This window comes from Acomys russatus, chromosome 29 (assembly GCF_903995435.1).
Source record: "Acomys russatus chromosome 29, mAcoRus1.1, whole genome shotgun sequence".
Classification (NCBI taxonomy): domain Eukaryota; kingdom Metazoa; phylum Chordata; class Mammalia; order Rodentia; family Muridae; genus Acomys; species Acomys russatus.
This window is the reverse complement of record NC_067165.1, coordinates 4,723,906-4,784,853: the sequence shown is the minus strand read 5'-3', so window position 1 is coordinate 4,784,853 and position 60,948 is coordinate 4,723,906. Positions and strand designations below refer to the sequence as shown.

At 44.6% G+C, this 60,948-nt stretch overlaps 1 pseudogene; it reads right to left on the bottom strand.

Moving 5' to 3' along the window:
• Positions 1–12,137: 12,137 nt before the first annotated feature.
• Positions 12,138–37,920, bottom strand: LOC127211919 (host cell factor C1 regulator 1-like; annotated as a pseudogene).
• Positions 37,921–60,948: the final 23,028 nt, after the last annotated feature.

Genomic DNA, 60,948 nt, shown 5'->3' with positions numbered 1-60,948 from the left:
GCGGGGTGGGGGGGTGACAAAGGACTGCCTCTGGATAGAGACAGGCGTGGCCCAGAGACAAATGGCAGTTTATAAAGGTAAAAAGGGGAAAAAGGATGAGGTGTTTAATTTTAATTGGGCATGTTCATTAGGTGAGCCAAAGGGGCCGTTGGATTACTGGACTGTACTACTTTGATAGCTGGATCTTGGTGGTCAGCCTCAGGGGGAGGAAATGGACAAAAATGGGCCTTGGGGGCTAGCTTTAGGGATGTAACCTAACGATTGTTAACAAGGTGGAGGGAGTGGGGAAGAAAGGCGAAGCCTGCCAGAGCCATGTTTGCTGCGCCGGGGCTGGGCAGAGTCCCCTCAAAATGAAGTGGGAGACTGCTCTGAATTTGAGAGCAGCCTGGACTAGAACTCAGGTGCTCGGCAAGCTAGGGCTAAACAGCCTGACCCCGTCTCAAGCAAACACAGTTCGTTAAACAAAGCTGGATTAATCCAAAGGCTGATCCTGTAGAATGTTGGAATAAAATCTCTGAAAATCTGACATGGATCTGTGACTGCCATGGACTGACTTACATGGCAGCGGCAGCATTCCATTTCTGCTCATTTTCTCTTCCTTTCTTCATTCCCTTCCTGTTTCCCTCCCTCCTTCCTAACTCCCTTCCTTCCTTTATCCATTGTTTGAGAAAGGGTTTCAGGTAGCTCAGGCTGGGTCAAACTCCTTTTATAGCCAAGGCTGGCCTTGAACTCTTGATCTTCCTGCCTTCGCCTCCAAATTGCTGAGATTATCGTCATGAGCCACCAAGGCCAGCACTACTCACCCACCTTTTCTCAGTGCCTAGGCCTGCCTTGTCCTTTGTAGACCCAGCACCCACATTCCCCATTCAGTCCTTCTAGAACCCCTTACAATCCCATAACAAAGAGCTGCGTGGTTGGATGGGTTTTTAAAAGACATGGAATCTATGCTTCTTATAAATGAAAAATGTGAGGCTCAAATAGTTACCTTCTAAGTCTCCTAGCTAGTAATAGTCAGGCCAGAGTCAAGAACCCACTAGCCCGCATGCCTGTAACCCCAGTGCTCTGGGAGGCAGAGGCAGCTGGATCTCTGTGAGTTCAAGGCCGGCCTGGTCTACAAAGCAAGTCTTGGAGACCCAAGGCTACACTGAGAAACTCTGTCTCGAAACAAACAAACAAACAAAAAAACCAAAAAACAAACAAACAAACAAACAAAAAACCCAACCCAAACAGAACCCACTAGACCTTCGCTTAAGTAGAAAAAGACAGTGTAGCCAAGTGTGGTGGCGCATGCCTTTAATCCCAGCACTCAGAAGGCAGAGGCAGGTGGGTTGCTGTGAGTTCGAGGCCAGCCTGGTCTACAAAGTGAGTCTAGGGCAGCCAAGGTCTCGAAAAACAAAAACAAAACAAAACAAAACAAAAAAGAAACACACACACACACACACACACACACTAGAAAAAGACAGTGTAGTAGTGTCCGCCTAACACACTCACTGACTACACATGCAGAGAACTGTTCCCAAGATGCGTTTATATTCATAGGGCCTTCTCAGTGTATGGTTTTGTGGTCATATTACTTGGCTTAGTTGGAAATTCATGATGCAAATGAGAAAATTGGAGACTCTGGAAAGTCCCCTGGGAAAGAATCTGTTTAACCAAGCATTTCTGAAAATACTTCGTCATTCCCCACCCCACTCCCCCATAGGAAGTCTAATTACAGCCTATGTAATTAGTGTTCCGTGGTGATAATGACACATTGACAGACAAATAAATGTTGCTTTTTGAGCTGGGGCAGTCACAAGCTGGGTCCTCTGCTACCAGTTTGTTTGTTTGTTTATTTGTTTGTTTGAGTCTTTATCTGAGTTTAGGAATAGGTATTGTCAAAATGGACTGGTTTAAAGCAGAGGTGGTCGCACAGGGTCTACAATCCAAGCATTCTAGAGGTGGAGGCAGGAGGATCAGAAGTTCAAGGTCATCTCCTGTCAGCTACTTAGGAAGTTTGAGGCCAGCCTAAAAAACACAAAATAAATTAGAAAAGGCTGGTCGCTGGTCCCATTACTCTATTCAGTTGGAAATAAGGACTAAGTATGGACAAGTTCCCTTGGAGCTGGCAGCCCTGAACGCTAGAAGCATATGGCATGGACCCCTATCTAGGGACTTCTAACTCCAAATTCCCAGTTAGAAGCATATTGCTCCCAGCACTCGGGAGGCAGAGGCAGGCAGATCGCTGTGAGTTCAAGGCCAGCCTGGTCTACAGAGTGAGTCCAGGACAGCCAAGGCTACACAGAGAAACCCTGTCTCGAAAAAACAAAACAACAACAAAAACAAAACAAAACAAACAAACAAAAAGAAGCATGTTGCTCTGTGCTCTTGGAGCTAGAGGCTTATGGCTCTGAGCTCTCAAAGCCAGAGATGCATGGCCCTAGATGCTCAAGTAAGAAGCCTGAGTATCAACTGCTGGGTACCAGGCAGCTAATGCCATCACTCTGAATGCCATCCCTTGTTCCTGCGGTTTCAAGGCTCTCTGCTTTGAACTTACAATGGTTCTGGTGAAGGTTTCCAGCAGTGGGGTAGGCAGATATCCTTAGCTCTTTGTGGGCTTTTGACTTCTGCAGTGCTCTTGGCTCTTTTTTGGGGGGACAGGGGGTGTTTCGAGACAGGGTCTGTGTAGCGTTGGCTGTCCTGGACTCACTTTGTAGACCAGGCTGGCCTTGAACTCACAGCAATCCACCTGCCTCTGCCTCCCAAGTGCTGGGATTAAAGGCGTGCGCCACCACCGCCTGGCCTGCTCTTGCCTCTTCCTACTCTCCTGCTTTCTGATGGTCTTAGGTCTTTATTACTTACCATCTTCACTCTTCGGAAGTCCTTAATAGGCTCCATAACCCACCCCAGCCACTCTCTGAAGCTCTTCAGCTGCTACCTGATTCTCAATGGCTGCAGGAGCCAAGAGCCTAAAGCCCCAAGAACCTGTTGCCATCAAGCTACACCCTCCTATGAGGGTCTCTTTGTCTCTTTATTGGGTGACACAGTGGTTTTTCAGGTTGTGCTTTGCCTGGGGAGAACTTGATTGACTTTGCAAAGCTTTTTTTTTTTTTTTTTTAATCACCAGCTTGAAATTGGAGGGTGATTGTATACCTAGGTGGACTGGCAAACAGCACCATCTGTCTGCTTCTCAGGGTAAAGTGAGAGTTTAGGAGCACATGAGCATGCCAAAAGCCACATCAGGGCAATCGGGCCCAAGAACTTATTGGAAACGCCAGAATGAGCAAAGGGTATAACTCCCTCAACTGAACCCCATAAAACAGTAAGTAGATACTTAGCTCTGGGCTGGTATCACCCCCTCACTGACCCATCATCTGACACACAGTGCATGTGCGTGTGTGTAGGGCTGACAGGGAACTCTTGGCTCCTCGCAGGATTTCAATCCCCTACTGTTGATGTGGCCTACTTGACTGCTGTGTGTCCACCCACCAGCTTGCCCATCTGGTCCTGCCCCTTCCCTTCATTTCGAAGCTGGCTACATCATCACTCTCAGTCTGAACCTTCGGAGGCCTGACCACCGCTTCTCTGCAGCTGGCCTGGGTCTGTTAGCTCATCACTACAGAGTCTGCATACATTTCTGTCAGGCCTTTTCTGAAACTGCTGGAAGTCTCCTGTACCTCTTTAACTTGTATTCACTCTGTAAGTCATAGATAGTTAGATAGATAGATAGATAGATAGATGGATGGATAGATAGATAGACAGACAGATTTACCGGTGCTGTGTGATATGAGTTAACATTAGTAATTCATTTAGAGTAAATGAACCCACATTTGCCTTGTCCAGGTTACAGTAGATAGGACCATCTGGCAAACTTATTTCAATGATTTATTTTCATCATCTTTAATAGTGTGTATTCATAGCTGGACAGTGATGGCACACGCCTTGAATCCCAGCACTCAGAAGGCAGAGGCAGGAGCATCTTTATAAGTTTGAGACTAGGCCGGTCTTCTGAACAAATTCTAGGATAGCCAGGGCTACCCAGAGAAACCTTGTCTCAAAAAACAACAAACAAACAAACAAAGTGTGTATTCATGTGTGCATGTGTGTGGGTATCAGCTTCCACAGAGGCCAGAGACATCAGATCTCCCTGTGGCTGGAGTTTCAGGCAGGTGAGCTGCCCAATATGCCTCTTGAGAATTGAACCTGGGTCCTCTGCAAGAGGGCAGCACATGTTCTTAACTGCTAAGCCATCTCTCGAGCCTATGGATTAATTTTTGTTTAATAAATTCTGACACTGTGGAAAAACACAAATATCTTCATTTTTGTCTCTGCCATAGCATGCTCAAGACAAGTTCCTGTGGGTTTATGGCTTTGGGCATCACTTTCTAGCTGCTTCTAGCTGCTGCTGCCAAGTACGTAGGGCAGGAAACACAAGGTTTTCTTAGTGTTACCAGCTCAACTCACTCCTACCTATATGATAAAGACCACAAGGAAGCAAGAAAAGATCATCCCGAAAAGATGCTTATCCAGACAGAAAAAGAGCACACTGATTGCTTCTGTACAGCTTCGAGTTCCACCAATCACAAGCATTTTTCTGAGCCCCTACGTCGCTCTTCCTGGGTGCTCTAAATGCAGGTTTGGTGGGGGTGGGTCCTCTGGAGTTCAGGGAGGCTTGTCATGGCTGAAGTGAAGTCTTTTGGAGTCAGCTGTGGCTTCTTCACAGTGCTTGTTTCAGGCTGTCCAAAGAGCAATTTTCTGAGAGTGACTGTTCCGGAGTATTCAAAGAAGCCATCCTGTTGTGATGACGATCCAGCCAATTTGCATAAAAGATGCCGCTGGGTTGAGAGCTCTCCATTTGAGGCAAGACTCAAGACAAGGGTCTACCAGAGCTGTTGGTCAAGTGGCCTACTGGCTTACTCTGAACACCTTTGTGAAGTTAAAACATCAAAAGGTGCTTTTTAAAAAATATTTTATTAAATTTTAACTTATGTGCATTGGTGTGAGAGTGTCAGATCTTGGCGTTACAGACAGTTGTGAGCTGCCATGTGGGTGCTGGGAATTGAACCTGGGTCCTTTGGAAGAGCAGGCAATGCTCTTAACCACTGAGCCAACTCTCCAGCCCCCAAAAGGTGCTTATAATAAAGACCTAGTTAGGAAATTAATATTCTCAAGTAGAATTTAATAGTGCCTAATTCCTTCCCAAAACCCGTAAGGAGAGCTGGGTCTCTGTGATCTGTCTCAATATTACTATCCCTGCTCAACAGATGAGTTTGGGACTTTGTTTGCCTGTTGGCCAAAGTTGAACTGAAACTTGCTTACAGAAAAAGGGCTGGAGAGATGGCCCAGCAGTTAAGAGCACTGGCTGCTCTTCTAAAGGACCCAGGTCCCAGGACCCACACGGCAGCTCACAACTGTCTATAACTCCACTTTCTTTTTCTGGCTTCCTCAGGCACCTGGCACACAAATGCTTCACAGACACGCATGCAAGCAAAATCACCCATATACGTGAAAGAGAGGGGGCAGGTAGCATTTTGTTCATATAACAGAGAAGTTTAGAAAACTGAAAGCAACAGTTCATTTCCTTGTCTCTGCATCCATGTCTGCTAGGTCCATTTGTTCCTTTTACAGACAAACTTCCTCAAAAGAGCGAGGGCACCGCTGCACAGTTGCATCCATTGCCATATGCCACTCACCAGCCGGAGAAGACAGGCTTGCTTCTGCCAGCCTCACTTACCAAAATCTGGAGAAGTCCTGTGGTGGTCCAGCAAGTCTCGCCTCTGCCATTGACAACCAGCACTGGGGAAGTGATTGCCAGGGGTGTGAAAGTCTGATGCCCGTACCAAGTCTCAGGTTATGTAGAAAGTTAAAAAAAAAAAAAAAAAAAAAAAAGTTTCAATGGCTCCAAACTCCATTTATTTTTCTCTGTAGTTTATTGACTCAGTAAGCCATAGTCTCCACCCTTGAGGAAGCAATTGTCTGGTAAGACAGTTAGAAAGCCTTGTAGGAGGACGAGTGGAGGGCAGGAGAACCAGAGCATTCAGCAGAGGAGGAGAGCACACAAATATCACGTTCTTTAAGGATTGTGGATGAGTGTTAATTCAGAACATGGTTGTTCTAGCAAGAGATTGCATCCAAAGGCCCCCTGGGTCTACATGATCCGGCTGGCAAGAGATCACATCCAAAGATCTAGGTCTGTGTGATCTGGCTGAAATCCAAACATGCCTTTAATCCAGGAGACAGAGGCAAACAGATCTGAGCTCAAGGCCAGCCTGGAATAGAACAAGTATCAGGTAAAGAAAAGCTTAGGTCCAGGCATGGTGGTACCAAACAAAGGTAAAGTTAGTTTGTAGAGGGAAGCGCTCATGTTTGAAAGTGATGTCTAGTTGGGTGGCAGAAAAGGTGAGGAATTAGAGGAGATTTGACAGAATAGGATATATCCAACTTTCATGAGAAGAGAGAGGAGAAAGAAGTTACTTGAGAGGCAGTTTTATCAGGACAGTAAAGAGAGATGGGTTGCAGAGAGAGAGAGAGAGAACTCAGGTGAAGATGGAAAAGGCGAGAAAATGAAAAGAAGCCAGAAGATTAGAGCAGATTGCTGAGTTAGTTTGAGGCCAAGTAGAACAATTCCAGGCAGAAAAAGAAGCCAGATTAAATAAATCAGCTGGGGCCAGCTGTGGTGGCGCACGCCTTTAATCCCAGCACTTGGGAGGCAGAGGCAAGCAGATCACTGTGAGTCCAAGTCCAGCCTGGTCTACAAAGCGAGTCCAGGGCACCCAAGGCTACACAGAGAGACCCTGCCTCAAAACAAACAAACAAACAAAACAACAACAACAACAACAGCAACAAAAATAAGTCAGCTGGGAGAAGAGTTTGATCCAGAACAGCTGAGTTGGAAGTAGCCAGCCCAGAAAGAACAAGTAAGGGTGAGCTTATAAAGCAGTAAGTTTCAGAAGCTGAAAACATTCAAGGCCTAGGTTAGATTGTACAGAGACTAGAAACTTCCAGGACTAGGCCTAGGTTAGCAGAAGGAGGCAATTTGCTCCCAGATAACAGCTGAGCCAGGAGAATAAAAGAAACTTCTACAAAGGATTATTTTATGGGCATCTTTAAAAATCTACTGAGCCCCATGGACTCTTTTTTTCTAAACACAGGTGCCTCACTCACATACCCGATGGTTTAAATTTTTCATGATTTTTTTTTTTTTTTTGGTTTGCATTTAAGAGTTTACATTGTTACTTCTCAAGGTACTTAAGACTTCAGGCTAAAAATTGCTGTTCTGAAAAAATCCTTAGCTAGAAGAACCTCTAGCCCTGCTGTAGAATGCTGGTACCAGCAGCTACATGGTCAGTCTCTGATTTAAAAATCCCAGTATCACACTCTCCACTCAACTGTGGAGAATATTCTGACCATTGGCAGAGCACTCAGAGGAAGGACAGCAGGTAGCCAAGAAGAGACTTGATACCCTATGAGAATATATAGGGGGAGGTAATCCCCCTCAGGAACAGTCATAGGGGAGGGGAATAATGGGAAAATGGGGGGGGGGGAGGAATGGGAGGATACAAGGGATGGGATAAACATTGAGATGTAACAAGAATAAATTAATAAAAAATAAAAATCCTAGTATCAGGAAGAAGGGTCTAGGAAGTCTAGACTGTGTGGTGTGAGTATGGGCTAAAGAAATCATAGCTTGGGGCTGGAGAGATGGCTCAGTGGTTAAGAGCAGTGTCTTCTCTTCGAAAGGACCTGGGTTCAATTCCCAGGACCCACATAACAACCCACAACTGCCTATATTTCCAGTTCCAGGTGATCTGACATCCTCACACCAATGCATATAACAAAATTACATACAAATTATTAAAGAGCAAAAAGAAATTATAGCTTCCTTGGAGCACACTTTGGAAAGTGCTAATTCACAAATGCTGAAATGGGCAATCACAACAGCATGGGAGTTATTTGTAGAAGTTGCCAGTTATAACCATCCACTTTTTAATGTAAGTAATAGAGTCATAGTGATCAGGTCTGAAGAAAAGGAAAGGAAACGCTAAGAGACTAAAGAGATTCACTCAGGAGATAACAGTCTCTGTACCTGAGCTGAACAAGGGCCATTGGATGTAACTGTCCCTTGCTGTCTTTATTCTGCCTCACCACATAGTAACAGCATAAGCAGACAGCAGGATGGATGTACTAATGTCGCTCCCTTGTGATGCTCGTCTCACTATTGTAACCTGTCCTAACTGTTTACTTGTTCTACCAGACTGTAAACTTCATGAGAATAGACCTTATACCTGCTTCTATCTTTTTTTTTTTTTTTTTTTTTTCGAGACAGGGTTTCTCTGTGTAGCCTTGGCTATCCTGGACTCGCTTTGTAGACCAGGCTGGCCTCGAACTCACAGCGATCCGCCTGCCTCTGCCTCCCGAGTGCTAGGATTAAAGGCGTGCGCCACCACACCTGGCTTATACCTGCTTCTAAAATCACTGCTACAGACAGTACTCTTGTAATCTCAGCACGTGGGAGGCTGAGGCAAAAATAGTAATAATAATAACAACAACAACAATAATAATATTAATAATAATAACAATAACAACAACAATAATGTTAATAATAATAACAATAACAACAACAACAATAATAATAGCAGCAGCAGTAGTAGTGAGTTTTACACCAACTTGGACCACATAGTGAGGCTCTCTCTCAAAAGAACATGTCTCTACCCATCTCTGTAACTAGTGCACAGCCAACCCTCGGTAAGCACCTCCCTCTCCAGGGTGACTGAAGAATGCCAGGGTTATAGGAGTCCCACTTCTGTACACAGTGGACTGTGTGCTACTTTAGAAATGCCCACACTGGGGCCTGTCGACTTCCCCCTTCTTTTCTCCCGTGCTGCTTTCTGTGGTTTCATTTCTTCCTGACTCATGTCAAGGAAGCCTCCATCTTCCACAGGTGGCAAAGGCCCACTGAGCTCCAGCTCCTGGTTGTGGTGGTGTGCAGTGAGCGGGAGTTGAAAGCATTCTTTTTTCTGCTCAGAAGAGACCTGGTGTCTCAGGTACTTTTCTGTTGCTGTGAAGAGACACCAGGACAAGGCAACTCATAAAAGAAAGCATTTGTTGGGGCTCACAGTTCCAGAAGGTGAGGTTATTGTTGGGGGCAGTGGGCAGGCAGGACTGGTGGTGGAATGGTGTTGGAGCAGGAGCTGAGAGCTGTATCCTGATCAACAAGGCTGAGGCAGAGAGAGAGAGAGAGAGAGAGAGAGAGAGAGAGAGAGAGAGAGAGAGAGAGACAGAGACAGAGACAGAGAGAGATACAGAGAGAGACAGAGACAGAGAGAGAGACAGAGAGAGACAGAGAGAGAGACAAAGAGAGAGACAGAGAGAGACACAGAGAGAGAGAGACAGAGAGAGACACACAGAGAGAGAAAGACAGAGAGAGACAGAGAGAGACAGAGAGACAGAGAGAGAGACAAAGAGAGAGACAGAGAGAGACAGAGAGAGAGACAAAGAGAGAGACAGAGAGAGAGACAAAGAGAGAGACAGAGAGAGAGAGAGAGACAGAGAGAGAGACAGAGAGAGAGAGAAAGACAGAGAGAGACAGAGATAGAGACACAGAGAGAGAGAGAGACAGAGAGAGAGAGACAGAGACAGAGACAGAGACAGAGACAGAGACAGAGACAGAGACAGACAGACAGACAGACAGAGGAGAGACTGGAAATGGCATGGGCTGTTGGAACCTCAAAGCCAGAACCCAGAGACACTCCTCCTCCCCCTCCTGCTCCTCCCCCCGCCTCCTCCAAAAAGGCCTCACCCACTAATCATTCCAAAACAATTCCACCAACTGGAACGGGCAGGCATTCAAATATTTGAGCCTATAGGGGCCATTTTCATTCAAACCATCACACCGGTGTGGATTTAAAAAAAAATGTGTTAGAGTAGCTTGTTCGTGGAGGACCAACTAGACACAAGGTAGCACTATTTCAGTTCTTAGCAGACCCCGCCCCCACCCCCCACCCCCACCCCCACGCCATGCTGAAGGATATAAACTCTTGTTTACTTCCCCGAGTCTGAGAACAGCTTCAGTAAAAAGAAAGACTCTTCTTGGTACTTGTCAATCAAACTTTACGTTCTCAGTTGCTCGTCAGCAGGCTGGAATAGATGTCACACTTTTCAACTTTCAGCTTCCTCAAACAGGGAGTTCATGCGGTGCGATGTACTTTTAATATCCTGTAGAAGGGCAAGTGCTCAAACCTTTGAAAATTTACACTTCAGTGGAAATTCATTTCTCAAGGTCTACATAAGGGCAGGCTATCAAAGCCTCCTTCGAAAACATAAAGTGAGATGAGGTGTGATGGCTTACATTTCTTTGTACATGTCATCCCTCATGATGTTGCAAAGCTTAAAGGGGAGTGTGAAAGGCACCGAGCGAGCGAGCACAGGGCTCAGTATGTCAGTTGTTCTCTTTCCCTTCCCAGATCTGAGGGCAGAAGCAGCCAGAACAGATGAACTTCCTTTGTGTATGGAGTGAGAGTGACTTTGGCAGTAAACAACAGAAAACTCAACAGAAGATGTCAAAAAAAAAAGTGAGGGCTTTATTTGTTTTAGTTTGGGAGCCCACTCAACTCATGGCTGATAGATCTTCAATTTTCTTGGCTTTCCCCCCGTATTTATTGCCTCCCAGTTTCAAAATGGTTGCTGTGAGTCCAGCAGTATCCAAGATTGGGAGGTAGGGCAAGTTATTGAATTTGGGGGAGCAGGGGTAAGTGTTAATGGTATGATAGATTAGACCCAGGGCCTCACTCATGCTAGGCTAGCGTTCTGCCACTGACCTATATCCCTAGTCCTGTGTGTGTGTGTCAGGGGCTGTCTGTGTGTATATGCATATGTGTGCAGGTTCATATGCGGGAGGTAGACATCAGCTGTCTTGCTTAATAACTCTGTATCTTAATGTTTGAGACGGAGTCTCGCTGAACCTGGAGTTCCTAGATTTGGCTCCCCCAGCTGACCAGGAATACTAATGGATCCTCCTGTCTCCTTTGCCCAGAGTTGGATTATGGGCACATAGAACAGTGCCTTGCTTTTCATTTGTATTTTGTTTATTGATTCATCTATCCAGGCTCTCGCTGTGTAGCTGGCATGGCCTGGAATCACTCTGTGCTGCAGGCTGGTCTCACTCACAGCCTCCTGCGTTTTCAAATGTGAGTGCTGGGCCATGAGCTCAGACTCTTATGCTTTCACAGAAAACATTTTGTTTGTTTGTTTGTTTTTGTTGTGGGGTTTGTTTGTTTGTTTGTTTGTTTTGAGACAGGGTTTCTCTGTGTAGCCTTGGCTGTCCTGGACTTGCTTTGTAGACCAGGCTGGCCTTGAACTCACATCGATCCACCTGCCCCTGCCTCCTGAGTGCTGGGAATAAAGGCCGTGTGCCACCACGCCCGGCTACACAGAAAGCATTTTACAACTCAGCAGGTCCAGCCTTTTTACTTCTTACTTGTAGACAAGTGCTCACTTGAACTTGCTCTGTAGCCCAGGGCAGGCCTTGAACTTGCAATCTCCTTACCTCATCATCTGGAAAAGCTAGTGTGACAGGCCTCTGATACCAAGACTGCTGCTGTTAGCCACTCAGCCTCATAAATAATGGAGAGATGAGTGTTTATTTTTCCACTCTGTCCGCTAGAGGCAGACGAGGGAGAGGGCTGGGTCTTGGATCAGCTGATTGGTAATCAATCTTCGTACAGCAAGGCTTTCAGCATGAACTTGATTTCTTCTGCAGAGCTGGAAATGGGAGTTGGGGATCAGTTACCAAGATATGACTCTACTTTCTCCTTTTTTTTTTTTTTTAAACTGCTCAAAAATCTTTTTATTTATTTATTTTTATTTATTTATTAATTATTATGGATACAGTGCTCTGCTTGCATATACTCCTGCAAGCCAGAAGACGGCGCCATATCACACTACAGATGGTTATGATCCACCATGTGGTTGCTGGGAATTAAACTCAGGACCTTTGGAAGAGCAGGTGGTGCTCTTAACCACTGAGCCATCTCTCCAGCCCTCAAAAATCTTAATCCACCAATGGGGCAGTATTTTCCCTTCCCCGGGTTACTACTGCTCCTCCCGTTGAGGGTTCCACTCAGCTCAGTGTCATGGCAGGGGAAGGTCCTGGTACCCAGGCACCTGGTTTGGAGAAGGACTTCATCCTTCTCTTGGGATTGCTGGTTTTTGTCGTCCGGAACAAGGCGGGGAGGAGGGACCACTGGCCATCAGCACTCAGAGCTCCATGATGTCCCCGGATGGGGATGCTGGGTAGTAGGGACTTGGGGTATCCCCCAGCCTCAGCAGCCTGAGGGCCTCAGGGATCAGGCTTCCAGGATAGCACCGGAGAAGCAGTTCCGGGCAAGGGCTCCTGAGTGGTAGCAGGCCTTGGGGAAAGGTCACAGAGGGGACTGCAGTAGGGGTGGTCATTATGTAGGTTGAGCTGGGAGAAGTGGGTGACTGCTTGTGCAAGGGTTCCCTGGTGTCCAGGCTGCGAGTCACCCCAGGGGTGGCCCGTGGGTTCCGACTTGGGGCGGGGCCTTGCTCCAGGGGCTGTTGCAGGATTATTATGGTTTGGGGGTCCTGCAGATCTAGTTTCTCCCCTTAATCTAACTTCAGACCCTGTTTACTCTAGTTGGTTCCTGTCTGAGAGACGTATGGGTCTAGTCAATGGGACAGCCAGTGAGATACCGGAGCTGGTTTATACAATCTTAGTGGAATGAAATAAGTGAGTAAATGTATGAATAAACCAGCTTATAAACTCAGCCAGTATTAAAATTAGAATTAAGTAAAGTATACACATCCTAAAAGATAAATGTTTAAAATTCACCACCTCCTAATATCTCCTTGTTGCTCCTGCTCTGGTATTCATGTCTACTGTCCCTGTCTTCCGTTTTAAAATGGGCTGCTCTGCGTGTCTTCCTGTTCCTATGCCAATAGCTTTAACCTGGCCATGAAAGCATCTACCCCACAGAGATCGGTAAACGCTACAACTCTGTCTTTTCACTTCTATGAGAGAGTCAGGTGGTAAACACTCACCAATGTACCACTATGGCCAGTTCTAGAAGACGATAATTTGGAGAGAGACTGAAATGCGTGAACATTTGGGGCAAACATGTAAGCATTACAAAACAACCTTCAGACCCCTTCCAGAGAACACACACACACACACACACACACACACACACACACACACACACTCACCACCCAACAACAACAACAACAACAAAGGTTTCTGTGTTCACACCAGCACATGGAATGTGCTCTATCTTTGCCTTCTTCTTGCAGGGATGCAAAGAGAAGGGCAGCTTCTTTAGCCCCCGTACTACCGAATGGTCCCCATACAACCCTGTCCTGATCCATTGCCATTACTGTCACCAATAAACATCTGCTAAATATCAACGACCCAGCTTCCGGGTTTACCTCAGTGATGTCAAATATTGTCTGTATGATCAAGACCGTTACACAGGGGTAGTTACGGAAAAAATGAGAGTGGTTTATTTTAGATGCTCCATATTGTCTCATCACAGTACTTGTCTTGATTTATATTTAAATGCATGTATATATGCATATATAATGTATGTGTGCATGTATAGTTATATAAAATTTTGTTTAATGTTGTATCTTTTGAGACTGAACTTAATGGCAGCATCTGCCTCTCCCGTTTCCAGCTTTTTCCTTGTATTTCCAGGGTCTGACAGATAATAGGCACACAGATTATGCCAGTTAAATGAATAAATGAAATAAGTGGTATGGACGGCCCTCATTTGATGGCACAGTTTGGGGAGATTGTGGAACTGTCTGTAGTTGGAGCCTAGCTAGAGGAATTGGGTTTCTGGGAACAATCCTGGCCCCAGCTTCTGCTCTGTCTTTGCTTTGGACCTCTTGAGACATGAGCCTGTGAAGAGCCACAGTGAGAGCCATGCCTACCCTACCATAGTGGACTTGACTCTCAGACCGTCAGCCGGAAAGCGCTCTCCCCACCACACCGCTTTTGCTCAGGTAGCTGCTTAGAGCATCATGAAAAGTTCCTGGTACAGGAGCAAGTACAGGTTAAAGCTGGGACGGGAGCTCAAGCTTGAATGGGAGGAAGAGTAGCTGCTCTGAGATCTCGGGGACAAGCCTGAGGCTGTAACCTTGAGACTAGGGATGCAGAAATTCAGGATGGTGTGGGAGCCTGGAGGAGGCGGAGTCTGAACCTGGACCTCCAGTCTTTCCTCTTTTCATCTGCTCTCCTTCTGTATCAGTCAGGATTCTCTAAAGGAACAGAACTGATAGAGTGAGTACGTATATATCTATGTATGCAATGTATATGTGTATATATATGTTTATATGTGTGTATATATGTGTATATATGTGTGTGTACATATGTATGTGTATATATATATGCATATACACACACACATATATATACACACATACATACATATATGAAGATTTATTAGAGTGGCTTGCAGGTTTATAGGTCCCAGGTAGCCCAACATAGCAGTCTCACAGCATCACAGCAGAAAGTCTCAATACCGACTAGTACTTAGTCCGTGAGTCCGGATGTCTCAGCAGTCCAGGATAGAACTGGTCCTGGAGACCTGGAGAACTATGGGAGAGCTGCTGGTCTTCAGCTTACAGGGGAATCTTGAAGAAGTGGTGGCGCACGCCTTTAATCCCAGCACTGGGGAGGCAGAGGCAGAGGCAGGTGGATCTCTGTGAGCTCAAAGCCAGCCTGGCCTATAGAATGAGTTCCAGGACAGCCAGGGCTACACAGAGAAACCCTGCCTTGAAAAGCCAAAAGAAGAAGAAGAAAAAAAAAAAAAAAGGAAGAAAGAAAGAAACAAAAAGAAAACCCCTCACTGGAGTGCCCAGCAGCTTGAAGTTGAGAACCAAGATTAGCCATCTCCCCTTGCCTAGGTGATGCTACCCAACTCCATGGCTTGAAATGCCTCTTCTCCTGGGCCTAGACTTAGCAGTTAATTGCTTAAATCGCCATATGAGCTTAAATGATGCTTCAGACTTGCTGTGCCTACAACAGAGTTCTTGATTTTGTATTCCATTTCATCCCCTCCCATGTCCTTCACTCTGGCCTCTTCTACTTTAGTGAACCAGTTCTCCCCGGTACTGGTTCATCAGTCTTGCTATTTCCCTTGCCTATACTGGTCCTCTTTTCCTACAAACCACGCCTGATCCAACAGCAGTCTTCTCTGATTCTTCCTGTACATTCTGACTCTGATGGTGTCTCACTTTCATGATGCCATATCTCTAACACCTGAACAACTTCTGGTGGTTCTCTCAGTAGCTTCTCAGATGACAGGCTCCTTCTTCCATGCATTGTGTACAAAGAAACCAAAGTGGTTTTTAAAAACTGTTTTTAATTTATTATGTATACAGTGCTCCATCTCCATGTAAACCTGCAGGCCAGAAGAGCGCATTAGATCTCATTATAGATGGTTGTGAGCCACCATGTGGTTGCTGGGAATTGAACTCAGGCCCTCTGGAAGAGCAGTTAGTGCTCTTAACCTCTGAGCCATCTCTCCAGACCCCCAAAGTGGTCTTTTAACAAAGCAATTTAAATAGTATCCATCCATCAATCCATCCATCCATCCATCCACCCATCCATGCATCCATCCATGCATCTATCTATCTATCTATCTATCTATCTATCTTTATTTGTGTGGGTGTTTGATGAACATACACATGTGTACCATGCACACAGTCTTGTACCTGCAGAATTCAGAACGGGGCATCATATCTCTTAAAAATAGAATTATAGATGGATGTGAGCTGCCAAGAGGATGCTGGGAACTGCATCTTGGTCCTCTGCTGAATCACCAGTGCTCTTAACCAGTGAGCCAACTTTCCAGCCCCAGAGACAACACTATTTTTAAAAATTAGCTAGTTGAATCTAGCATTGTGCACAAAAGATAAACACCTGCAAGGTGTGGTGGCACACACCTTTAATCGAAGTACTTGGGAGGCAGAGGCAGGTGCATCACTGTGAGTTTGAGGCCAGCCTGGTCTACAAAGTGAGTCCAGAAAAGCCAGGGCTAAACAGAGAATCTCTGTCACAAAACAAAACAAAACAAAACAAAACAAAACAAAACAAAACAAAACAAAACAGACAGATACTTTAACTACAAGAAAATAGGGTTTATTTCAGGTATAAAAAGCTAGTCAGTGTTTGAAAATTATACAGTGTATATTTTTTTGTTGAAATTCAATTTTTAGTCCTGCAATCTCAACTAAAAATAGAAATAGGCAGAAATGAATTAATTTGATAAAGAGGACCTATAAAATTCTCTATAGATAACATTGTACTGGAGGCTTTCCCTCTGTGCCTTGTTACTTTCCCTGATGCTCTGATAAGGTAGCTGACAAATGCCACTACAGGAAGGAAGGGTTGCTTTGGCTCACAGTCCATCATGGCTGGGAAGTCTTACAGTGGGACAGTAAGGTGGCTGGTCATCTTGTGCCACAGTCAGGAAACAGGGTGGCACATGCCCATGCTCAGCTTTCTCTGGTTTCCTTGTGTGGAACGTATAGAAGGAACACATCATCTGAGAAGCTGTGCAGAAAGCCATGTGAGGTTGTCCAGCTGTTATAGAGATATGTCAGCATAGAAGTCCCAAGTCCCAGGGAATGCTGTCACCTTCCTCAAGGATGGGGCTTCCCACCCCAGTTAACATAATCAGGAAAATCCCTCACAAGTGTGCTCAGAGAGGAACCTAACCTAGAGAATCCCCCACACGCGTGCCTAGAGGCCTGTCTGACGGTTGCTTCTGGACCCATCAAGTTGACAGTTAACATTAATCGTCATCCTTACTATGAGGGGAAAGCAAGGGTCCCCATTCTCGCTACTCTTATTCAACACTGCACTGAAAACTTTATCCTGCACAAGGCAAGAAAAAAAAAAAGACATATAGTTTGGAAACCCAGAAATAATTTGCTCAGGTTTGCACACAGCATAACTGCCTATATAGACAGTTTCAAGGCATCTGAAGAAGCCACAAATTAAACAAAGCAAAAACTCCTAACAAATACAACAAGGTTACAGAGCATAAGACAGACACACAAAACTCTACATGTTAACAACAGTTCTGTAGAGTCTAAAATAAAAAACTTAGTCCCACTTATACTAGCTCCAGAGAAAATGAAGGAAGTGCTCAGCAATAATTCTGTGCTGGATATGCACAAAGCCACATGCTAAATAGCAAAATACAGTTGAAAGAAATTAAAGAAAATTTAAATAAATGAGAACTATACTGTATTCATTTATATATATATATATATATATATTTTTTTTTTTCCTAGATTGACCTCTAGGAAACTAGAGAGATGGCCTAGTGGCTAAGAGCATTTGCCACTCTTCCAAGAACATGCACTGGGAGACTCACAATCTTCTGCTACTGCTACTCCAGGGTTCCAGAGGCTCTGGCAACCTCTTCTGGGATCCATGGTTATTTGCACTCATTAGAAATACAGAAAGAGCTGGGGGTGGGGTGGGGTGACGCATGCCTTTAATCCCAGCCCTTGGGAGACAGAGGCAGAGGCAGGCAGATCTCTGTGAGTTCGAGGCCAGCCTGGTCTACAAAGTGAGTCCAAGATAGCCAAGGCTACACAGAGAGACCCTGTCTTGAAAAACCAAAAAAAAAAAAAAAACCAACAAAACCAAAACCAACAAATCCGAGAGAGAGAGAGAGAGAGAGAGAGAGAGAGAGAGAGAGAGAGAGAGAATGAAGAAGAGAGGAAGAGAAAGAGAGAGGAAAAAAAGCAAATCTTCAAAATTATTTATAAGTGTAATCAATTTCCCTCAAAACCTTAGCAAGGGTTTTAATGAAGTATTTATTCTAAAATATATATGATGGGGCAAAGAACCTTCAGAATAGCAAGAGAAAACTAAACAGGAAAAATAATATGCATTAAATTTTTTTTTCCAGAGAGGGTTTTAAGTAGCCCAGTCTGGCCTTGACCTCTTTGTCCCTTAGTTCTGCTTCCCAAATGCTGGGATTACAGAGATGTGCCACCTCTCCCCGCAACATGGAGTAAACTCCATGGCAAGTTTTCTATATAGTTAGTGTGGTACTAGCAGACAAACAGACTCATGGGTCAATGGAACAGAACAGAAGCTCAGGATTAGACCCATATAAACATGCTCAAATGACTTTTGACAAAGGAACAAAAACAGTTCTGTGAAGGAAGGCTAGCCTTCTCAACAAATGTACAATTGGACACTTTTAGGGGGGAAATCTCTTTATCTAATGCTTAGAATTAGCTCAAAGTGGATCTAAGAGTTACACATAAACATAACACAGCAAAGTTTTTAGAACCTTATGACAACTTGATACCAAAAACACTTACCAAAAGTGGGGGAAATACAGACCATGTCAAAACTGAAAATTTTTGCTCTGTGAAGACCTATAAAAAGAAGAAAAGATGGTCCTCAAACTGGGAGAAAATATTTTCAGACTACATATCTGGCAAAGGGCTTGTGTCTAGACTATAGAAAGACTTCCTTAAAATTCAACAATAAAGATCTGATTAGAAAATGGGAAAAAGAGCTGGGTATGGTGGCTCATGCCTTTAATCCCAGCACTTGGGAGGCAGAGGTAAGCAGATCCTTGTGAATTTGAGGCCAACCTGATCTACAAAGTGAGTCCAAGACAGCCAAGGCTACACAGAGAAACCCTGTGTTGAAAAACCAGAAAGAGAGAGAGAGAGAGAGAGAGAGAGAGAGAGAGAGAGAGAGAGAGAGAGAGAGAGAGAGAGAGAGAGGTGAAGATATTGTGTTGGTTGCATACAAATGGCCCCCACAGTCTCTTATGTTTGAACATTGGGTTGCTTGTTGGTGGAACTGTTTGGGAAGGATTAGGAGGTGTGTCCTTGGAGGAGGTGTCCCTTGGGATGAGCTATGAAGTCTCAGAGGCCCATTCCAGTCTCAGTTAGCTCTCTGCTTTGCACTTGGGGATCAGATGCTGCCTAACAGCTACTGCCATGCCTGCCTACCTGTTGACTTGCTCCCCACCACGAGGGTCATGGACGCTAACCCTCTGGAGCTGTGAGCTCTATAAATTGCTTTCTTTCTTTTATAAATTTCCTTAGATATGATGTTTTGTCACAGCAATAGAAATATAACTAAGACTGATATGTATTGAGTTTCCATTGAAGAGAAATTGCAGGTGACAAGTAAGCAGTTACCACCATTACTCACTACTGTAAGGCAAATTATAACTATAAATCAATTATCATTATATATCTAGCCAAATGGCCAGAAGGAAAAAATGGTGCTAACACCAAATGAGGATGCAGAAACCCTGGATTGCCAGCAGCCTTTTGATAGTAGAAATATAAAAGGGTAGTCACTCTAGAGAACAGTTAATCAGTTTCTTTGAGTGTGTGCATGTGTGTGTACATACAGGCGCACAGGTGTGTGCTTGTGTGTGTGGAGGCTAGAGCTCAACCCTGGAATTGTTCCTTAGATGCCATTCACCTTGTTTTTGAAACAAGTGCTCTTCCAATGGCTTGAAGCATGAAAATTAGGATAAACCAAATGACCAGAGAGTCCCAGGGACATCTGTCTCTGATTCCTCAATACTGGGATTACAAACCTGTGCCTATCGAACACTTTATCTGCTATCCCCCAATTTAAAACTAAAAAAAATCACTCACTATAGAGTATAGTGATTGTATTCTTAGACATTGATCCCAGAGGGAAAAAACTTAAGTTCATGTAAAAAGCTATACACAAATGTTCTTATTATTCATAATAGTCAAGAATAAGGTACAACTTAGACTTTCTCCAGTAGGTGAATAAAAAAAAAAAAAGGTAAACCATATTGATGAATACCACTCAGCAATAAACTGGGACAGCACACTGGATGGGCCTCAGGGAAATTCTGTTCAGTAAAAAGGCAGATTTCAGAAGGGCACCCGCCCTCATGTGATTCCATTTATACAATGTCTTTGGAATGTTGTAATTACAGAGATGGGAGCCAGATCGCTGGTTTCCTGAGACTGGGATTTGACAGGAGGGAACAGAAGTGGTTGCAGAGGGGTAACACCATGGAGCCTTGTGGTGACAGCGGAGCTGGCATCTTGATTTTGGTGGTGGTAGTGGAAAGCTATGCATGTTATAAAATTGTCAACAACTAACTCCCTCTCTCTCTCACACATGCACACACACACACACACACACACACACACGTGTAGTTCCATGAGATCTGGCACACACACCAGTGTAGTTCCGTGAGATCTGGTAAGCTCTGTGGATTACAACCGTCCAATCACAGTGTTGCTGTCACACTTCTATAATGTCATGAGCTGCTAACACGGGAGCGAGGTGAAGGGCCTTAAGACAAGTCTGTGTATTTTTTTTTTTTTTGTATGCCCTATGAATATAAATTTAGGAATAGTCCATCAGACTTCACCCAGGTCCAGTCTCTCACCAAAACATACTTCAAGGCTTCACATTATAATTAGAAGGAAACCCAACCCCCCTCAGTGTGTCCTCCGTTCCTTGGCCATCATCTCGCCTTCAGCTTATTAGTTTTTGCCATACACCCCTTACACACAAGATTTGTTCTCACCACATTCTTTGCCACTCCGGAGGTGTTTTCCTGATGGATCCTTCCAGAAAAGCTTTTCATTTGCCTTATCCTGTTATCATCCAGGCTCACAGCAATGTCTCCTCAGAGGAAGTTCCCCTTGGTCTCTACCTAAAGCTTGCCCCTCACTGTCCCCGTCAGTCACAGTTCCTTGCTCCTTAGTGCCTGCCCTATATGAATGTAGTTTTGTTTTTGCCGTCTATCTTTTTTTTTTCTTTTCTCTGTGAGAATGAAGACTTTGTTTGAACTGGGCTGTACTGTGTTGTATAATATAAAAAAACATCTAATAATGTTTATTATAAAATTAGTCTATAATTATTACGGCAGTATTATCTAATCCACTATCATAATCAATAAAGCCAGATACCTGCTGTATTTTAGAGTAGCTTCATTTTACCTGTGACTGGGCAGATATTAACCCTCTAAAGTATCCTGATCACCTCCCAGCCCCCAGCCCAGGCCATCTGCTCTAATCATTCCTATCCTGGGCTTCTTCCCACCCGTAATTTCAAAATACTTGCTAATGTTCTTTGTCTGGGCTGCTTTCTTCTATCCACGCCGACCCGGCCATGAGCTCCTCTCCACGCTAACCCATTGTAATCTCTTCTTCTTGCTTGCTTCGCTTCTACCTGTCTCCTTTCTCTCTCTGCCTCATGGTCCCCAGACCCCAGGCTAGAGAACCTCAAACTCCACCTCTCTCTCCTCTGCGGAATCCAAAGCTTCAGTCTTCTTTATTAACGAAATCTACTTTAAATAAGTGGAACAAGGTTTACACAAGGACAGGTGTGTGTGAGAGTGTGCTCATCTGGGCTGCAACCAGATCTTGGGGGCCAATAATTAGCATCAGAATCCATAACACCAGACCAACGCCCCAGCAATACTGCCTTTTTGTTTCTTTGGGGTTTTGGAAGCAGGATATCTCTACATTAGCCCTAGCTGTCCTGGGATTCACTATGTAGACCAGGCTGGCCTAACATTCAGAGAGATCTGTCTGCCTCCATCTGCTGAGTGCTGGGATTAAAAGTGTGCACCGCCATGCCTGCCTCCTCTCCACCTTTTGAGCTTACTGGCTTATTTGCCTCCAGTGGGTTAGACCATGCCTCATGCTGAGATGCAGTAACAACGTCCTGACTGCCAAACAACCTTTAGCCCCCAACCTCTTTTGAGTCCAGAACAAGTTCAGCGATGTATAAAGGGGCAAGAGCACAAATAGAGGCACCACCGCGATTACTGCTAAGGGCTAGTTTAAAGGTGTGTTTTTGATGAGGGTCAATGGCAAACCAGGCAGCCTTAGCTCTGCCCAACCAGCTCTGGGTTCCATTAACCTCCCCTGTCACAGGTGCCTGGGCCACAGGTGTGCCCTAATTATCCTGCGGCTGGGATGAGGCCGCACCTATGTGGGGCCCTAGAAAAAGGTACAGGACTGAGTCTGCTGATTTAAAGAGGCAGGTCTTCCTGGAGAACGGCGGGGGGGGGGGGGGTGTGTGGGGGGGTGGAGAAACCAAGAGGAGGAACTTGGAGAGCATCCCTAGAAACAGATCCTGGCAGCTGTCCAGTGGGAGGGTGGAACGAGCCCACACTTTCTTATACCTCCATCTGCTTCTTCACCTGACATTAATTTTTATTATTTGGGGGAGGTGTGAGCTATCGCATTTTCTATGACTAAGCTCACTTTACTACTTAACATGATACAGCACAAAGCAGTCCCTCAGCCTTCATGAAGTTTGTGTCTCTACCACAGCTGCCTTTTCTCAAAACTAGTAAAATTGCACCTCACATGTCTTATGCATCAGCTCCATTAAGGTCCTATGTTAGTAGTCAGAAGTGGAACTTCTAAAATGCTAGGTTGTAGCCGGGCATGGTGGCACATGCCTTTAATCCCAGCACTCAGGAGGCAGAGGCAGGTGGATCACTGTGAGTTTGAGGCCAACCTGGTCTACAAAGCTATACAGAGAAATTCTGACTTGAAAAATAAAAATAAAATAAAATGCTAGATTGTGAGTTACACACCACTAACCCAAGTGTTCCCTTTAACAGAAAACAAAAGTTTCAAGAGCAACCAGATTGTCTGGAACAGTCTGGTCATACTTGTGAAAAAGAGATAAAAATGGCCACTGTCAGCAGACTCGGGGAAAGCACAGAAAGTATGTGGGTCATACCAAAGATTGAGGGAGAGATGGCACAGCTCAGCACAGTAGTTTCCCAAAGGATCTTTTTTTCTCCCTTCAAGACAGTGTTTCTCTGTGTAGCTGGCTGTCCTGGACTTGCTTTGTAGACCAGGCTGGCACAGGGATCCACCTGTCTCTGCCTCCCATGTGCTGGGATTAAAGGTGTGCGCAACCATGCTAGGCTCCCCAAAGGATCTTTTTTCTTTCTTGTTTAAATGTGTGTGTGTGTGTGTGTGTGTGTGTGTGTGTGTGTGTGAGAGAGAGAGAGAGAGAGAGAGAGAGAGAGAGAGAGAGAGAGAGAGCATGTGCACATAGGTCAGAGGCATTGACTCTCCAGAGAGCTGCAGCTAACAAGCATTTGTGAGGCGCTGATGTGGGGTTTTGGAAACCGACCTTTGGCCTTCTGCTCTCTTAACTGTGAGCTGTCTGTCTCTCTAGTCCTTAGAAACCAACTTTCAAGAAAGATTAAGTACTTTTGCACCTCCAGATTACACCACCAATCCAATATTATTTGATATTTAGACCCAGCTTTCCTTAATGACTCTCTATTTTCCCTCTTCCTCAGGCATCTTTCTATCTATCTATCTATCTATCTATCTATCTATCTATCTATCTATCCATCTATCTATCTATCCATCCACCCATCATCTGTTTCCGTGTGTGTGTGTGTGTGTGTGTGTGTGTGTGTGTGTGTGTGTGTGTTTGGCTTGGTTCATGGCTACAAGGCAAAGTTAAGCCAACCTGTATGCGAGGTAGGGGCGGCCATAATGAAATGAGAGATTGCTCTCTGTAAAACCAAAGACACTGTTTGGTTGCTTATAGTAAATTTTCACTTTTATTTATAGTAAAAATGTAATGTTGGATTCTAGCTGCTGCTCAGGCTACAGTTCACCCAGCGGCCCCTCTCCTCCCACAGACACAGAGAGACACCCTCCTGAGATACTGTCTGAGTCCTTTAGCTAGACTTCCAGGTGCTACGATTTCTTATGTGGAGAAATCTATATCAAAGAATTTTTGTGGCCACACATCCGGCTCCTTGTTCCTTTTCCTGCCTCCTGCCTTGGAACCAGAGTGCCTAGTTATAGGTTGGTGCTGTGAAACCTTTCCCATCCTCAGGGAGTATCAGGAGAGATCTCTATTTATTTGTGGTACATGGGGCCTGGTTTCCTATCTTCAGAGTCCCAGAGTCTGTCTCAGATGCTGAGACTTGAACTCTTTTCAGATCCCCTGTCTAACTCTTCTCTGTCTGTCCATGATGCTAATAACTCTTTTAATAAACTTTATATCCTCAGCTGGGTGTGGTGGTGCACACCTATAATTCCAGCACTGGGGAGGCAGAGGCAGGTGGATTGCTGTGAGTTCAAGGCCAACCTGGTCTATAAAGTAAGTCTAGGTCAGCCAAGGCTACACAGGGAAAACCTGTCTCAACGCCCCCCCCCCCCCCCCCGCAACCCAACCAAAAAACTTTATATCCTCAATAATCCAGCTCAGTGTCCCTTTTTTTGATGGGGGGGGGCGTTGAGATAGGGTTTCTTTGTGAAACAGCCCTGGCTGTCCTGGACTCACTATTATAGACCAGGCTGGCCCCTAATTCAGAGCCTCCCAAGTGCTGGGATTAAAGGTGAACACCACCATGCCCCAGCTTGGAGTCAGTCTTTAGTATTGTGGTTTGTTATGTCCCTGCCCCCATTTGCTATGGAAGAAGAGTGCAGGGCAGCATGACAGGCAGAAAGAAGGAACAGAGAAACTATTGCTCACTTCAAGATTTCATCAAAAGCCTAGTTGTGGAAACCAACATATTTAAATTGCACGCCTCTCTGTGTTGCTTAGTATCCAGCTGTAAGGCATTTTCTTAATTAGTGACCAGGGGAAGGGCCTAGCCCATTGTGGGTGATGCTATCCCTGCACTGGTGATCCTAGGTTCTAGAAGAAAACAGGCTGAGCAGCCATGGGGAGCAAGCCAGTAAGCAGCACCCCTCCATGGCCTTTGCATCAGCTCCTGCCTCCAGGTTCCTGCTTGTTTAAGTTCCTGTCCTGACTGCCTTCAGTGATTGGACTATGATGTGGAAAGTGTAAGCCAAATAAACCCTTTCCTCCTCAACTTGCTTTTTGATCATGGTGTTTTATCCCAGCAATAGTAACCTTAACTAAGACAGAGACATTTTCTCTGTTGAGAGTCCCTCCTTTCAGATGGCTCTAGCTTGTGTCAAGTTGACATTAGCCAGCACAGTCATCCAGGCCCAGACTTTGAGGAATGAACTCAGAGGAGACCACATACACTCTTTACTGATCTCGGGAGGCAGGAGGCAGCTCAGCTTTGAGGCAACTGCCCAGCCTGGCACAAGTTCAGGCCTGTTCCTGCCTGAATGCTGCTCCATTTAGTGAGCAGTTTTGCTCCCTTGTAAGGCTAAGGTTGACCTAGGTGAAAGGTCTTCATCGTTGGAGAAATCACGTTGGCCAAGGAGCTGATTCTCTCCTCCATCTTCCGCTCCCAAGAGTGAGACTTTATCACAGAGCCCCCTCTGGCTGGATGCTTCAGCCAGGACCTGTCACACACTTGTTTACTCCTGGGCTTTTCAGAAGTCATTCTGATAGAGAGATGTGGCTTATCTCACCCCGAGGGACGACGTTATGGGTGAATGGAGATGTGAGAGTGTTTTGATGGAAGGTGAAAAATACTTATGTATTCTGGTAGTCTATTTCAAAAGTCCTCTTCCTAAATTACTTCTGCTATGTTTTATCCAGGGATTCATCCTGTGAGTATTGAGTGTACTGTATGGCTCAGCTCCACCTCACTTAATGTACATGATGCCATAGTGTGATCAGGCTCGGCACCTGGCCCAGCCCCATACAGAGATGAAGAAAATACTGTCTGTATCCTTTGAAAACATTTGAAAAACAGAGAAGATCGTGACATACCCCATTCAGTCCTGGGAGTCCTGAGCAGACGAGCCCAGTACTGTTGCTCAGGGGCAGAGCAATAACAAGGCCTCTGGCAGTGTAAGAAGTGGTCCCACAGCATCTATTACTTGGGCTGACTCATCAAATATCTGATTAAAAACACTAACATGCCCTTGGAAATGGGCACTGGATTTTGTTTTGTTTTGGTTTTTTGAGACAGGATTTCTTTATGTTATCTTGGCTGTCCTGGACTAGTTTGTAGATCAGGCTGGCCTCGAACTCACAGAGATCCACTACTTCTGCCTCACCAGTGCTGGGATTACAGGTGTGTGCCACCACACCTGGTAGTTTTTGTTTATTGTTGTTGTTTTCTGAAACAGAGTTTCTCTATGTAGCTTTGCCTGTCCTGGACTCACTTTGTAGACCAGGCTGGCCTTGAACTCAAAGTGATCCACTTGCCTGTGCCTCTAGAGTGTTGGGAGAACAGGCGTGTGCCACCATGCCCTGCTCGGAAGCGGGCACGGTTAACTTTATAACAGGTAACTGTAACTGCTAAAACTGTAAAACAAATTTCAGACCTGTTTTATAGAAAATATTCAGCCACTTTCTTCCCCTGAATGCTTTTCAAGTATCTAAGAATACTCAAAGCTTGTATAGTCCAAAATATTTTCTCTGGACCCACTTCCTCCTGTACTCCTGCACCCTTTCTCTGCTCAGCAAAACTTCTCAAAGGAATTGCCCCTCCCAGTCACTCCTCCTCCCTCCGCTCATCCACCCTCCCTGATGCACTCCCACCCATATTAACACTAACACTGGAGGTTGCTAGAGCAACTGGCAACTCCAGTCCTCAGCTTGCTCAATTCTCAGCAGAGTGCCTTGGAGACTGTCAACATCAGCCCGGCTTCCAAACACTTGCTGCCCTTGGTTCCTGTTTTCTTCCCTCCCTGTGGCTACTCCTTAGCATTGCTTGCAGAATCGCCCTCCTCTTATGACTTCTCAGTGTGACTCCTAAATGGTTTTTCCTAAGTCTCCTTCTCTTGTTCCTCAATACTCTGCTCCCAAGTGAACTCATGCCCATATGGGGCTTCAGTGGTCATCCTTACTTTAACACTTAAATCTATACCTTCAGACCAATTCTCTCCTTTGAGTCTCAGGTTCATATATCTTAAAATCTAAAGGGCCCCTCATTTCATTATTTAAACCAAAATCTATGGCTGGGTGTGGTGGTGTATGTCTGTAATCCCAGCACTCTGGGAAGCAGAGGGGGGCAGGTGAATCTCTGTGAGTTCGAGACCAGTCTGGTCTAAAAGTGAGTCCAGGCTAGCCAAGGTTACACAGAGAAACCTGTCTCGGGGGAAAAAAAAAAAAAAAAAAAAAAAGACCTGGTGGTGGTGGTGCTCACCTTTAATCAGAGCACTTGGGGAGGCAAAGGCAGGCAGATCTCTGTGAGTTCAAGGCCAGCATGGTCTAAAAAGCAAGTCCAGGACAGCCAAGATTATACAGGGAAACCCTGTCTTGAAAAACCAACAAAACAAAACACCCCCTCCCCCAAACAAGCAAACAAAGAAACAAACAAAAACCCAAACCAACCAAACAAAAAACCACAAAATCTATGGAGTCCTATCTCAAACATCCTTTTTTTGTGGGAAAAATCTATCTATATACAAGTATAACTTCAGCCGGGTGCATGCCTTTAACCCCAGCACTCGGGAGGCAGAGGCAGGCAGATTAATGTGAGTTCAAGGCCAGCCTGGTCTACAAAGCGAGTCCAGGACAGCAAAGGCTCAAACCCTGTCTAACTTCTCCTCCTCTTCCTCTTTCTTCTTCTTCTCTTCCTCCTCCTCTTCCTCCTTCTTCTTCTTTGAATTTGTGTGTGTGTCTGTCTGTCTGTTTGTGTTATGAATGTTTTGTCTGTGTGTATGCATGCACATCATGTGTATGCCTTATACCCATGGAGGTCAGAAGAGGGCATTGGATCCCTTAGATCTAGAGTTATTTAGGCCATCATATGGATTCTGGGTACCAAACATGGTTCCTCTGCAAGAATAACAAGTGCTCTTAACTGCTGAGCCTTCTCTCCAGCCCCTGAAACTTTATTCTTTTTTAAAAAAGATTTTATTTATTTATTATTATGTATACAGCACTCTATCTGGATGTATACCTGTATGCCAGAAGAGGGCATTAGAGGGTATAGATGGTTGTGAGCCACCATGTGGTTGCTGGGAATTGAACTGAGGACCTCTAGAAGAGCAGACAGTGCTCTTAACTGCTGAGCCATCTCTCCAGCCCCAAAACTTTATTCTCAATACCTTCTCTCTAGTGTCTCCAAACTTACTTCAGTATTCGCTATAATTATCTCTCTAATGTGCCTGCAATTCTCTGAATCTACTTCTCTTTTTTTGTTTTTTGTTTTTGCTTTGCTTTGTTTTTTTGTGACAGGGTTTCTCTGTGTAGCCCTGGCTGTCCTGGCTTTGTAGATCAAGTTGGCCTCTAATGAATTCACAGAGATCCACCTGCCTCTGCCTCCCGAGTGCTGGGACTAAAGGCGTGTGCCACCACACCCAGCATTACCCCTCTTCTAAATTTGAGCTGTCTTTATCTTCCCTTGTACTTCGGCATCACCTGCTAGCTGATTTGCATATGGCTATACTTGCTGGTAAATTTCCCATGGGGCCATCTACAAAATCACTTCAGAATCAGTACAACCGGGACTAGAAAGATGGTTCAGTGGTTAAGAGCATTTACTGCTGTACCAGAGGACCCATGTTCAGATCCCAGAAGCCATATCAAGCAGCTCACAAATGCCTCCAACTTTAGCTCCAAGGGATCTGATATCCCTTTCTGGCCTCCTGGACACCTGCAAACACATGTGAGCATGCATAGACAAACATAAATAAAATATAATAAAAGGATTCCACCGTCACATCCTGTGGGAAGGACCCTGCTGTTTGAGGTTGCAGTCCATACAGCCGTTCTGAGCTCTGGCCTAGATGGAGGACTCCCTCTCCCCAGCAGGGCCTCCTGCTCTCTGTCTGACCTCATCTGGAGAGTGTCTTTAGACATAGATGCCTCTAATCACATCTGGTATATGGCCTTTGACACAGTTCCTTGCTAGCTCTCCCCACCCTGAATCTACAGGATAATTAGGTACTGTGTTCCCATTCATGTGATAGAAGCATCTGCCAAATGCAAATCAAATATCCTTGAAGTGCCCAATTCCAACCAATTATGTTCACCTACCTGGGAGCCTCCCTACCCTCCAAGGACTATATAGCCTTTGTTCTCTCCAAATAAAGTTGAACTCTTTCCCTGAAGTGGTTCTCAGAGTTGTTATTCTCTCTCATGCTCATGGCCTTCCACGCTCGGTTTTTTTGCCATCTGCCCCTCCTGCCTTCATGGGCTGGTGGCCAACAGCCTCCCTGAAAATAAGAGACCCACAACATCCTGAACACTGCCTCCATGTAGTGACCCTCACCCTAACATGACTTCACTCCCCACCCCAACCTGGGAACTGCTAGTCCTGAGCACCCTTCCAGGTAGACACCTCTGTCTAAAGACTGTGCGTTCTGTGGATACCCGCAGGTACCCACAGCCACAACTCCATCCTCACTGTCTTTGGACCCTATGTCCTGCCCACCTTCCCAGGTAGCAGGACCCATACCCTGTGTCACAACTGCACCACTGAGGAACACAAGTCCAGGACCACTTGAAAAACTCTGTGAGCCTGCCACAGACTTCTGAAGATCTTTGGCAAGAATATTCTAACCCTACAAAAAGTTTGTGTCCGTACTTATAAGTTTCACTAAGCTCCAGCTGAGCTGGGAGAACTTCTGAAGTACCATTTGCACACTAACATTGAATGGTTCAAAGACTAAACTCCACACATCATTGGTGTAGTTTATAACTGACAAGTTGGGGTAACAGCAAACAGAGATGCAAACGCCTAGTCAACAAAGGTGAGATAACGATGTCAAATAGAAATTATACATGTTTAAAGAACTCAAAGATCAAAATGAACAACACCAGAATAAAGCCTATGGAAAAAAGCATATAAAATGAAATAAAGAAGCAATTCAAGATACAAAAAATAGAATTTAATAAAGAGATAGAATGTCTGAAGAAAACCAAAACTGAAATAATACTTGAAAAGAAAACTTCAGGAAGTCAAATGAAATGAAAAGCTCTGTGAAAGGCTGACCAGTAGACTTGATCAAGTAGAAAAAGAAACTGGATCATTCAGTCAAAAAAAAAAAAAAAAAAAAGGTTACAATAATTAAACACTCATAAATGGAAAAGGCAGGTGGATCACTGTGAGTTCAAGACCAACCTGGTCTACAAAACAAGTCCAGGACAGTCAAGGCTCCACAGAGAAACCCTGTCTCAAAAAACAAAAAGATAAAACAAAAACTAATAAATGAAACAAGCAGAAATTCTGGATGACCATAGAAAGACAAAACATATGAATCATATGTATAGAAGGAGAAGAAATTCAGGTAAAGGCAAAGAAAATCACAGAAAAAGAAAAAAAAATCCCTAAATCTAAGGAAAGATATACCTATCAAGGCAGAGACATACAGAACACCAAATAGGCAGGACCAGATTAAAAACAAACAAACAAACAAACAAACCCTCCTCAGATCATATAATAATCAAAACAGTAAATGTATAGAACAAAAAAATGTGTTTTGAGAGCTGCAGGAGAAGCCCAAGTCTTTTATATATTCATGTTAACCAGAATAACATCTGGTTTGTTAACGGAGTCTATGAAACCTGGAAAGAGTTGGAAGGATGTTCTACAAGCCATGAGAGAACACAGATGCCAGCCAAGATTACTATAGCAAGCAGACCTATCAGTCATGATCAAAGAGGAAAGAAAAACTTTCCATGATAAAAACAGATTTGTGGAATTTGCTACCACTAAGCCAGCACTACAGAAGATGCTGGAAGGAATATGCAGATCTGAAGAGAAGGTCAGTATGCTGCATAGTTTTATGTCAACTTGCCATAAGCTAGAGACATCTAAGAGGAGGAACGTCAATTGAAAATGACCAAAGAGCATTTTCTTAATTAGTGATTAATGGGGGAGGTCCATCCATCCCACTGTGGGTTGTGCCACTCCTGCGTAGGTGGACCAGGGTGTGTAAGAAAGAAGGCTGAGCAAGTCATGAGGAATAAGCCAACTCCTCTGTGGCCTCTGCTTCAGTTACTGTCTACTGCTCTGTTTGAATTCCTGCCTTGACTGCCTTCAGTGATGGACTGTAATGTGGAAGTGTTAACTAAATAAAACTTTCCCTTCCAAATTGCTTTTAGTTATGGGTTTATCCCAATAGGGACCCTAAAAAGCTAAGCACACCCCAAAAAGGCCCAAGGAACAAATAAACAACCTCTAATGACGAATTGTTTAAAAGGTCTACTAGAATATCACAAAACAACAAAACGATAGGAATTAATATACACCATTTAATAATAGCTTTTTAATATTAATGGTCTTAACTCCCTAATAAAGACACACAGAGATTAACGGATTGACTAACACAGTGATGCACTTAAAGGCCATGGAAGAACAAGTGCTGGAATATCTTGCCATTGAAGGTCCCAGTGCTGCCATGTTCAGATAGCTCTCCAGAGCTTGGTGCAGAACGTACGACTCCCTTTCTTAGCAGCGGACTTCTTGTTCTCTGCCTGAATTTATCTGGAGAATGTCTCTAAGCACAACCCTCACCCTGAGAGAAGTCGCATAGCCCATGACCAACATGAAGGTTCAACTTCCTCTCTCCTGGTAAGAAGAACCTGGAAACCTCTGGAATGTAAACAAAGCATTCCCGGCACCTCAAGCCCCAGGCAATAGTGTGTAACTACCCTGGGAACCCCTCACCCACTTCCCAAGAAAAAAGTTGAGCCGTCTCACTGAAGCTGCTCCCGGAAGTTATCCCATCCTACTGATGTTCTACGAACCCTGCTCACCACTTCTGTTTCTTTTGCTCCAGGACCAAGTGGCCAATGACTCCCAGGGGTATGGGACACCCACAGGAAAAAGCAAAAATAACTCCCTAAAACAGTAGATAAGAAAGGGTAATAAAAATGAGAGCTGAAATTACTGAACTAGAAATAAAAGACACAAAGAATCAGTGAAATGAAGAGCTGTTTCTTGAAATGCCAACAAGATTGATAATTTTTAGCTAAACTAACCAAAAGGAAGAGAGAGAAGAACCAAATTAGTAAGGTTAGAGGTGAAAGACAGACCTTATGGCAGACACTGAGAATTTTAAAAAATCCTAAGGATGTATTCAAAACCTATACTTAGTAAACTTAAAAATCTTAAGAAAAAAAAAAAAAGGATGAATTTTTAGATGTATAGGAACTACCAAAGCTAAATCAAGATGGAATAAATAATTTAAGTGGATCCATAACCCCCAAAGTAGAAGTGATAATTTAAAGATTACCAATTCAATAAAGTCCAGGGCCATATGGGTATAGCGTAAAATAAAGGAGCACTTGCAAATTCATTTTATAAATCCAGTATTACCCTGATATTAGAACCAGATAGTCAACCAAAAGAAGAAAAAAGGAAGAATGAAAAAAAAATTATAGGCTGATTTCTTTGAGAGATGTAAAATTTTTCAATAAAACACCTACAAAACAAATCCAAGAACACATAAAAGAGATCATACAACACAATTACAACGGATTCATCCCAGAGATTCAGGGATAGTTCAATACACAGGAAGTAATGGATCATATAAATAAACTCAAGAACAAAAAAACACATGATCGTTTTCTTAGATGCAAATAAGGCTTTTGAAAAAATTCAACATTTCTTAATAAAAATTCTGGACTGGGGCCTGAGAGATGGTTCAGTGGTTAAAAGCACTGTCTGTTCTTCCAAAGGTCCTGAGTTCAGTTCCCAGCAATCACATGGTGCCTCACAACCATCTAAAATGTGATCTGATGCCCTCTTCTGGTGTGCAAGTGTACACAAAGGCAAAACACTGTAAACATAATAAATAAATATATTTTTTTAAAGTTTTGGACAATCTATGGATAAAGTGGACATATCTCAACATGATAAAGGCAATGTACAGCAAGCCCAGGACCAACATCATCCTAAAAGGACAAAATAAAAAGCATTCTCACCAACAGAAACAAGACAACTCTGTCCATCTCTCCATTCCCCGTCAATATAGTACTTGAAGTCGTAGCTAGGGCAATAAGACAAGCAAAGGTGATAACAGGGAGACAAATAGGAAATAAGTCAAGGTATCATTATTTGCAAATGATATGATCCTATACAGAAAAGACTCTAAAGACTCCACCCAAAATCTCTCATAGCCTATATGCACAATCAGCAAAGTAGCAAAATAAAAAATTAACACATAAAAATCTGTAGCTTTCTTATATACCAATAACAAATATACTAAGAAGGAAATCAGGGAAACAAACCTATTCACAATTGCCTCAAAAATAATATTTTGGAATAAATTTAACCAAGGAAATGGAAGACTTACACATTGAAAACTTTAAGCCTGAAGACATCAAAGAAGATACCAGAAGATGGAAAGACCTCCCATGCTCTCGGATTGGTAATAATATTGTGCCACCCTCCTAAAAGCAATCTACAGATTCAATTCAACTCCCATCAAAACTCTAACACAGTTATTCACAGAAACTATCTTGGTTTTAGTTTTGTTTGTTTTCCCACACAGGGTTTCTCTGTGTAGCTTCAGCTTTCCTGGACTCCCTTTGTAGACCAGGTTGGGCTCAAACTCACAGAGATCCACCTGCCTCTGCCTCCCGAGTGCTGGGATTAAAGGCGTGTGCCACCATGCCCGGTTTCTTCATAGAAATTGAAAACCCAATCTCAAGTTTCTTACGGAAACACAAGTGATCCAGGACAATAAGAACACTTGCTGAAAGCATCACCAGCCCTGATTTCAAGTTATGTCACAGAGCTGTAGCAACAAAAAGAAGATGGCAGTAGCATAAAAACAGACACTTTGATAAATGGCATAGAACGGAGGATCCACATAAAAGCACACTCTTCCTAAAGTGGCCTGATTTTTGATGAAGAGGCCTGTCTCAGTTACTGTTCTATTGCTGTGAAGAGATACCATGACCAAGGCAACTTAGAAAAGCAATTAAATGGTGACTTGCTTATAGTTTTAGAGGTCTGTGATCATCCTGGTAGGAAACATGGCAGCAGGCAGGCAGGCATAGCACTGGGGCAGTAGCTGAGAGCTTAACTTTTGTCCAAAAGATAGAGGCAGAAATAGAGCAACACTGAACTTGGTGTGGTTGTTTGAAACTTCAAAGCCCCCCGCCCCCTTCCCGTGATCCGCTTCACACAAGGTGACTGTGGTGGATGTAAACATTTGTTTTGATCCCAAGTGTGGGATGTGAAACAGACTTTGAAATGTGAAAACTACTTTGAAATTTCATCTTACCCCAGACAGAATTCCTGAAATCAAACAAGAGCAAGCAAACTAAAACAAATCAAATGATGACAAATGGAAAATTGTGGCTGCCACGGAAACCATTTCTCAAAAAGCTACAAATAGATTTACCATATGGTCCAGCTGTATCACTGTTGGACATATACCTAAGCAACTCTGTGTCCTGTTAGGGAGATACCTGATCACTCGTGATCTTTGCTCCTCTGTTCACACTAGGCAGTGAACAGAGGCAGCCTAGATGTACATCAACTGATGATGGCAAACACGTGGAACACTGACACAATGAGATATTAGTAAGATTAAGAAAAATGAAGGCCGGGCGTGGTGGCACACGCCTTTAATCCCAGCACTCAGGAAGCAGAGGCAGGCGGATCGCTGTGAGTTCGAGGCCAGCCTTGTCTACAAAGCGAGTCCGGGACAGCTAAGGCTAACACAGAGAAACCCTGTCTTGAAAAACCAAAAAGAAAAAAAAAAAAAGAAAGAAAGAAAGAAAAATGAAATTATGAAAGTTTCACGTAAAGAGACAGATTGGAAATCATCTTTCTGAGCGAGGTAACCCAGACCTAGAAAGACAAATGTCGTATGTTCTCTCTCACATGTAGATGCTAACTTTGAATCTTCAGCTATGTACCCATAGAATCCAGGAGATGAGTAAAGGGCCATGGGGGTGCATTCCAGGGAGGGGAGCTCAAAAGCAGGCGGTTTGAGGAGGGAAAGGGGATAAAGAAGCAAGAAAGACTGAGCAGGTGGAGGATGGGAAGGGAGAGTAGGGGAGAGAGTACAGGAGGGGGTCTTAGTCAGGGTTTCACTGCTGTGAAGAGACTCCACGACCAAGGCAACTCTTATAAAGGAACACATTTCCTTGGGGCTGCCTTACAGTTTCAGAGGCTTAGCCCATTGCCATTGTGGTGGGAGCTACGGCAGCACAGGCAGACGTGGTGCTGGAGAAGGGCTCTACATCCAAATCCACAGAGAGCAGAAGGAGGCTGCCACACTAGGCCCAGCTAAGCCTGCCACCCCAGTGACACACTTCTCCCAACAAGGCCACATCTAATAGTGCCAGTCCCCGTGGGCCAAGCATCCAAACACACTAATCTATAGGGGCCGTTGCCATTCAAACCACCGCAGAGCGTTAACTAATACTAAAGGCCTTTACAAAGGTCTTACTTGTGTGGGAGATTTCTGAAGTAAGTACATATATACACGTATTAAAAATAGTTTAAAAGAAGTTAACCTATAATATGTGACAATACCTATCGCAGACACCATAGACTGTAAATAAAAGGCCCATGGCCAGGATGAATTGTCTCTTTTGGTGTCGTTGGGTCACATAGATCCTCCAAACAATACAGGCTACCGTCATTGCTTCTGGTTGTCCTCCAGAACTTGATGGTAAAACCCTATTGCTGAAGACACTGTATACTTGAGTCACAGAACACGGAGAAATCAAGGTAGTACCAACCAAGGAAGCCTTATCATCCCTACTGGCTAGCTTTCATAGGGCTGTGAGGTGCTATATATGCTACTGATGAGAAAAGTAATCACCAGCCTTGCCCAGCTGTGAATCCTGAAACCTTACAATAAATGACGTGTCTGACAAGATCAGCCTACTGAGAACATACAATCGTGGCACAAATGTTAGGAATGCAACCAGTCATTTTCTGATCAGATTTAAGTCCTGTTTTTATAAACAGACCTTATGACTGGCACTGCAATCAGTGCAGTAGCCTGTGGTTAGCTACGCTACAGGTCCTAGGGGGAGAACCTACCACTAGTACTCTGCTAAAGGACTTAACGTTAAGTCAACGTGTAATTACGTACTTGGTTATTATTATATGGATGCCATCATCACCTCTTTTTCCACTTCCTCCTTGCAGTGCTCAGAGATCACTGTGGAAAGATTTTAAGAGCCAGAGTCAGTGGGTGACTATAGTGAAACATTGTTTTCTGGCCCCACCAGTGCAGCAGCTTACAGCAGTACGACAGCAAATATAAGATCCGTACAAACTCAAGCCAGACAAAACGCCCGGCCTAGAGGAGGGAGGCGATCATGGAGTCCCACGCCTGGCTGAGGAGCTATTTGGCAACTGATGGTTGTTAGAAAAGAGAGAGTAAGTTTTCTCCAAGGATGTGGCTCCTGAGAGGCTACTTATAATCTACACCCAAGTGTGTACTGGCAACACTAAGTGGACTTGGTAAGTTAAAACACACACACACACACACACACACACACACACACACACACACACACACACGAAACTGGAAGACAACAGTGAGAGGGTAATATAGGAGGGGTTGGAAAGGATGGAAGGAGTGGACTTCATCAAAATATGCTTGCATGAAATTCTCAAGCAATAAAAAATAAAAATAAGTAAAAAAAAAAAAAAGAAAAAAAAAAGAATACCATGAAACCATATTACCCCTCTATTTAGAAGCATTTGGTGGCTTCTTGCTTGCCTGAGAGTCAAGGCAAATTCTTTCACAGGGCCCAGAGGGCTAAGTGCTCTGGGCCCCTGTCTCTGGCCTTCCCACTCCTTGCCAACTTGCTGGCTGTACCAGCTCTCCCAGTGCTTCCTGCTTTGTGTAGCTCCTGTCAGGACCTGTGCACTCAGCCCTTCCATCTGGAAACCCTCTTTCCTTCTGTTCAGCAAATTAACCCACTTCTGGATTTGAGCTAAATCATCTATCTCCAAGGAGCCTTTCCTGAGCTCAGGCTAGATAAGACCCTGGTGCTGACATTAGGTTAGCGATGCTTTTTCCTTCCTTATTTTCAGCTTGCGATGATTTGGTTAATGCTTTTCATTTACACTAATATCTGTGATGTTTGGGCTGGTTTGTATTTTTTTTTTTCATTATAGGTAACTTAGTTTGTGCTAGGTATACAGTAGGACTCCATAAATCCCCCTCCCTTTTTTTGGGAAGGAAAGAAAGAAGAAAGGAAGGAAGGAAAAGAAAAAAGGATAGAGATAAGTTGTAACCCGGAAGTCCAAAAGGAAAGTGACTGAGGGGAAGTAGGCTTGCCTTAAGAATAACTCGGGAAGACATGGTGATCCCTGGATGTGTGGAAGTGGAACTGAAATGCACGCCAGGGGCAGAGTGCTAAGTCCACAGGCTCTGCCGTGTCTCTTTTGTAAGGCTGTGCCACACAGAGGGTAAGCACACTAAGAATCAGGGACCTATTTTCTAGACTGGGTCTGTTGGCACTTGGCCACATGGTCTTTCCCTGTCACTCTTGGTTTCATTTGAAGATAACTGAATTATTATTGTTGTTTAATTTTTTTTTCTGAGACAAGGTTTCTCTGTGTAGACCAGGCTGGCCTCGAATTCACAGCAATCTGCCTGCCTCTGCCTCCCGCGTGCTGGGATTAAAGGTGTGCGCCACCACGCCCAGTTTGTTGTTTACTTTTTAAAGCCAAGCTTGCACCTGCCTTCCTGTTTTATGACGGATGTCTTAGCATCACTCAGGCACAGCATGGTAAAATTCGATTATTCTACTAGTATAGACTTAGTGCAAAGCACAGACACTGCCCCTGGGCAAATCAGACAAACAAACAAATCAACTGGTTGAAAGAATATTGGCCAGCTCATTCAATCACCCAGAAGCCTGAAGACTCAGACCCAGAGAAAGGGAGGAACAAGGAACACTGCACTGGAGAACCAGGGCTGGACTCCACCAAAGTCACCATGGACACTTAGCTGTGGCGTATGGAGCATCTCAACTTACCTGTGCCGGGAACAGGCATCAGACACCTCTCTTGGCAACATTGTACTCGGGAGTGGATGCTGCCACACTCGGAAAGAATTCTCCATGGGGCACATTCCCTCCCCTGATCTCCTTTTTCTGCGTCACCATTACATCACTCCAAAACCTGAACAGGTGCAAGTGACTTCCAAAGCTAGGTCATAACGTTGAGTCCTGGCTGCCGGGGGTGGGGGGGGGGGTGGGGGTGGGGCACTAAGGAAACAGCTTTATAGGGAATGAGATGGGCTGTAACCTGCCAGCTGCATTTCTATGGTGGAGAGTTTGGTTTCCCAGAGCGGGGCTCAGAGGGCAACAACACTAGATGACAGCTCACGAACATCACATGTCTGGTGCCAGGCCATCCTTAAGGTCCCCTCAGGGACAATCATCTCAATGAGAAAGGACACAGCCACCACTCTAACCCTTTTCCTGTTAATCTCAGCTGCCCACAAAAGCTCAAGCATAGTGCCTTTGTCATAGAAACGAATGCTCTCTGTCCTCCTGGTTCTTATTTCTGGGCACTACAGAGATGGATCGTGGAAACCCTTGGACTCTATCTTTAACAAGCCACCGAAGCCGACTTGTTTTCCTCCCCCAACCCAAGCCCTAAAAATAGGGCATTATTGAATAGCCCAGTAACCTGGGAAATTACCCCCACTGCAGCCAGCCTGAGTGTTGATTCGTGTGTTTAATGGGTGAAATGCTGTATCTACTGGAGTTTCTATTTTTAAATGTGCTAAATGGCAACTCTCTCTCAAATGTCAGTTCCCGTTCTCAAAGCATGTGGGTTTGTTTGTTTTCTTAGTAGAAATTACCTTGCAATGTAAAAGACACATTTATCTTTAAGGGCTTTTGGGGGGGGATGGAAATAGCATTTAAAGCATTTTTATTCTTACCCTTACTGTCTTCCTTTTTATTTGACAAAAAAACTGGGAGGGGGTGAGGGGGGGATGATGAAAGAGGGTTTCTGAAAAAAAAAAAAAAGAAAAAGAATACAGCTTGCAGGATCTTGCAGTAATTTATGCACCTTCTTTACATGTGGTTCCCACCATATCTGCTTCCTTTTTTTTTTTTTTTTTAGCATTCAGAGTATCCAAGCTGCAGAAGCAAAGCAAGCTTTCTAAAATCATTCAGTGTGAAGAGCTGATTCTGGCTTAATTTGTTACTACTCCAAGGTAGCACAGATGTGTGAACAGCGAGCAGTGTGACTGATGCCCTCCCTCCCCCACCCCACAGCTGACACATTTAAATCTAATGCTGAACTACCAGTGTCCCCTCTGAAACCTTTTAGCTTGGTCTGCTCAGAGCAGTTTTGCAGTGAGCTTGCCAGCTGTGGATCTTGGATGCCCGAAATGACAGCAAACCTCTGTGCTTTGGGAGCCTGGGAAGCTGGGGAAGACAGGGGTGTGTGTGTGTGTGTGTGTGTGTGTGTGTGTGTGTGTGGTGTCTGTCTGTCTGTCTGTCTGTCTTAGTTTCCCTTTTGTTGCTATGACAAAACCTTGACAAAGCAGCTCAAGAGAAAAAGGGCTTATTCTGGCTCTGAGCTCAGGAGTGTGGCCTGTCATGGCAGGGATCACGGCAGCAGGAGCTAGGAGCAGCTGGCCACATGGCAGGGACAGTTAAGACAAGAAGCAGAGAGTGTGCTAGGTGTGGTGGCGCACACCTTTAGTCCCAGTACTCAGGAGGCAGAGGCAGGTGGATCTCTGTGAGTTCAAGGCCAGCCTGGTCTACAGAGTGAGTTCCAGGACAAGCTAGGGCTTTGTAGAGAGAACCTGCTTCAAAAACAAAAACAAACAAACAAACAAACAAACAAACAAACAAACGTGCAGTGGGGAGAAGCAGCAGAGAACAATGAACAAATGCTACTTCTCAGTTGCCTTTCTCCACTTACATAGTCGAAGATCCCAGCCAAGGGGATGGTGACGCCCACAGTGGCAGGGTCTCTCCGCCTCAATTAAAGAACTCAAGGTAATCTCTGCCAGGCGTGGCTCCGCAAGACGTGGCCAGGCCAGAGTTCCTTCTCCCCGGCAGATCTAGTTTCTGCTAAACTGTCAGTTAATGCGAACTATCACAATGACATCTTCTCTGTCTCTGGCACCAGCTGCAGCGAAGGCCCACCCGTGGTCCAGACGGGAAGAACGTGAGCTTTGGAGTCAGGGGAGCTAAGCTCCAATCTTCTCCACTTTCTAGTTTGGCCCTGCATCTCGGGCTTCAGAGCATCAGCTTCCTCACGAGTGAAACGGAGGAGATGACACTTTCGATGCTGTGAATATTACAGGAGTTAATGTGTGCAGAGTCCCCACACCTCGGAACAATTCAGGAAACATTGACACTCCTCTCTGCACTGGCTCCACCCAGTGAAGCTGCTTTGCTCCTCTTCTGCATTCATGAAATCTTTGCCTTTTTTTTTTTTTTTTTTTTTTTTTTTTGCTTTGTTTGTTTGAAACAGGGGTCATTGTAATGGCCTAGGCTGGCCTTGAACTCCCCACCCTCACACTTCAACTTCCCGGACTGGATTATAGGCATATGTTCTGTTCCTCCATGCACCTTTCCTGGTGTTCTTTCTACCCTGCTATTCATATTTAATAACACTGTTCCTACCTTTGTATGTTGAAATCCAATTACTCCACTAAGGTCAAACAAAGTGGTGTATGAACATCTGAAGCTAGCTCAGACTACATGGGACTGTGTCTCTGATCAACCAATTAATCAATCAATCAATTGGAAAGGTTAACCATTTTGCTCAAGGTTTCACACATCTTAAGCAAGTGGTAGGACTGGGTTTTAAGCCTGTCCGCACTTTCCAATGTCTACATTACCTTGGACTATGGGACCCCTGTGTCATTGCATTCCAGTTCCACTATATTAGTCGCTTTTCTATTGCTGTGATGGAACACCATGACCAAAGGGTCTTCTTGAGTTTACAGTTCCAGAAGGGCTAGGGGTCTATCTCCATCACAGAGGGGAGGCACAGCATCATGAAGGCTGGAGGAGCAAGCTGAGAGCTCGTATCCTGAACCATAAGCTCACAGCAGAAAGAAGCCTGAAGTTCTCAAAGTCCACCCCAGTGACATACTTCCTCTAGTGAGGCCACACCTCCAAAGCCTCCCCAAAGAACATCACCAAGTGTTCAAACACATGACCATTCCAAACATCACATCCGCCTTCATCAGGAAATGCTCTATGTCCCTCACTTAGCCACAGCCCCTTCGGAAGCTTCCTCCTGCAGTAGACGGGGAACCAATACAGAGACTCACAACTAGACCCTGTGCAGAGAGTGAGAGACTATGGAACTCTGTCCTAAATGGGATGTCTTCTTCAAACCCTTCCCTTCAGGGCTCCGGGAACTATGAGGAAAAGGAGGCCAAAATATTGTAAGAGACAGAGGGCCGGATGACACAAAGAAAACAACAGGATTGATGTGTTTATGCACTCACAGAGACTGTGGCAGCATGCACAGGGCCTGCACAGGTCCAAGCCACAGGGGTCCTAGCACTGAGAGGGAAACTGAACAGGAGCCCCTATCCCTAAGCCAGAAGATATCTCCAGTTGTTAACAGCTTGCAAAGGAAAAGTTTTCTCCAATGGAATCTCACTGGGTATACAAACTACGCTTAAGGGCAGGTCCCATGCCCAGCGGTAGCTGGCCAATACAAAATGAACCTAGTGGTATTTTTGGAGATTGTCTTTGTTTCATAATGCATTAAAAAAATCTTATTGGTCTTTGCTTATATATTATGGCTTCAAATGTTGTGTTTTTATGGTATTTGTGTGTGTGTTTCTCATGCTTTTTCTTTGTGTTGAGGTTATTTTTATAAAACTTTCTTTCTCAGTTTCCCTCTTAACCTGGCTATCATACAAATAATTGAGACTCCATTATATTATTTTAACAAGCTTTGCAGAACAATCGTGAGCTGTGTTAACTCTACTCTTAACCCCCTAAGCTAATCTGGTTTCCTCCCAGTGTATGTCCCAGAGATACTTGCACTTCGTAGCTCTCCTTGCTGAGCTCTCTCTCCTGGTCTAGCCTGGACATCTGCCCGTTGCTGAATCACCTCCTTTTGCTAACTGCTCCTCCCCTGGCTGGCAGGAAGTCCAGCCCCTCCCCTGGCTGGCAGGAAGTCCAGCCCTGTTTTCTCTCCTGCTCCCTGATGGGCTGTAAACTGCTTTATTGGCATAGCAGGGGGCAATTGGGGAGCAGTGTTTACACAACATCAAGACAGGAGATTCTCAGAACAAGGATTGCAAACAGACATGGGGGGGGTACAGAAATCAGCATTGGAACTACACAATAACCTTATGCTTACATCTTCCCCCCTCTCCTAGAGTTGGATGCGTCGGGAGATTGGGAGAATTTGGGAGCTAGATGAGGGAGGGGAAGCCATGATCAAACTATATTGCATGAAATATTTATTTTCAATTAAAAAAACAACCCCTTCTGCCTTTGAATTCCACATACTTTATTTAAGAAGCTTGCCTAGTGAATCATGTCTCTTTCTTCAGACATTCTATTGGTTTTATCTCTCTGCTATGCCCAGGAATGATTACTTGCTTTTTTTTTTTTTCTCCCTTGAATTTGTTTTCTTGGGAGTAGGGGTTGGAAAGAGGAGTTGTAGTGAACAGCTACATTCAGAACAAAACATTATATCCTATAATACAAAATAATTTTGTCAAAACCAACTTTCTTTTCTTTTCTTTTCTTTTTTTTTTTAAACCAAATTTCAATAGCAGTTGTGGACGCTTTTTAATTCCTAGAACTTGCTGAGGTTTCAGTGTGCAGGTAGCTTCTTGGGAGTGCATTTTACAGCAGCCCCCATGTCAGTCCGTGCAGTAGACACAGGCTCTTCCAGAGCTGTCATCTGGTTCCTCTACTGAGAATATCTGTACTCGCGTGCATAGCTTTAACCGGATGTGCCCCTTCAGTAGGCGTTACTTCTCTCTGAACTATGCCAGACTCTATCCACTGCTTTCCCTATACCCTGAAGGTATTTTGGTAATATGGCTTGATAGTCAGTTTTTACCTCCTGTGCATTTTTTGAATGTGCAGTTGCTTGCTCTCTGCCCATTTTACAGCAGTAGTAGAAGGTTGGATATGACTTGATGGTGAAGTATTGCCAGAATTTGGTCCCTGAACTGATTCCGTCTTTCCTGGGGCTGCTGTCTAAGCAGGTGAGGGTTATTTTCTTCATGATACTCATCTTGGTTACTTGGCATCATTTGTTGCAGGTGTTCAAGGTTATTTGTTGAGTAAATGGCTTTAGACTGTGAATGGGACTCTTTCTTTCCTCTGCAGAAAAGGTTCCATTTCTTTTAGAGTAGGAGCTAAAGTCCTCAAAATGGCCAGCAGTTCCTAAGCAGTGAGTCTTCTGGGCACAGTCTGCTACTGTGGCCTCTAGTTCCCTATGAGCAACACTGTCTCTGTCCACTCCTTGGGACTTCTCGTGTGCTTTTCTGTTGTTTTAATTGAAAATCCCTGATGACTCTATTTTACCAATAAAGACTCAGGTGCCAGATGTTGTGGTGAAAACCTGCTAGCTCAGAGAGGCAGAGAAAGCACTCAGCTGGCCTTCCTACTCAGCTCACATCCCAATGGAGAAGGCCCCAAAAGGCTCACTAGCTCAGCTGACCGCCCAGGAGGAAAAGGCCAGAAAACACAAGGCCAAAGACTTGCTAGCTCAAAGCCCAAAAAGCCAAAGGCCGAGAAGCTGAGGAGCTCAAGAGCTAGAAAGCTAAGAGTCAAGCTAAAAGCCCAAGATAAAGAAGCGCCAAACACCAAAGACCCCTTCTACTTTTACACGCTGTCCTAAATACTCCTCAACTCAAAGTCCCTCCTACTCTAATTCCTGTCAGGTTGTTTCTTGCTCCACCTCTTGACCGAGGGTCAATTTTACTAAATCCTGTGAGTATATAACTCTTGGATTAAAGGTGTGTGTTAGGGCTCCACCACACCAGACAAAAGACAGGTTTTTACAGTTCACAATCTCAGGGATCACAATGGGATCAAAGATCCTGTAACACTTTTCCTGTCCCTGGAAGGCAGAGTTCCTGTGAGGACCATTTTGTTGTCCAATCCCTGAAACCTTGCCTTCAGGTTTCATGGCCTGTCTGAAAATAGTTGTGTTAATTTCTGGCCACACTCACCCAGCCCTAGAAGATGGAGGAACCTAGGGCTCTCTTTGCTTTCTTGGTAGGAAAGCCAGGCCAGTTGACCCTTGTAGCAACAGAGCTCTCTTGTCTAGTCCAGCTGGCTCTGTTATAGACAAGGCAAGCTCTGACTCCAGGCCAGAGATTGATCCTGGCTGTAGCATTTTTTGAAGGGACATGTACCCTTCATCTCCCCTTGGCTTGTGCACGCTGACTGCCAGCAGGCCTGGCTCACAGCCACCTTGGCAGAGAGGAATTTATATAGCCTGATTATTTTAATTTTAGTGTCTCCCCAAATTCCTAATTCTAGGGAGAAATAAAACCCAAATAGTCTTTATGACATGCTGGTTTAAAGATGAAGTGCTTGGGCAGGCAGGCAGGAGATCAAGGTAAGGGCACCTGACTCAGAAATAAGTCAGTTCTTCATCTAATAATGACATGTAAGCTTTACGGTAACAGGCAACACGTAGGAAGCATTTACTAGATCCTAAGAACTGCACCAGGAATTTATTTTTTCTTAATTACCGCCCTATGTATTAGGTCTTGTTTTTGTTTTTTAATTTTTATCCTTCTTTATAGATTAGAGAGTTGAGGCTAGGACATTAAATAAGTTGCCAAGTTTAGTATGTAGTGGAGTTGGGATCCCATCTGAAGGCAGGAGAGCCCTTTGGAGGTTTTATGCTTTACAGATGAGACTATCCAACTACATTGTAGTTTTCAATGCAGAGTGTAGCAAAGACAGTTCGCCAAAGCAGCAGGTTCTAGGTTGACCTGTGCATGACCTGCACTCTGTTTTCTCGTCTTTAAGATGACAGTGCAACTCCTAATTCATGACATGAAGACCAAGACTGAAAGCACAGTGATGCCTCTGGCCCTTGCCGGGCATGTAGATAGTGACTATAAATAGTAATAATGAATGTAGTAATGGTCCGAAGAGATACCTAAAACACTGCAGTAGCCTCTTTTCCTTATTCGGCTATTAGCTGGTAATGCCACCATTTACCTTTGCAGTAGGGTACGTTGTCTGTGGGAGGCCTAGTTAAAAAGAAAACACCTTAGAGGGAAATCACTATGATCATTAAGCCATGATCATTCTATGTTATTATCTTAATTAATAACCAAGCTATGTATTGTGTAAGCCTTCTGGAAAGTAAGATGGCTGCTTGTAAAGCTGCCTTTAAATTGGTATACTACTAACAGCTATTTCTGTTTGATCTACTGTGGTTCAAGGTCTTTTATTTTATTAATAATTACAGCCACCTTGTGGGGATGCTATTATTGTCTTTTGATTTATGAGGCTTACGAAAAGTTAAGGGAGATTCAACAGTCACCTGAGTGTAAGTGGTGGAGAAAGGATTTTGTCTGCAGGCCTACTGCAGGACTCATGTTTGTTTCTGCTGCTGTGATAAAACACCAGCCCAAAGAAGCTTGGGGAGGAAATGGTTTATTTCTTTTCTTTCTTTCTTTCTTTCTTTCTTTCTTTCTTTCTTTTCTTCTTCTTCTTCTTCTTCTTTTTCTTCTTCTTTTTCTTCTTCTTCTTTTTCTTCTTCTTCTTCTTTTTTGAGACAGGGTTTCTCTGTGTAGCCTTGGCTATCATCCTAGACTCACTTTGTAGACCAGGATGGCCTCGAACTCACAGTGATCCACCTCTCTCTGCCTCCCAAGTGCTGGCATTAAAGGCATGTGCCACCACTGCCCAACCCAGAAATGGTTTATTTCATCTCACATCTTGTAGTTCATCATGGAGGTAAATCAGGGCAGGAACTGAAAGCAGGAACTTGGAGGCAGGAACTGAAGTAGAGACCATGCAGGAGCACTTCGTACAGGCTTGTTTTTCAGGGTTCACTCAGCTATTTTTTCCTATAACCCAAGATACCTGCCCAGGGATGACACTGCCAATAGTGGCCTGAGCCCTCCTACATCAATGACTAATCAAGAAAATTCCCTACAGACATGTCTACAGGTGAATTAGATGGGGGCATTTTCTTAACTAAGGGTCTCTCTTCCTGAAGGACTTCAGCTTATGTCATGCTGACAAAAAAACAAAAACAAAAACAAAAACAAAAACAAAACAAACAAAACAAAACAAAAAACCAAACTAACCAGCACATCTAGTAAGTTTTTCCACTCTTGGGCCTGGATAGCTCACTTTCATGAAAGCATTTTCAGTAGATAATACAATGACAAAAGAAGCTATTTGCTAAAAGAAAACAGAAATCCACAATAATATGATGTATTAGGCTCTTCATCCAACCCTTTGATCTGAACTTAGATGATCAAGAGGCAAGCCCTCACACAAACATAGCAGCATACGTCAACCACAGACTACATGAATTAAGCGACAGAAAACACCCGAAGAAGCCATCTTTAGCAAAAAGAATAGAATTCAAGATAGGCTCACAGAGTATGTACACAGTTCTCAAAATTAGACAATAATGATGTTGTTCAGTGTCCCGGGTTCCATTTCTGGTGGGCTGGTCCAGGTGCTGCTTGCTTCCAGACGAGAGCAGTCAGACCTCTAGGCCGGGGTGTGGAATGACTTTCCCCACCAGGTATTACAGTTAGCTCTTTTAGAGTGAGATTGCTGGTGTCAGATGGCAGTGGAAACTCGGGAATTCCACAAGACCCTGATAATAATACCAAAAGTATTACAGCTCTTTGTGAAGCTGCCATTCTAAGCACGGCAGAGGATGTGGGTGGACAGATGAATGTTTGTAACTGGCCGGAAGGCAGGTTCACTGAGATGCACGCCCAGGTTCACTGAGATGCACACCCAGGTTCACTGAGATGCATGCCCAGTGAACGATCAGCAGCAAGCTTGCGGTGATGGAGCTGCTGCGGCAAGTCCTGCCGTAGCTGCCTGACCAGGAGTCAAGCCCCAGGTGGTCCCAGCAGCTGGCAGGTAAGCTCAGCATCCAGTAGTGATTTTCTAGGGAGGAGAGGAGCCCTTCCTTCCCCAGAATAAATGTAGTCTCCAACAGTCATGGTGGAGGAATGGCACCAACACGAGGGAGCAAGCTTTTATTTTCATGAATCAGGGATTTATAAACCTTAGGCAGTGGGGAGGGGCTGGAGGATGAATGTGTCTGGTTTTCAGGGGCTAGGGTGCTAGGGACACTTGATCTACATACATTGGTACTGCACCACATTTACATGCAGTAGCACGGGTCCTATTACAAGAAGGAGAGCACAGTACTTAATTATTCTATGGGTGGGGGAAGAATTTCCAGGTACAATTAAAGGTTATTTTCTGAAGGCTAGGTATTTCCAAGAATCCCCAGGTGCTTGCTGAACAGGTTCCATCAGGAAAGGCTTGGGCCTGTAATTTTTCCTTCTAGCTATCTGATGCTCTTTAGAGTTTCTAGGGGTCAGAGAAGGGGCCCCCACTGAGAAAGAGAGTGCTGTCACTGTAGACCAAGCCCAGAGGCTATGCGAAGCACTAGACTTCAACCTCTTCAGCACAGCCTCACATGATGAGAATAAGAAATGTGTTTCTAGACGTTGCTCAGTTGGTAGAGTAATTGTATAGCATGCCCAAGGCCTTGGGTTTGAGTTCTGGTGTCACGTCACCCAGGTGTAGTGGGGAACATCTATATCCTTGAGAGGCAGAGGTGGAGGCAGAAGGATCAGGAATTCAGGCCAGCCCAGGGTACATGAGACTAAAAAAAAAAAAAAAAAAAAAAAAAAAGGAAATAATTTATTTTTAGAGTTGTGTAAATGATTAGTGTATGGAGTTTCTTGGATTCTGTAATAGTGGGCAGATTGGTATAAAATTGTATTTGATTATAAAAAGAAAAGCATATTAAATCAAGTTAAAAAGAGGAAAGATTAGCTGAGTATGGTGTCCCACACCTTTAATCCCAGCACTTGAGGGGCAGAGGCAGGAAGATCTACAAAGTTAGTCCAGGACAGCCAAGGCTACACAGAGAAACCCTGTCTCGAACCTCTGCCCCCTCCCTCGCAAAAGAGTGAACTACAAATGGCATCGGCTTTTGAAACCTCAAAGCCCACCCCCAGTGACATACTTCCGCTAACAAAGCCCACCCCCAGTGACATACTTCCGCTAACAAAGCCCACCCCCAGCGACATACTTCCGCTAAAAAGCCCACCCCTTCTAATCCTTCCTAAGCAGTCCCACCACTTGGGAACCAAGCACTCAGATGTGGGTGCCTACAGGAGCCATTCTGATTCAAACCGTTACATTTACCAATACCATTTTTGTTTTTTAGAAATATGGGTAACAAGGAGGGTGGGGAGAAGTATCAGGGATCCTTCTCTGAGGATGATTATGTAAGACAGACGAACACAACCCCTTGTATCAGCCAGATAATAGTAACAGGCCCCACCCTATGATTTCCTAAACCCTGGACTTTTGACCAGGATTATAGTAGCAGTCACGAAACTCCCTTCTATAGGGAAGGCCTCAAATCCAACCAAAAATTGACTATCTTTTAACAATCTTGCCACTCACTATTCCACCACTGGGCGGGCACATCCTGTCTGTCTGGTTAGTACTGTAGCCTATGGGCTCTAGCATTGGGCAAGTCCATTGATGCTTTTATCTTCTAACAGCTTGCAAACAATATGCGAGCTAGCTGTCAGGGAGGATTTTCCAAGTCAGTTTGAAATTAAGTTCTCTATGTCCTGCAGCCAAAGGGTGGGGTGTCTTCAGCAACAAGAATTGACTTAGCCAAAATTCCACAGCTGGGGGAAGTGATACCCAAGCCCCACCCCTGATTGAGGAGTTACTGTCTGTTGGCAACAGCTGGGGGAGAAAGAATCACTCCTTTTTAATTTTTTATTTTTTGAGGGTGTGGACACTGGTAAGTTCTACAGTGAAGAGTACATGGCTCCACACCCATGTGCTAATTGGCCTTAGTGAGTTATTGAAAGAATGAGAGAGAGAGAGAGAGAGAGAGAGAGAGAGAGAGAGAGAGAGAGAGAGAGAGAAAATGAACATGGGAGGAGCTGTGTGTGTTAGGGAGGACATCTGAGGAGGTGAAGGGGGAGATGCAGGAGGGTGTCATCATATTTCACAGTATACACATATGAAGTTCTCAAGAACAAGGAAAAATATATTAAAATAAAATACAGTAAAAATATGTCTACATGTCACAGACAGACAATAGGATTAGGTTTATTGAAAAGAGTGGGATGGATTTGGTGGGGGAGCAAGTTTGCAGAAGTTAATGACCAATGATCAATCAGGGAAAGTATCAAGAACTGGGGGAGATAGGCACTGGCTGCTCACGGCTTTAATCCCAGCACTTGGGAGGCAGAGGCAGGCAGATCTCTGTGAATTCGAGGACAGCTTGGTGTATGGAGTGAGTTCTAGGACAGCTAAGGCTACACAGAGAAACCCTGTCTCAAAAAAACCAAACCAAACCAAACCAAAAACAAAAGGAACAAACCACTACAGGGAACAAATAATGATATATAGACTGAACATATTGTATTTATTTATCTAGGAACACACACATACACCCACCACCGCCACCACCACCAGCAACAATTATTAAAGAAAAAGAGGCCAGAAATTTTAAAGAGAGCAAGGTGAGTATATGGTGTGTGTGTGTGTGGTGTGGTGTGTGTGTGTGGTGTGGTGTGTGTGTGGTGTATATGTGTGTGTGTGTTGTGTGGTGTGTGTATGTGTGTGTGTGTGGTGTGTGTGTGTGTGTGTAATGTCAGAAGGAGGAAAGGGGAGGAAGAAATACAATATGCTCAGTCTATATAATATTATAATCCCAAAAATGTTAAATGGTGGAAACCTTGTCCCACTTTGCATAGTTTGTCCTAGAATTTTACTGATTGAAAGCTGAAGTCTAGTGTTCTGTGAAACGCTTTCGTTTTAGCCAAACCAGGATGGTTGGCTTTGTGCTTTATGACTTGAGAGTGTACAGGGCGGGCAATGCCATTTATCAAGCTGAAGTGAATAAGGGGGACAGAAGGCTGGAGGACGGATACCAAACATAGCTGGGTAAGAGGAATACGGTCTGCTGCTCCACAAGAAGGTGATGGTGGTGGGGCTACCATTTATAGAAACGCATTAACAATTTTGCTGCTGCTCTTCCACAGGTCCTGAGTTCAATTCCTAGAAACCACATGGTGGCTCACAACCATCTATAAAGTGATCTGATGCCCTCTTCTGGGCCGCACGTGTGCATGCAGGCAGAGCACTGTATACTTAATAAATAAATCTGTAGCACTCCGGAGGCAGAGACAGGCAGATAGCTGCAAGTTCGAGGCCAGCTATCTGTTCAGTAAAAACAATTTTACTGAAAAATGAGAAGAGAGCAATTTGAAGGTTCCTAACACAGAGAATGATAGAAATGCTTATTATCCTTCTTCTCGTTCCATGTTATATACAGACATTGGACTACCATGCTGTGCCTGCTAAGTCTATAATTACTATGTGTCAAATAAAAATTCAAATCCCAGCAAAGTCCACATACACAGTGAGTGGGGTATGAAGTGGAGTTTGGGGATAACACAGTTTTATATAAAGTGTGTCTGAGATGCTTGTGGTCACTTCCTCTAAATTGACCCCCGGCCCCTCCAATCCATCCTTCATCCCACTCTTTCCAACAAGCCTGATACCATAATGTCTATCTGTGGCATATAGAAATAATTTCTTTTTATTTATTTATTTTTTAAAGTTTTTTTTCCTGTTTTTCGAGACAGGGTCTCTCTGTGTATCCTTGGCTGTCCTAGACTCGCTTTGTAGACCAGGCTGGCCTTGAACTCACAATGATTCCACTGCCTCTGCCTCCTGAGTGCTGGGATTAAAGGCATGCACCACCACACCCGGCATAATTTCTTTTTTACTGTATTTTATTTTAATATATATTTTTTTATTCTTGAGTAAGGATTACAGCTGAGTGGCCAGAGGAGAGATCAAACCAGTTGACAAAAGCTTGGTCATCATAAGCTGATGATCTCAGGCATCACTGGGCACAAATGATCAAGATTGTGGAGCAGGCACTATGAGCTATGACCGTTCTGTGTATGTTTAATATTTAATTATTTAAATACTTAATTCAAATTCAAGACGTGTGTGTGTGTGTGTGTGTGTGTGTGTGTGTGTGTGTGTATGCACGCACATGTGCTACTGTGCAATGTGGAAGCCAGAGGACAACTTGTGGGAATTAGTTTTCCCCTAGACCATGTGGGACCAAGCTTTAGGCCATGAGGATTGGTAACAGGCACCTTAAGCCCCTGAGTCATCATCTCACTGGCTGTCAGTTGAATTTCTGCTCTTATTTGATCTCCAGAGCAAGCTGGAGATAAGGATTACTATCTCCCTTTACCGGGGAGGAAACAGGCTCAGAGATCATAAGGCGCTTGTACAGAATTGAAAGTTAAAGAGCGAGCAGAGGTTCAAGGGGAGGAGGCTGCAAATACAGGTCAGAGCACTCAAGTGTCAGACCCTCTTGAGAGGAGGCATGTCATTGGTTTGGTAAGTTTCAGACACAGGACAAGGCTCAGGTGCCTATTTAACATATCAGAGCAGTCCTAGCCTCCAAGTTCTCCCAGCATCCCTCAGTCCCTACCTGTTACAAATTAAGGCTGGCATAACCCCTCCTCCTCTTCCCTTTCTACCCAGAACTCTCCCGTCCAGGGCCTGGGCTGTGCTTCCCCAGAGGTTCTTTCCTATACGATCCAGACATTTTGGTACCCATTCGTTTTTGTACATTTGGCTTCCTGGCTGCTGTACTTCTTCCCCTTTCTCCCTGCCCCCCCCTCCACCCCCCTTCTCCTCAGCGTCATGGACTCTCCAGGACGAGTCTGCCTCTGCCTTTGTCTCCCTTAGAGTTACAGTAAACGTTCTTCTCCGCCATACCTGGGAGCAGTCCTGTCTTTTCCTTCCCTTTTTGTTTCTTTTTTTCTTTGAGTTGTCACCTAATTTGAGATCATAAAGACAAAGGAGCTGGCTCACTCCGCGTGTCTCTTCTCACGCAGAGAGAAAGGCTGGCCACCATCTTTCTCTGCCAAGTGCAGAATCCCTGATTGGACCAGTCTTGTCCTCTTAGGACTGTGTCATCAAGACAGGAAAGTGAGAGAGAGACAGACACCATGCTACTGACACTGGCACTGAGTAGCCGGATGTGGAAGAGAGGAAGGGGGAAAAGTTTAAAGACATTTTTCATGCTGAGTGCGGTGGCATAGACATATAAATTCCAGGACTTGGGGGACAGAGGCAGGAGGATTGTCCTGAGTTCAGGTTCAGGGTAGTTTACATAGAGAAGTTCAAACTAGCCAGAGTTACAGTGTAAATGTTTAAAAATGAACCCTTTGAATCCCAGCACTCGGGAGGCAGAGGCAGATGAATCTTTGTGAGTTCGAAGTCAGCCTGATTTACCAAGTGAGTCCAGGACAGCCCAGGCTACACAGAGAGACTCTGTCTTGAAAAACAAAAAACAAAACAAAACAAAAAAACAAAAACAAACAAAACAAAACAAAATAAAAAAGAAAAGAAAAAGAAAAAGAAAGAAAGAAGAAAAGAAAACTGAAAGTGTGTACATGGGGGGGTGGGGGTGGAGGATGGGCGGATGAGGCTTGGGGGGATTAGGGGTGGGGCAGTGAGGGAGATAGATAGAGAGAGAGAGAGAGAGAGAGAGAGAGAGAGAGAGAGAGAGAGAGAGAGAGAGAAATGTCTGGGTGGGAGGAAGCCCAGCCCCTGGAACGTTCAGGACAGAGGGTGGAGTATGACAGCCACACCTTGTAACAGGGATGCTGGGAGGACTTGGAGGCAGGTCTGCTTTGGTTCAGTTGGCTCCTCAGCCGCTTGTCCTGGCTCTGAACCCCAGCAGACCTGAGTTTGGTCCCCAGCAGCCACACTGGGGGGGTTTACAACTGCCTCCAATGCCAGTTTCTGCTCGTTGATCTCAGTTTAGTGACGGTGACAGCATGTGTGGCATCATCAGGATGTTGATTATGATATATATATTCCATGGCACGGTCACACGTTGAGTGACATGGCACCCAGGCAGATGGGCCCTAGGGACCAAGAACAGGAAGGATAAGGGACCTCACGAGACCTGGGAGCTTATCATGCTCCAGGCGCCCACACAAACAGGGGAAGGCAGCACCCAGGCCTCCAGGGGCCCCCTACCTCAGCCTCACTGTAATGCAGTGAGGACACTGCCAGATGCACCTGAGAGAAAGAGCACCATACAGCTTGATGAGGGAGGAGCTTATGCTGTCAATCAAGCTCCAGAAAGAGGGACTTGGATAGGCAAAGATGTTAAGACAAGAAGGGCTGGAGAGGTGGCTCAGTGGGTAAGGCCACTGGCTGCTGCTTCAATTCCCAGCACCCACAAGACAGCTAACAACTGTCGGTGACTCTAGCCCCAGGAGATTTGACACCCTCTTCTGGCTTCTGAAGGCACTGCACACACGTGGCGCACAGATAGACATTGAGACAAATGCATTAAAAATACAAATAAATAAAGTTTCATCAGGAAAAAAAAAGGAGCCTAGCTGAGAAGTACAAGCAGGTCAGTCAATGTGACCAGAAGTGAAGTCTGAGGCAGGGACTGAAGGTGATGACGCTGGCATGCTGAGGGCCACCGTAACCACAGAAGGGACCTAAAGCAAGAGATAAACAAAGTAGATGTCTTTCACTTAAACAGTTTGAGACAGGTTGGCCTCAAATTCCTTGGTAGTTGAGAATAACCTTGTAGGCCAGGCGTGGTGGCGCACACCTTTAATCCCAGCACTTCAGAGGCAGAGAGGCTGGCGGATATCTGTGAGTTCGAGGCCAGCCTGGTCTACAAAGCAGGACAGCCAAGGCTACACAGAGAAACCCTGGAGAGAGAAAGAGAGAGAGAGAGAGAGAGAGAGAGAGAGAGAGAGAGAGAGAGAGAGAGAGAGAAAGAGAGAAGACAATCATTTTGAACTCCCCATGGCCCTATCTCCACCCCAAGTGCTGGGATTACAAGGGTGCATCCACACTGGCTCAGGTGTCTTTAAATAGCCTGTACTGAGGAGAGTGCTGAGGGGAGGAAAGCTACACTGAGCTGTCATCTGGGAAGTGCCACAAAGCAGAGGTGCTTGTTTCCTTGAGCCCTTACCTCTGCACCCTCAAGTGTCGATTCTCCTATCTTGAAAGAAGAGATAGTAAAATCTCAAAAGATTTTGGAAGAACAAGTTTTAAGCGAAAAACTCAAAGTAGATGCTTGAAAATGGGAGTTACTACAACAGTTTGGGTAAGAGATGATGATACCAAATGTAAGAAAGTGGGGGGAGGGCATTGCAGAAGAGGGTTAGGATTTAGAGAAATTCCTGGAGAAACTCTGTAGATGTCTCAGTGGAGGAAGGTGGGAACACATGGGAGTGGGGTCAGGGAGAGCCCAAAAAGTACTGTGTCTTAGTCAGCGTTTGTATTGCTGAAATAAACACAGTGATAAAAAACATCTTAGGACTGAGAGGGTTTATTTGTCCTTAGGAGTCTCGGGTCACACTCTGTCACCAAGGGAACTCAGGGCAGAAACTTGGAGGTAGAAGTTGAAACAGAGACTATGGAGGAGTGCTGCTTACAGGCTTGCTCCTTATGGCTTGCTCAGCCTGTTTTCTCTCCTTCTCCTTCTCCTTCTCCTTCTCCTTCTTCTTCTTCTTCTTCTTCTTCTTCTTCTTCTTCTTCTTCTTCTTCTTCTTCTTCTTCTTCTTCTTCTTCTTCTTCTTCTTCATTTATTTATTTTATTTATTGTATATGAGTGCTTTATCTGCCGAAGAGAGCATCAGATAACATCATAGATGGTTGTGAGCCACCAAATGGGTGCTGGGAATTGAACTCCAGATCTTTTGGAAGAGCAGGCAGTGCCCTTAGCCTCTGAGCCATGTCTCCAGCCCCTCTTCCTCCTCCTTCTTTCTTCTTCTTCTTCTTCTTCTTCTTCTTCTTCTTCTTCTTCTTCTTTCTTCTTCTTCTTCTTCTCCTTCTCTCTCTCTCTCTCTCTCTCTCTCTCTCTCTCTCTCTCTCTCTCTCTCTCTCTCTCTCTCTCATGCTGTTAGGCAGGGTTTTCTTTGTGTATAGTTCCAGGCTGTCCTGGAACTCACTCTGTAGACCAGCCTAGAATGCACAGAAATTTGCCTGCCTCAGTCTCCTGAGTGCTGGGATTAAAGGCCTGCACCACCACCACCTGCCTCATCCTGTTTTTTTATAGCCCTCTGGATTACCTCCCTGGCAATGGCACCACCCACAGTGAGTGGTCCCTTCCTACATCAATCATCAACCAAGAAAATGCATCACTATTCATAGGCCAATCTGGTGGGGCATTTTTCTTAATTGAGGTACCCTCTTCCCAGTAGCCCCAGCTGAATCAGGCTGACATAAACCTAGCCACCACAGCTTGCTTTTGACTATGTTTGCCCACACAGATCAACGATGGAGTATTTGGGAGAAATAGATCTCCAGAAGAGAAAGATACGGTGTTCCTAGGATGAGGAAGGGAATAAAGACCAGCTGTGAGATGGGGAAAAGAGACAGGAGCTCCCAGGGTCACAGTCCACCTCACTGGGACCTCTCCTCCGCCAGTTCTCCATTAACCGAGAAGGGGCCGGATAAAAACTCTGTGATGAGCTTGCTGGGTGTGGATTTTTCCATGTGGGCATGCAACAGAGGCGGTTGGGTTTATAACAGAAAAGGAGAGAGGTGTAGGGGCGGAAGTTACCTGTTGGTGAAGGCTGAGAATATATGGGCTCCAGGGACAGCATCTAAAGAGAAGAGTGATCTTTGGAGAAATAAATGCCTGCTAGGCAGAGAAGAAAGGGCACATTTTTGTTTCTGAATCTGAGAAGTATGGCTTTGAGGAACAAGAGAGGGAAGAGAGGGTAAGTAGAATTTGAAGTCATAGAAGTCAGTTAGGCTTACCACATCCCAGATTGCGTGAAGCTGTCTCCCGTTTGAGCTCTGAAAGTCCCTATCTTAGGAACACCGTTCTTCTTGGACAAAGTGGGGTGTTTGGTGGAGGAGGTTGGTCTAGTGCTAGGTATTTTGATGCTAATTCCTGGCTCCCAAGATCTAGTTTCTGCCCTCATGAGCACGTTCTCACATACCCCAAGTATTGCTGTGTAACCTTGCCTCCCCATTGCCTGAGTAAAACGCCTACACCTGGGCAGGGCAGAAGGAAGGGGCACAGCAAAGGTTCGAGAGCTTGAGGAGAGGAGGAAAAAGTAGAGAGGTACTGGAGGAGGAAGAGGAGGAGGATTGCCATGGGACAGGAAAGAACCAAGTGGGCCAAGAGTAGGAATTTCACAAGGAGAGAAATGGCGAAATGACCCAGATGAACAACTTTAGCAAGTATTTAGAGATTATGCATGGGAGGTAGCCCAAGCAGAAAATTTATTTTATTATTATTATTATTATTATTATTATTATTATTATTATTATTATTATTATTATTGTTGTTGTTGTTGTTTTGAGACAGGGTTTCTCTGTGTAATAGCCCTACCTGTCCTGTACTCACTTTGTAGACCAGGCTGGCCTCGAACTCACAGCGATCTGCCTGCCTCTGCCTCCCAAATTCTGGGATTAAAAGCGTGCGCCACCATGCCTGGCTCCAGATAGAAATTATTAGAAGCAGATAGCATGTGATGGAGGCTGGGATATAATGGGATGTAGCTCAGGAGTTAATATCTAAAATATATCAGGTGTCTGTGTCTTTATTGGTTGTGAAAGCAGGTTAGATAATATTGCTGTAATAACTATAAGCCTAACAATAAAAGGTTTTAGGCCATACTTTTAAATTAACAGCAAGTTTGGTCACCTGCAGTCAGTGGTATTGGGAGGACCATGTGCAGTGCCGTAGGGACTGCGGTGTGCACATAAGCAATGATCACAAGGCTTGAGGATGCAGGCACACTGGTAGCTATGACCAGAGCTATTCTGTTGGGTGGTAGGGCCTGAGGGATGGCTGTGAGAGCTCAAGGTTAAGGACCAGGGAGGAGGAAGAGTGGCATGTGCTTAGCAACATATTTAAGTGGGTTCACTGAGGGGTCCCAGAATCCCTGGAGTCCCTGTGGGGAATTCAAGGCCAGAGGGTGTAGAGAGTAGGAAGAACTTGAACAAATTTCTAGGCATCCTGAAGGTGGAGGTGAGACAGCAAGGTTGGATGCTGGAGGGAGGAGGGCCATGCTACGGAGTTGGACCCCAAGGAGGAGGAGCTATTGAGGTCACAGGTAGGTGGATTGAGGAGACAATGAGCCTCGGTACAGATGTCCACTGCCTCAGAGGAGGAGAGAAAGCTTAGGGACACATATGTGATTGCCTCTCTTAGCTTAGAAATCTGGTCAGTGCGTGTTTTGGTGATAGGAACCAGGGGAGGCCCAGCACACACGAGCAAAGCTGTTGGCCCCACCCTGCCGTTTTCTCCTGCAGTCCTTGGGGGAGAACTAGGTACAGAAACAAAGAAAAACAGAGGCAGGTGAGGCAGGAGGGCAGGGCTGGTGAGGAGGTAGAGGGAAACACGGCTTAGGCAAAACCCAATCCTAAACCGAGGAAGGAGGCAGGAGCAGGAAGGGAGTTAGAAGTAACGGGAATCCAAGGTGAAGAATGGATGGGTATTTCCCCAGGACGGATGGCCCCAGGGCCAGGACTTCTGTGTTGCTGGCCTTGAGCAAGCCGTTTACCTACCGTTGGAGGTCTGGGTTCTTCCCTCGTCCCCAGTAAGATTACAGGACAACTGTGGTGTTCTTCATCCCCAACGATGTGTGATTGTGTAAACCAACCAGTATGTCCTGTGTGATTGTGTAAACCAGTATGTCCCTGTGTGATTGTATAAGCCAGTATGTCCCTGTGTGATTGTATAAGCCAGTATGTCCCTGTGTGATTGTATAAGCCAGTATGTCCCTGTGTAATTGTATAAGCCAGTATGTCCCTGTGTGATTGTGGAAACCAGTATGTCCTGTACTCTTGAGCCTCTGGGTAAAACACTTTCTACCCTTCATATGGACTCAGTGTGAATCATTTTCTATCCAGAAGGAACAAACCCTGGGGACAAGGCAGGAGATTTCAGTTCATCAAGGCCAGGGCACCAAGCTGGAGTTCCAACTGCCCAACGGCTCAAACTTCCCATTCAGATTACTTTGCCTGCCAGGTTTCCGTAAATATTGATTAACACAGCATGACCTTGGACAAGAACTGAAACCACTCACCACCTAGGTGAACTCAACCACCAGTGGAAAGCATGCCACTAGAGCTCAGCGTGGCCACACACACAGAGAAGCACCAGCAGAGTGGTGGCAGGGATAAAAGTAGGCACGGAAATGTTTATTCCTGGAAAGGCCATTGCCTCAGGTCAGGTTTCCCAGAAACAGAGCCCGACTGGGGCTCTCGTTCTGGAGCTGTGTCAGGGCATTGCTCTCAGCAGTCGGGAGAAGGAAGCAGGATGAAGCACCAGGAGAGGCTGAGCAGGAATGCAGCCACGGTTGGAGCCTCATTCAGCCGGCCCCGACCGGAAGCGCTGAAACCGAAGTTGCGAAGTTGCGTACAGGCTGTCCTCGAACACACAACGATCCGCCTGCCTCTGCCTCCCGAGTGGGGGGATTAAAGGGGTGCGCCACCACGCCCGGCATGCTTATTTTGTGTATGTGTCATTAGGATTGAGCAGAGGGCTTTGTGCTTGTCCACTGAGCTACATCCCTGGTTTGGGCCCTCCATATACATTTTAGAATAAATTTTTTTCTTTCCCTCCCTCCCTCCCTCCCTTCCTCCCTTCCTTCCTTCCAATATGCATTGCATATTGGTATCTTTAGCTTTTGTTGTTTTCAACACACGTTTCATTCATGGTTTTGTTGTATTTAACCAAACACTTCATTTTTTAGTGACTATTGGGATCATGTTATTTTTAACTAGTTAGTCCGTACAAAGGCATCTGGCTGTTGTTGCTTATCCTGCATCTTGCTACCTTTCTGAGGTCGTTTGCTAATTCCATTTGTTAAATTTTTTTTTTTTTTTTTTTGTATTTTTCCTTGGAATTATAGGGTTTTAAAATTTCATTTTAAAAGCATTCTTTGGGGGCCTGGAGAGATGGCGTGGAGATTAAGAGCACTGACTGCTCGTCCAGAGGTCCTGAGTTCAATTCCCAGAAACCACACGGTGGCTCACAACCATCTGTACTAAGATCTGCTGCCCTCTGCTGGTGGGAAGGTATACATGCAGACAGAGCACTCATATACATTAATAAATAAATAAATAAATAAAAATCTGAAAAAAAAAAGTTAAAAAAATTCTTTGGGATTTTCTACACAGTTATTTAACATTATTTACATCAGTTTTCCTTCAGTTTATATATTTTTAAATTTTTCCTTGAGATTATTTTGAACACTAGTTTAGTTTCTTCATTCCTTCGTTTTCGTTTCTTTTTTCTTTTCTTTTCTTTTTCTTTCTTTCTTTCTTTTTCTTTTTTTTTGGAAAGTGGGTTTCTCTGTGTAGTCTTGACTGTCCTGGACTAGCTTTGTAGACCAGGCTGGCCTCTAACTCACAATGATCCTCCTGCCTCTGCCTCCCCAGTGCTGGGATTAAAGGGTGTGTCACCACCACCCCACTTTAGTTTAGTTTCTAAGGATGAGGTTTTACCTGCTGTCTTTTCATTATTGACTTTTTTAGTTTTTCATTATTGAATTTTAGTTTTACTCCGTAAGGCTGGAGAACATTTGGGATTTTAAAATTATTTTAAATTTGTCAAGATTTTTTTTTTTTTTAATGATTTAAGATATGCTCTCATTTGGTGTATGCTCCACATGGCAAGGAATGTATATTGTGATGTTGTTTCACTGTGTTTGACCCATACATATGTCTTCTTGTTTGACTGGGTATAAGACTGGATATAATATAATGCGCTTCTGTCAATGCTCTTCGCTCCAAGCTGCATTGTCAGAGTGCTGGAGAGGTGACTCGGAGGTTAAGAGTTCAGAGTAGGGGCTGGAGAGATGGCTCAGCGGTAAAGAGCACTGACTGCTCTTCCAAAGGACCTGGGTTCAATTCCCAGCACCCACATGACAGCTCACAAATGTCTGAAGCTCCAAGATCTGACACCCTCACACAGACATACATGCAGGCAAAAGACCAATGCACATACAATAAAAATAAATAAACTAAAAAAAAAAAAAAAAGAGTTCAGAGTGTTCTTCAGAGGACTAAGCTCTGTTCCCAGCATCCACGGCGGGTGGTTCACAACCACCTGTAATTCCAGATCCAGGGGTTCTAATACTCTGTCCTGGGCTTCTCTGGCATCCGTACTCACGTGCACACACCTCTCCCCACACATGTGCAGAATTTAAAAAATAGTAAGATTAACTTTTAACATATTTTATCAGATACTAACTAGTATTGCCAAATCTATACATTTGTAGTTAATGACTACATGATATATCTTCTATTTTTTAAAATCTTTAATATGTCTATATTGTTGTTCATGAACTGAGTTTCTTTTAGATGGAATTGGTGTGTGTGTGTGTGTGCGTCCATGCGTGCGTGCGTGCGTGTGTGTGTTACATTTTCCTGGAGATTGACCCAGGGATTAATGCAGATTCAGCAAATTCTTTACTCCTGAGCCATCCCTTCCCAGATCCTGGCTAATTTTTGTAATAAACTTCACTATACTCTCTACTGTTTAACTGCATGCTTAAACAATTTACACTTAATATAATTAATCATATGACACCTTGGCCATTGTATTCCTTGCCTTCTGTGTATAATTTATTATTTCTCGTAGATTACTTAAATGTTTAGTCTTCTATTTTAGCTTATTATAATCCTCAAATCCAAACCACGAAGAGCTATAAAATCTAAAACTTTTTATATATTTTTTTGAGTCAGGGTTTCTCAGTGTAGCCCTGGCTGTCTTGGAGCTAGCTCGCTCTGTAGATCAGGCTGGCCTCGAACTCAGAGATCCATGTGCTCCTAAGTGCTGGGATTAAAGGTGCACAAGAACACACCCAGCCTAAAATTTAATA